The sequence below is a fragment of the Chanodichthys erythropterus genome, chromosome 9 (genome assembly GCF_024489055.1).
Source record: "Chanodichthys erythropterus isolate Z2021 chromosome 9, ASM2448905v1, whole genome shotgun sequence".
NCBI classification, from domain to species: Eukaryota; Metazoa; Chordata; class Actinopteri; order Cypriniformes; family Xenocyprididae; genus Chanodichthys; species Chanodichthys erythropterus.
The window spans coordinates 37926118-37991115 of record NC_090229.1 but is presented as its reverse complement, the minus strand read 5'-3'; the positions used below and the strand labels follow the sequence as shown (position 1 = coordinate 37991115).

The following is a 64998-nucleotide window of genomic DNA, read 5'->3' as shown; positions in this document are numbered from 1 at the left end:
AAACTGGAGCTATATATATCAACTTTATTTTGCCAAAAAATAAAAATCTCTCATTGTTACATACATTATTAGTTTTAAACATTTAGTGGAAGTATTTTCACTTACTTTATGTTAGCTTAAATCAGTGGTGTAGTCTACGTGATACGCAGGTATACGCCGTATACCCACTAGGAAAGATCAAGGATTTCCGTAAACCCACTTAAAAAAGCACAAGGATACGTAACCATCCAATAAATCACAATAAGATTTGTGGTTTGTTGCTTTTGACATGAAACAAAGTTTCATATTTCAAATTCTGCCCATTTTACAACGAAATAAAAAACAACAACATAAATACCGTTTTGGCGCTCTTTGATGTGTAACGCCGGTAGCGTAAAGCACACATGAACTGACCCTCTACTCCGTTTTCATACCAGTTTCAGCGTTGAATAAACATGAATGAACTTCTAAAGGTATATGTTAAAAGATACAGAACAGCTTAATGAAATCCATATCATGTCTTGTGTATTCGCATAATCGGTGTTTCAACTGCGGAAAGACGTTAATAACATCTTGTAAACAATGTCACGTAACGTCAAATTTAGGCTAATGTTCAGGCATGAAAATCCCTCACCTTTCGGCGAAATTCGCCGTTTTGAAACCAAAATAGGTGACCTACTTGAATCGTGTAGATTCGATGAGAATTTTTTTTTGAAAGGGGGGGGGGATGTGTTCATATTCAGTGAACTGCGAACAGGTGCACGTGCCAGAAGGGAGCGGGAGATTCGGTGAACTGCGCGAGTGCATGGAAATATTAACGCGAAGAGCCTTGCATCACAGACCACCATCAGAAGCTGAAAGCACGCCTGGCCTCGGCGATTTACCTGACTGAATTTGGTGAGTGATGGCAGGGCTCGACAGGACTGCCCGATGGCCCGGGGCCAGTGTGAACGACGCTCGGGACAGTAGACGCACCGGTCACTTGCCCGATCGGGCCAGTGCTGTAGGGTGTGCGTTATATATCGTCTATAATATCGTAGGCTAATTGTTGATTTAACGATCTGAAATTATCGAGTATGTCCCTCACTTTACAAAAACAGTCTTATGTTACTAGAAACAGCATAGTTATTATTAGCGGCATCCAATAGCCACATAGAGGCTAAGTACTGGGCTCGTGACTCGTTCGCACTTGGTCTTGACATCAAAGGAAGACGAAGATTTAACTTGCCTTTTGGTTTTATTTAAGCACATAAAAACATGACTTGACAAGCACTGAATACGGTCAACAGAAAGTTGGCTCCTGCTACTCGCCCCTTCCACCAACTCACAATCAATCCCACAAAGGAAATAATAAAGAAAACGGAAGTGATCACCTGTGCCCACGTGATTGTGAATAACCAATGAGAAATAAAGAATTAACGCTCTTACAGTTATTGTTACCTACGGTTAAAGTGTACGCTTTCACTGCGTGATTTAGTCTATTAAAATGCCCCCAAAATTCAAGATAAGGGGCAAAAATGGCCCTGTATATATTTCATATATAATTTAATAAAGTTAATCAATATTACACAAAGAGCTCCGTTTTTCTCCAAATATTAGCATGATTACAAATGTGATATTGATTTTATTCAGCATACAATTTAATGAACAAGAACTTAATATCAAGTGACTTACATTTTAGACACCAAATCGTCTGTTTCGCTGTATCTCGCCAACGAAAATAGTTCCAAAGTCCACAGAATTGTTTTGCGTCTCTGAGCAACACTTCCTGAATGAATCAGCTGCTTGAATGAATCGGTTGAATCTCAATGATTCGCTCATTAACAGTGATTCGCTGCCACCTACTGGCGGGTTAAATTTCACATTTAAAGTGTCTTCATTTTTAAAAATTTCAAATAACAGTATTTAAAGTTTTATATTTTGAACATTAAAAACATTTTTATGCATCTGTAACTGCTCTTGATTAACTTTAATAAAGTTATCTATTCTATAGTTATACATTAGATTACAATTTCTGTACCTGAAAATCTTCTGTTTAAACCTACATAAAAAACTTGAAAAGCACCATTTCATTTATATGTTTGTTCTGTTGTATTTATTTGTGCTATTACTCGTAATTTGATTATTTGTTACTATTTTACTACTTACTGTTTATTTGTCTAATAATATTTAAAATATATCTAGTAGCTTTTGGTGTCATAACATTATGTATTGAGGTTAAATTTATCAAAAACAATGAAATCAATAACTATGCTTATTTTATAGGCCCATTTTCTTGTCTTTTACTTTTATTATTTTTTTTGTTGTGGGGCCTGGAAAATTTCGGCGGGTCAAGTAAAAATTTGAACTACTGGCCCAACTGGGCCAGCAGAAAAAATCCTTAGCGTTGAGCCCTGAATGGTTTCAATAATTGTAATATTTTCTGGTATATAAGTTACCCAGGAGCACTGTTGACATAGACTTAGCTAACGTTAGCTACAGCTTGATGAATTGAGTCATTGAACACAGCAGGAGAGAACACAACGTTAGCCAGCTAGCTAAAGCTCCGGTGGAAAATTATTAGCTAATGCTACCGTTTTTGAGGAGTTAGATTTTGAGGTGAGGGGACTGACAAGGCAAAAGGTAAAGTGGTCCACCGTTCTAATAAGCAGACCTGCCAACCTGTACACAATTTACGTAGCGGATACGCATTTTGACTTCAAAGTACGCTGGTACGATTTGTAACTCTAAGCTACGCAAAAACCTGATGACGCCTCTGTGCACGCGCAGTCCTCAAATCAAGCAACAGCAAAAGAAGAAGAGTTCGACCAATCATAGCGTTAGGTTCTTCCCCCAAATATACTGTAAATGTTAGACCCAGTGACAGGCTGGCATGAAATGGCTTGCATAATACTTAGTAAGGAGGCCATAATCATTTTTGTCTCATGGCTGAAGTTAAGTTTCTCCAGCTCTCCCCAGGTTGGCAAAAAAAGCATCTCAAAATGCATCAGATTGATGCTTTAAAATGTGGAATATTTAAATTTTTCTTCCGGGGGAGCATGCGCCCGGACCCCCCTAGAGGGGTAATATCCTTCTCACCTTTTTCACCCCTGACCCGTTTTCATGCCTGTAATGTTACCTCAGAGCAAATTTCAATATTCAGTGACCATAAACTCGTGACCAAAAATGAACTCGAGAGGAGCATTTAGCTAAATGTATGCACCATATTACATATTAATTATAATTTTTAATGTTCTTCAATAGCTTATATAATGACTGTTTGAATAAATCCATCAAGTTGGCAGCCACCATTTAAATGTTTATATTTAAAAAAATACATTTAAAAAAAAAAAAATTAAGTTAGGCCTAGGAGGCCTATTATAACTTAATTATTACAATATAATATGTCGGGGGTCGGGGGGTTCACAGTATACTCACTACAAAAAACTAGACTACACCACTGGCTTAAATGCATTAAAATCTTGCACTGAACAACACTGTACTGAACAAATACAATCCCTGAATACATTTGTACACTCTTCTGTTTCTTGACAGAAACTTGGCAGCGCTTGCGCTCACACAGCTGACACACGTTTGTCCAAGATGCTGTTTGAGCATCGGTAACGTTTAATGGTTGCGTCGGACGCGTTTCGGTGGTTTAAATCGGCGCTCGTGACTTAAAGTCGAGTGCTTTTGCTGTAATTTAGGCAAGCGCGCTCACACTAGAAGCGACGTGGTTGAGAGCGCGGCTCATGGTTGCATAGCAACGACAGACGCCACTGGAGCGAAAGCGAATTGGAAAGAAGGAGAATGCGCGGCCGCTTATGTGACGCGATATGTGAATGCCCAGAACGGCGACTTTTTCTTTGCATATCAGACAAGTAGCAACTAGAGAAGAATAATAATAAAAATTTTGCGGGCCGGATTATGTTTTATTTTTGAGATCAGTTGCGGGCCGGATCGAGGGGGAGGGCAGTGGTCGCCAACCCGTCGATCGCGATCGACCGGCCGATCTTTATCACTGTTCCAGTAGCTCGCGAAAATAACAGAAATAGGAGTACAAAAATACATTACATTTCTCCAGTCTTTGTACTGTATTTTTGTATTTATTTTTATGTTATTTTCTGGAGACAGACAGATAAAGGTAAATAGCCCACATAATGTCCGAGTCTGTAAACGGATGTAAACAAGAGGCCAGAGACGCTGAAGACGGACGTGAAGAGGAGAAAATTCTGTAGCAGGCAGAGCAGCTCGAAATATAGGAAGAAAATATAACTATTGAATTGGGGGTGAAGGGTCATGAATTCATCTCTAAAAAGAGATCAGTCTTCAGGAAGATTTCGATGGCAATGGCATTTTATTTTCCTCTTACCTGAATAAAGTAGCTAATTATTAGCGCATTTCAGCTTTGTTTACAGCGGTAACCAAGGAAACGCTGTATCACTGCTGCTCCATAAGCGCCACCTGCTGTCAGAGAGTGAATTTGCGTCTCATTCAGCCTGCTGTTTTTGTGTGTAGCATTTATAATTTCACAAAGATAAAGTCAGACCGTTCTGTTTTTGCTTTAAATCTTGAAATTAAATCTAATTCAAATAAAAAAACAACTGCTCATGCAACGTGCGTAGCATCTTTGTTTGGATTGTGATTAAAAAGCAGTGGTTCCTCTAATTTGAAATGGCTATGTATTTTTGTTTATTATAATAATATTAATAATAAATATCTGCAACCAGTATCGGAATCAGCCAATTTGCTTGTAAAAATAAATACATAAATCAGAATCTACAATGACCACGAAAAAAATACTAAATACAATCTGGGCTGTCTTTTTCTATTAAGTAGATCTTGTCTTTCAAAAAGATCGAGGTCAGGGATCTTGGGCTTAAAAAGGTTGGTGACCACTGCTTTAAAGGGTTAGTTCACCCAAAAATGAAAATAATGTCATTAATTACTCACCTTCATGTCGTTCTACTCCCGTAAGACCTTTGTTAATCTTCGGAACATAAATTAAGATATTTTAGTTGAAATCCGATGGCTCAGTGAGGCCTGAGCAATGACATTTCCTCTCTCAAGATCCATTAATGTACTAAAAACATATTTAAATCAGTTCATGTGAGTACAGTGGTTCAATATTAATATTATAAAGCGATGAGAATATTTTTGGTGCGCCAAAAAAAAACAAAATAACGACTTATTTAGTGATGGCCGATTTCAAAACACTGCTTCAGGAAGCTTCGGAGCGTTATGAATTAGTGTATCGAATCAGCGGTTCGGATCGCGTGTCAAACCGCCAACGGCTGAAATCACGTGACTTTGGCGCTCCGAACAGCTAATTCGACACAAAAGATTCATAACGCTCCGAAGCTTCATGAAGCAGTGTTTTGAAATCGGCCATCACTATATAAGTCGTTATTTTGTTTTTTTGACGCACCAAAAATATTCTTGTGGCTTTATAATATTAATATTGAGCCACTGTACTCACATGACCTGATTTAATACGTTTTTAGTACATTAATAGAGAAAATGGAGAAAATGTCATTGCTGGCAAGCCTCACTGAGCTATCAGATTTCAACAAAAATATCTTAATTTGTGTTCTGAATATGAATGAAGGTCTTACGGGTGTGAAATGACACAAGGGTGACTAATTAATGACAGAATTTTAATTTTTGGGTGAACTAACCCTTTAAAGGAATAGTTGGAATACATCTTGGATGCCCTGGGGGTAAGCAGATAAACATCAAATTTTCATTTTTGGGTGAACTATCCCTTTAAATCAATTGTATTGAATTGTAAAAAATGTGGAAACAAATGGATCATAATTACGGTATAATTATTACTAAGCACCACAAAATTCCCTCAAAATATTACATAAAAAATATTATCGAACAAAAATATATTACATTAATTACTGACAAAAAAGTTACTTTTGAGGTGTTTGGCCACTTTTCATTTTTTAGATGAGTACGACATGCATTTTAACTACATTTATGTCACATTTATGTTTTAATTATGCTCAGAATGGCAAACCAAACACCATGAAGTTCTCCATCTATCTCGATGAACTGCAAACCAGAAAACAGCAAGCTGTAAACCTATGAAATGGAGGGGACAAAAAAAATGATATCTGGAAAACAAGTCCCCACCACAAGCAACCTAATGGATGGTCATAATGTGTATTTAGCGCAGAAGAAAGGTGAAACTGTAGAATTTGAAGTGGCCTCTTACATAACTAATAACAAAGTCCCTTCAAGACAAGTCATTTCACTCTGCGGCCATCTTTGAAACACCTCTCAGTCATTCAAGTGCAGCTTCTATCTCTTTGAATGGGGAAACATCAAATTCTCCAAAGCATAAATTATGTTTCTGAACGCTCGAATCACGACAAAAAACTGTATTATTCAGACTGGATCAAGCTAATGTGCATAAATGCACGTAAATGCACGTCTCTTGTGTCTCATTTCTGAGGCGCGAGTCTGACTGTTTCCATAGGAACCGGAGCTTCTAACGGCCACTGCAGTGACACGATGACTTTACCAATTGGCGATTTGCTCTTATTTAGAAGGCGGGACTTATGCTGCGTTCCAGGCAGGTTTTTGAGCCCATAAGTCACGATTCCAAAACAGGACTCACGACTTTGTAGCATTCCAGGCAAGTCACGCCAAACTGCCTGAGTTTAAACAAACTAGTATGGCAGACCATACGGGGCTTATGCTCATAACAGTTATTTCTATCGCCAAAGGTGCTTACTTCTCGCTTATTTGAGGGAAATGGAGAAGGAAAAATGGCGTATAAGGCAAGAGAAGCTGTTATACCTGCATTTGCATAAACACCGCATCCGTAGGGGCTGCCATTGTTGTTTGCGGGCTATGTGAAGTCAGAACGTGGAACTGGGAGTACATCGATCTAGTACGAGTTCACGGGTGGGAAACCACGGGTTTGACTGCCGTTCCAATGCACTTTCACAGGTAGAAGGTTGGAAAAACACGGGTTGCCTGGAACGCGGCATTATTCCACCATATTGCGCGTTGCACTTTCTCTCATTCAGAACAATACAAGTGACGTGTCTTGTATAATTCTCTAGTCTATGCTAATAATAATGAAAAATCAGATCATTTGGTCCAAGAAAGCCTGTTTACTGGTCCAACAATCTTCAAGTATAAAACAACCCCCAGCCTCAAGGATGGACCCTTTTCACACTTTCACATTTGTGAAGCAGAAATTGGCAAAAATTCTGGTAAATTATGGCAGAAATCGTGAAGTACAGTAATAATTCTCAAAGAAAATGTCTGGATTTGTCTTTTCATGATGTATGTGTGCTATTAAGGGGTGTATGTACACAACAGATGTTTTCCAGGTTAATCGCTCTTTAGCAGACATCTTAGAGATGTACCTGTGCTGTGTTAGAGATGTATCTGGGTAATGAGCAACACCTGCGAGTTACACCGGTCTCGAGTCCCACAGGAAGGATAAAAGGAAGAGTGACGACAGTGAAGGACGAGAGAGGACTCAGCCTGGGACATTATGCTGTGTTTATTATGTTTATATGTGGCAGTCGTCCGTGAGGGGCTGCTTACTTTCGTTTTGTTGTTTATGTTTATTTTGACATTAAAGTTATGTTCATTGTTTGCCGGTTCTGCCGCCTCCTTCGCGAACTTCGTTATATGTGCCTACTAATTTATCTCAAAGCCTTCAAGTTGTTGACATTAAAGAGATTATTCACCCAAAAATGTTTATCACTTACTCACCCTCAAGTTGTTCCATACCTGTATGAGTTTCTTTCTTCTGATAGTTTGAAGAATGTTAATAACAGTCCCTTTATTGTCAACAACTTGAAGGCTTTGAGAAGTTTTAACGAAGTTCGTAAGTTCAGGAAGGAGGAGGTGGAATCAGCAAACAATGAACATAACTTTAATGACAAAATAAACATAAACAACAAAACGAAAGTAAGCAGCCCCTCATGGAGCTCCTTAAGTCAACAATCATCTCTTTTCTTTTGTCTACATTGAGAAACAGGTTGTATGCTTTACACCAGTCCTTTAGCCTCTGCACTTCCTGTCTGTAAGCTGACTCACTGTTCTCCCTGATGACCACGGTCATGTCATCGGCGAACTTAATGATGTGGTTGGTGCTGTGCATTGCTGCACAGTTGTGAGTCAGCAGGGTGAACAGCAGAGGACCGAGCACAGAGCCCTGGGGGGCCCCAGTGCTCAGTGTGGTGGTGCTGGAGGTGCTGTTCCCGATCTGGACTGACTGAAGTCTCCCAGTCAAAAAGTCCAAGATCCAGTTGCAGAAGAAGGTCCAGCAGCTTTTCGTGTTCGTTGGGAGAAAGGGTGGACTTCCTCGCTGCCAAGTCATTCTGCTCTTCAAACCGAGTGTAGAAGCTGTGTAGGGCATCTGGAAGGAAGCCATCGCTGTCGCAGGCAGTTCTGTTGTTCTGTAATTGGTGATAACTTGGATGCCCTGCCACATGCACTGTGTGTCACTGCTGTCTTTGAAGTGGTTTTGAATTTTCTGGCCTTGTGCATGCATTGCCTGTACGCTGGCTTTATTTCTGACAATGAACTGTTGTCTGGCATTCTAGACCTCCTTGGTGTCATGATAGTTTTACAGATAGACATGACATGACATGCTTTACCATCAAGAATATGTTGAAGGATGTTGGAGCCTGATAATCTCCTCTTTCAAATCAGTTTACTGACGATGATACTAGAGCTGTGGAATAGAATCATTTTCTTGACATACTATCATGAGAGTCTCCTTATGTTCCTGGGAACATTCAGAGTGAAATGATACCAAATATATCATGGTTTGCCCTACGGCCTGTCCGCCATGTTGATTTATAAGGTATGATACTTTGGTGAATATCTTAAAGATTGTTCGCCCGATCAGAACCACTGAAATACCTTGGATAGTCTAGTTATATTTTAGGGGAAATGTCTACATTTTGTGTCATGCTAAAAAAAAGTGCCTATAAAAAAGAATGGGGGTGGTTTGGTGTCATTTTTACATGCATATTAGCATATTTTTGTACAGGCTCAATCTGAGAGAAAGAAAAAGTAGCAGGGCTGGGCCACTTGGTGGTGCTATTATACAGAAAAACATGAAGCCTTTGGACTAACTGATTCCAACTCAACATGCAGTGTGTCAAGGTTGTTTGAGAGAGAGTAGTAAGTTTGCTTTTATCCAGTATTGCGTCTAAGCGTTTGGACGGAGCCTATGATGGCATTCGAGTATCTTGAAAAACATGGCTGCCTTTTTGACTGCAAAAAGGACCAAAAACACACTCCACTCGTGTACTACTCACGCTCACAGGTAAAATGACGTTTGCTCAAATCAAATTCTAACATTACATTTATCTGCAAATGTATTTCAAACTTCGTTTTATCCATAAAAAAAAAAAAAAAAAAAAACGGATTCCTGTTTCGGTTCCCTGAGTTACTGGCCATTGCCGACTTAGAGTGCGAGGTATGGGTGGAGTACATACATTCAGTATATACAGGTGCTGGTCATATAATGAGAATATCATCAAAAAGTTGATTTATGTCACTAATTCCATTCAAAAAGTGAAACTTGTTTATTATATTCATTCATTACACACAGACAGATATATTTCAAATGTTTATTTCTTTTAATTTTGATGATTATAACTGACAACTAAGGAAAATCCCAAATTCAGTGTCTCAGAAAATCAGAATATTACTTAAGACCAATACAAAGAAAGGATTTTTAGAAATCTTGGCCAACTGAAAAGTATGAACATGAAAAGTATGAGCATGTACAGCACTCAATACTTAGTTGGGGCTTCTTTTGCCTGAATTACTGCAGCAATGTGGCGTGGCATGGAGTCGATCAGTCTGTGGCACTCCTCAGGTGTTATGAGAGCCCAGGTTGCTCTGATAGTGGCCTTCAGCTCTTCTGCATTGTTGGGTCTGGCATATCGCATCTTCCTCTTCACAATACCCCATAGATTTTCTATGAGGTTAAGGTCAGGCGAGTTTGCTGGCCAGTTAAGAACAAGAATACCATGGTCCTTAAACCAGGTACTGGTAGCTTTGGCACTGTGTGCAGGTGCCAAGTCCTGTTGGAAAATGAAATCTGCATCTCCATAAAGTTGGTCAGCAGAAGGAAGCATGAAGTGCTCTAAAACTTCCTGGTATACGGCTGCGTTGACCTTGGACCTCAGAAAACACAGTGGACCAACACCAGCAGATGACATGGCACCCCAAACCATCACTGACTGTGGAAACTTTACACTGGACCTCAAGCAACGTGGATTGTGTGCCTCTCCTCTCTTCCTCCAGACTCTGGGACCCTGATTTCCAAAGGAAATGCAAAATTTACTTTCATCAGAGAACATAACTTTGGACCACTCAGCAGCAGTCCAGTCCTTTTTGTCTTTTGCCCAGGCGAGACGCTTCTGACGCCGTCTGTTGTTCAAGAGTGGCTTGACACAAGGAATGCGACAGCTGAAACCCATGTCTTGCATACGTCTGTGCGTAGTGGTTCTTGAAGCACTGACTCCAGCTGCAGTCCACTCTTTGTGAATCTCCCCCACATTTTTGAACGGGTTTTGTTTCACAATCCTCTCCAGGGTGCGGTTATCTCTATTGCTTGTACACTTTTTTCTACCACATCTTTTCCTTCCCTTCGCCTCTTTATTAATGTGCTTGGACACAGAGCTCTTTGAACAGCCAACCTCTTTTACAATGACCTTTTGTGTCTTGCCCTCCTTGTGCAATGTGTCAATGGTCGTCTTTTGGACAACTGTCAAGTCAGCAGTCTTCCCAATGATTGTGTAGCCTACAGAACTAGACTGAGAGACCATTTAAAGGCCTTTGCAGGTGTTTTGAGTTAATTAGCTGATTAAAGTGTGGCACCAGGTGTCTTCAATATTGAACCTTTTCACAATATTCTAATTTTCTGAGATACTGAATTTGGGATTTTCCTTAGTTGTCAGTTATAATAATCAAAATTAAAAGAAATAAACATTTTAAATACATCAGTCTGTGTGTAATGAATGAATATAATATACAAGTTTCTCTTTTTGAATGGAATTAATGAAATAAATCAACTCTTGGTGGTTGGATGGTATTCTAATTATATGACCAGCACCTGTAGCTCGGCGCTCACTGATACATGAGTAACCAGAGATGTTCCCTTTTGGGTCTTTCTCTCGATGCTATGGGAATGCATAAATTCCTACTGTGTATAAAACTTAGGCATAGCGAAGAGAGTCGCCATAGATAGCCAGACACAACATAGAGCCAAGCCTGTTGACTGCCTCACATACCAACTAGCTGACCTAGGTGAAACCACTGACAGCCAAGCGAATGACACGCTGTCAACAGAGCAGGGAGAGGATTCAAGGGCATAGGTTATTTTACAACAAGCCCCCAGCGGTCTCTGGGGGACAGCGGCTTGGCAACCCTGCTACAGAAGCCACATGTCCATTCTGTTCCTCACTGGCTGTTGCTGTGGTGGCCAGTCGAGCCCCAGGTCCTTCACAGGCTCTGAAAGTATTCTCAACTGCTCCTCATCCACTGCAACTGGAGGCTCGGTCACCTCACTGTGGGAAGCCTAAGACTCCTGACAGAACCAAACACCAGAGTCTGAGGCCGCAGTAGACATAATGTCATCATTGTCGTCCTCACCTGTGGTGCTAAAAGAGATCAGGCCGTGGGCTTCATCAGATGGGCGAAAGCTGGCCTCAGCCTCTCTTTCCACGGCTCAACAGCGTTGGGTGGTGGAGGCAAGGAGGCAGCTGGCGCACAGTGAGGACTGTGGAAACTCTGGCACGGAGGGTCCTGACTGTCATTTCCTCGCAGAAAGAAAAGTCAGGCCATTCTAGCATAGCCTCTGCATGGGCACTGCCCAAACAGAAAACACACGCATTATGGAAGTCGGGGAGCTCGTCCACCGCACACACAACATTCCTTCATGGACATCTTTTCTTCCTGCCTGAACGCAGAAGGGGAGCAGCGAGAGAAAGTGCGAGATGGTCCTCATTGCAGAACAAAAGATCCAGGGGGTGGGGTTGGATCTAACCCACTTTACATATTCCTTAACCTACCCGACTCTGCCCCCTGGATCTTGAGTGCTCTGCAGTGAGGGGCTACTGGAAAGCATGATTCGAAGGAGAAGGAGAAAGATTCTGATAATCTATATAGTGAATGGTTCCACCCATAGCTTGCACTCTTTCTCCATTGGCCAGTAACTTTTACTGGCGTAATGCAATCAGGCTTCAGTATTTGAGGAAGGAGTGGGATACCCCATAGAGTTAGCATGCAATGTCGAGACACCGACTCAAAAGGAAACGAAAACAACTTTATCTTCTTCGTCCTGTCCTGCAGTTTATCTCCATCCTCTGGAAAAAACCCTCACCTGCCAGTAGCCTTAGTAATCCTGAAGACATTGATTAGCTTGTTCAGGTGTTTGATTAGGGTTGGAGCTGAACTCTCCAGGACCAATGTTGCCTAGCCCTGGTCTATTTATGTATAAGGTTTGAAACTTCATTAAAACATTTGAACTCCATAACCTTAGACATATTGCTTATTTATTCTCGAACCAGCATATCAGAGCATTCTGGGTTGAGCGAGCGAGCCCTGAGCCTTCAGAAAGGCGCTCCCCGCTCCACTCATATGCTCCGATTTCAGCAACGTTTTGGCATATTGACATGAAACTTCATATGTGCAATCATCCCCTGACAACATATCAATTTCAACACCAGATTGACCTGTTCAACTGGCATTTTGCCATTAGTGTTCTTTGCCCCCCAATAATTGCTGCTTGCAATTTTTAGATGCTTTGTACACTAGTTACAGTTTATATGCTGTATTACTTTTCAGTTTGGGGGAAAACCTAAAAATGTCAATGGTGGAAATGCAATTAGAGTGAGGAGTATGGTTATCAGTAATGTATTTACGGTTATTTCAGATGAGACGTTAAACTGAGGTCCTGACTCTCTGTGGTCATTAAAAATCCCAGGATGTCCTTCAAAAAGAGTAGGGATGTAACCCCGGCATCCTGGCCAAATTTGCCCATTGGTCTCTGTCCATCATGGCCTCCTTATCATCCTCATATACTGATTGGCTTTATCACTCGGTCTCCTCTCAAACAATAAGCTGGTGTGTGGTGGGTGTTCAGGCGCAATATGGCTGCCGCCGCATCATCCAGGTGGATGCTGCACATTGGTGGTGGTTGAGGAGATTCCCCCTTCCATATGTAAAGTGCTTATTATTTATTATTATAATTATTTTATGGTATATTGTGGCCAAACTGTGGTCTTCTGACCATGCCAGTGAAGAAATGTAAATTAGCATACTGCCCTAAGAATACTATAAAAGTTTTGCTATACCACCACCTATAGACAAAACCTGTGCATAACCGTCAGTCTTTGGCATGAAAAAATATATTTTACTGCCCTTTGTGCATAATGCAATATTACATGTCTCATATCCTTTTAGGAATGCTGAAGATAGCAGTTAATCATTAATTCATTAAAAAAGAGAAACAACATAAGATCGTCTCAAACTGCTTTTATTACATCTTAAATAACAGTACATTTTAATATAGTTTCTATCTTGCATCCAGCTTTCTGTTGTACACTGACTTTAAAATTAAATACAAAAGATGGATAAGGGTACAGTGGGGGATGCAGAGCTGTAAGTTATTCGTATGGAGAGAGGGCGAGGAGAGGACAGGGAAGAGAGGGAGAAAGAAAAGCAAATTTAGTTCTTTTTTTAGTCTTTTATTTTTCTTGCCAACTCCAGGCCTAACGCACAACGACAGCACTTTTTTGTTTTTGTACAGAATGTTGCAGAGAAATAACAGAATGGAAGAAATGCCACTACAGCTAAGGAAAGAGCGCTTTTCTTGATACATGTCGAGAGGGAATGACAGAAAAGTTCTGCCATTCAAATGCTGCGTTATTTTTTTTTTCCTTTTTTATTAAAGAACAGAAAACCTGTTTGTTACAAAATGTCTCTAGCACTGTCTTTGTATCTGAAATTTTTCTTTTGCTACAGAGAGAGAGATATTTCTTTGTTCTAGTTATTTGAGTGTGTTTTTGTGTTTGTACAGGGTCAGTGTGTGTGTGCAAGTGTCTGTGTGTGTGTGTGTGTGTTTGTGGGGATTCACAAACTCTCCAGGGACAGAACAACTCACCATTCATTTTTGTGATCAACATGTTTGCTTCTCTTAAGTGCATAGCTTTGAAAGTTAAACTAAATTGTGTATGCACAGAGTAGCAAAAGAAAAAAAAAAGAAAAAAGTAAAATAAATACTGTGGTGATCTATTTAACAGGTTATTTTTTAAAAAACAAAAAAAAGAAAACATCAAGGACTTAGTTCCATATGCACCTCTTTTAAGCAATTCTACAGCATGCGATTCTACGAGTTTCCCACCCATGGCAGACAACCAAAATAAGATTTTTTTGTTGATTTTTTAACTTAAAAAGTTTTCAATATCATTATTTTCAAACATTGATTTATACAACATGTCATTCACAGAGTAGTAACTGTTTTCCAAGCACAAAACGGGCACCTCTGTCGAAACCCAAAAAAAAATGAAGAACTGCCCACCCCTCCTTCAACATCCTCCACATCAAAGAGAGAAAAAATTGGATAAGAAAAATATAAAATAAAATTATTAAAATGATTGGTTAATCTTCATTGAATTACTCAACATTTTCCAAAAAAGCATGAGAGGAAGTATGGTTAAAATTGACATGGTTTCATCTTCGAAAATCGAGCATTCATCATCATGAACAGCACGTGCTAGGTTAGTTAACATATTTGCAAAACTGTATTACTTGTGCAAACAAAAAAATTGCAACTAGACCAAAAAAAAAAAAAAAAAGTTAATAATCGAATTTCCCGGGACTAAATATACAGGCCTGATAGCAGCTAGTGGACCCCTGATCAAATCCTTTACGTAAAGAAGCTCTGAGAGATTTTGACAACATTGAGAATGTTTTAATTCTTAACAACAAATTTGATCCCAAAATATTTAAAAACTAGAAGACAAAAAACACGCCTGCGATCCTGACTGGGGGGAGAGGTCCAAAAAAGGCCCATAAAGCTATCGAGCAAGTTTCTTTTAGAAAAAACGCCTGCTTTCGTGTTAAAGATAATGACGTTAGCATAATGACAATAGCAGTGGAATGAGTGTCTTTATGTTCTCAGAAAATGGTCCCAGAAGGATGCACAATTATCAACTTTCACCCTTTTACCAACTACAATCTAGCTGAGTGTAACAATTGTGCTCTTTTTTTCTTTTCCAAAGGAGAAATTTTTGCTCTTTTGTCGTTTATAGATGTTGGGGTCAGTTCTGTTGTGTTTGAGAAGGAGAGAGGAGAATAAAATCGAACAATTTCATTTTGGAATGGTCTTCCAGTCAACCTTTAGAGTCCGGATGCGATCTGGGAAGAAAGGGGAAAAAACAAAACAAATTTACAACTCTAAGGCATTTTTTAAATTAAGTTCATTAAACAAGCTGGAGCAAAATTTATGACATATTAAATGCTTAAGACTTTTCTTGTTATATTTAAGACTTTACATTTTTCAATTTGATCCAACTGATCCAAGTCTTTATAAAGGACCTGCAGGGACCTTGTGACAAGAATGCTGTTCCATGATCAGCTGTGACCCAAAAATCTATTTGTAACAGCAGATGGCAGTAGAGATGCATTCGTGCAGCTGATGGAGACTCATTACAACTATTTATTTGCAAATCTGAGTCGTAAAGAATGATACGGCTCCTCATCAGATGAAATCGACAACATTTCTGATGCATCTGGGGTCCAAAAATAAATGTGCTGCTTGTCTGGAAAGGCAACAAGCAGAATCAAGAACAGATCCCTGTAGCCTGTTGAATGACAAGTAGCTCCGTTTACCTTGCGGCTTTAATTCCAGATCTTAAGGAAACTATCCCAGGAGCCTGTAGCCACAGCCATCCCATCATCAGTGACGCCCAAGCAGCTGACGCGGTTATCGTGACCTGCCAAAACTCCTGCAAACACAAAATATGCGCATGTCATTTATACCGAACTGACATGCATCTAATGTTTTTCTCCCACCTGTTGACATTCATTTGAAATAAAACGATGTTACTCTCATAAGGATGTTTGGATAATAAAACAATATCATACATAAATAAACTTCCGGTTAAACATTAGGCATAATTACGATTTTTAAATGTGGGGTACCTCAGGGGTCCCTGCTGGGACCTATTTTATTTTGTCTAAACTGTACATGCTCCCCTTGGGTTCAATGATGATGAAATATAATATTTCATATCATTGTTAAACTGATGATACACAGATGTGCATGTGCTTTGAAGATATTAAATGCTGGACTAAGAAATTCTGGAGATAGTTATCCATGCCCTCATCTCATCTAGACTTGATTATTGCAATGCACTACACATGTGTCACATGTGTCAGGCTTGCAGTTGGTTCAAAATGCAGCCGCAAGGTTGCTGACCGGTACTGGGAGGAGGGAAAGCATTTCACCGGTCCTTCATTGGTTCAAACACACCTGCCTGATTAGTTTGTTTAGGTGTGTTTGATCACACAAACCATTGGCTTCATCATCATAAGTTTAAGATGTGTGTTTGTGAAGTAAGTTATCCCTGCATCAACATCACTGCAGAATATCTTTCACACTGACCAGCGCGGTCGGCTTTGAGAGCATCCCACACGTTGCAGTTGAAATCGTCGTAGCCGGCGAGCAGCAGGCGTCCGCTTTTGGAAAAGGCCACGGAGGTGATCCCACAGATGATGTTGTCGTGAGAATAAACCATCAGCTCCTGATCGGCACGCAGGTCAAACAGCCTGCAGGTGGCGTCATCTGAGCCCGTGGCAAATGCATTTCCATTGGGGAAAAACTGAGAGGAGATAACAGGGTTACTAACTTCACGTGAAACATACGCGTGTATTTCTGTGAGTGCACGTGGCTGCTGCTTACACAGATAGCGTTGATGTCGGACTCGTGGCCGGTGAAGGTTTGTCTGCACATGCCTTCTCTGACGTCCCACAGCTTGGCAGAGGCGTCACATGCGCCTGACACAAACAGACGGGTGTCTGGGGCCAGAGACAGTGACATCACATCACCGGTGTGACCTGCGAACGTGGTTGTCTGCTGCCCGGTCTCAATATCCCACAGAGCACTGGAAGAAACAACAAACAAAAACACGATGCAGGAAGTTCCAGTTATTAATATTAGTATTGTGAAATAGTAAGCTAATAATAATAAAGTACAACCTTCTAAGAATGTTGATATGATTTCATTGTTATATGGAAGCTTGTTAAACTATTTGCCTGAATTGTGTCAGAATCGTAAGTTATAAACTCAGAATTACAAAGAAAAAAAAGTCTGGATCGTTGGTTTTAAACTCGGAATTGCGAGGAAAAAAGTAAGAATCATAGGTTTTAAATTTAGAATTGTGAGAAAAAGTCAGAATCGTGAGTTATAAACTTGGAATAACAAGGAAAAAAGAATTGCGAGTTATAAACTCGGAATTGCAAGGAAAAAAGAATTGCAAGTTATAAACTCGGAATTGTGAGGAAAAAAGAATTGCAAGTTATAAACTCGGAATTGTGAGGAAATTCAGAATCGTAGGTTTTAAATTTAGAACTGCGAGAAAATAAAGTCAGAATTATGGGTTTTAAACTCGGAATTGCAAGGAAAAAAAGTCAGAATCGTGAGTTATAAACTTGGAATTGCGAGGAAAAAAGAATTGTGAGTTATAAACTCGGAATTGCGAGGAAAAAAGTCAGAATCATAGGTTTTAAATTTAGAATTGCGAGAAAATAAAGCCAGATTTATGGGTTTTAAACTCGAAATTGCAAGGAAAAAAGTCAGAATCGTGAGTTATAAACTTGGAATTGCAAGGAAAAAAGTCAGAATCATGAGTTATAAACTTGGAATTGCGAGGAAAAAAGAATTGCAAGTTATAAACTCGGAATTGCGAGAAAAGTCAGAATCGTAGGTTTTAAATTTAGAATTGCGAGGAAAATACTCAGAATCGTGAGTTATAAACTCGGAATTGTGAGGATCACATTTTTTTTATTCCATGCCGGATACAAGCTTCCACAGTTTTCACATGTGAAAAAAAAGAAGAAAAAAACTAAAAAAAACTGTGAAAAGCTTCTTTTTTGAAAAACTTAATAGAAAGACAGCTAAACTTTATTATTACCATTATTTGAGTCATTTATAACATCTCAATTGGTAAAAAGTGTTGCTGTTTAGTGGTACAAATATAACAACCTGTATAAAAATTATCATAACCACAATTTATTTACATTTATTATTATTTATCTCGTAATGTGGTCTGTTAACAGATCTGATCCAGCACTCGTGAAAATAAATGAATGGTACTTTAACATTAAAAACAGCTCTTGTGAAATGACTTGTGTTCATTTAGAAACAAAGCAGACAAATTTACAAGATCATCAGTTTCAACCTATAGTCTCTATATATGCACTGGCCGAACATATATTCAATTATGTTGACAATGTCATGGGTAAACTATAAAGCTGATAAGCACGAGTGTTTGTTCCAAAGCAGTACCCAAACTCACCAGCTGGTGTCGCCTGAGCTAGTGACAATCTGGTTATCATCCACGAAACGGCAGCAGGACAGATAGCCTGTGTAAAGACAGCAGTTAAAATGGCAGGAAGGAGAGCAGAACACGACACAAATTCAGCCCAGTTCTTTAAAAACACTAAGGCTTAAATGTAGATAAGATTTTGGGAAAACGGTTACCTGTGTGTCCAGCCAACTCACGGCTGACACGCACGTTCCCCTCACGGGTCTTTAGGTTGTAGATGGAGCAAATGTTATCCAAGCCTCCACAGGCCACATAGTTTCCAGACGGCGCATATGCACAAGTCATCACCCACGAGGAGCGCAGGGGAATAGCGTGCACCTACACATCAACACGTCAAAGTGGTTTAGTTTTCATATGACACATCCGCTACCAATGTTGAATCTGTATCAACTAGTTGACAGATGAAAAGATTATAAGAATATAAAAACAGGTTTGCCGGCTCTACTTGTCTCATTGCACAATCATCACAGGAAAGAAAGGAATTTCGATCGTGGTTTTGATTCCTCTAAACAATTCCGGTTCCTTTAAATGTTTCATTTAGAAGCTTTGAGAAATAAATATTTGGAGGCAATGCAAATCATTTCTGACAAACAGAGATCACCCCCATTTAGAGCTGTCAAAGGTACTGGTGCCAATCGAAACTTTTGAAATGGTTGGTTTCCATTTACAACGTATTTCTCAAAACAGTGAGCATTGTAGCCAATCACAGACATGTCTGTTGAGCACATTAATTGATCAAAATATGCATGTTCATGAATCTGTTCATTATAACCAAAGTACAGGGACTGGATAATGAAACCGAAACACCTGGTTTCAGACCACAATCATTTATTAGTATGGTAAACTAATTGTATGGTTCCTATTGCGGCCAATACAGCATCAGTTCATCACAGTGGCCAGAGGGGTTTTGAGCCATTCCTCTTCCAGAACAGTGTTCAGGTCACTATTACCCATTTTCCAACAAGGCAGTTTGAGTGCTGGTTCGGAGCCGGAGCCTAGTTTCAAATCAGTTCTTTGCCTTTCGACACACAAAGCACCAGCTCCGAACCAGGAAAAGTGGTTCATAAGTAGCACCAAAACATAACTGGGCTAGAAGTAAGAACGGCTTGCGTCAAGCATTTGTAGAGCATATGACTCCTTGTGCTTTAGCATCGTTCTTGCGGTGCTTTGATGTCATGCACCAATCGCTCTGTGGGAAGCCGATGCATCCTGGTTCGTGCTGGTGGAAAGGGGGTAACTGATGCTCGTGGAAGAAAACGTTTCCTGACTCGTTCCTCCAAAATACCCCAAAGTGGCTCAGAAATATTCAGATCTGGTGACTGTGCAGGCCATAGGAAATGTTCAACTACTTCCAGGGCTTAATCGGGCCTCAACGGGGCCAATGGCGAGGGTTTTTTGGCCCGCCAAATAACTTGGTCCAACAGCGGACCAACTGAGGCTTGAACAGAGGCGGAGCTAGAGTCAGGAGACTGTCAACACCGCTGCTCATTTCCCATGTTATTATATCAGGCTACCAGCTAACCTCAACATTTAGACAACTTTCAGCTCTAAAAATAACTTCCTTGTGATCCGATGGGGATTCTGATCACCGCATGAGGCCTGCCAAACAAACAAAAAGACTTTTCAACAATATCTATATGGGCCGATTTCAAAACACTGCTTCAGAGCTTTACGAATCGAATCAGTGTGCCAAAGTCACGTGATTTCAGCAGTTTTGCTGTTTGATTGGAGATTCGAATCACTAATTCGAAACAAAAGATTAATAAAGCTCAGAAGCAGTGTTTTGAAATCGGCCCATCAAAAGATATTGTTGGAAAGTCGTTATTTTGGGGGTTTTTGGCACACAAAAAAGTATTCTTGTAGCTTTATAATATTAAGGTAGAACCACTGAACTCACATGAACTGATTTAAATATGTTTTTAGTACCTTTATGGACCTTGAGAGTTTGAATGGCATTGCTGGCTATGCAGGCCTCACTGAGCCATTGGATTTCATCAACAATATCTTAATTTGTGTTCCGAAGATGAACGAAGGTCTTACGGGTGTGGAACAACATGAGGGCGAGTAATTAAATGACATTTTTATTTTTGGGTGAACTAACCCTTTAATAAGAATGCTCAGAAATGTGACGTAAACATGATATTTTATCAATATATTTCTAAATGTGTAAGCCTTTGGATTTTACATTTTAAAAGCATTAATTGAGTTGTTTGTGCATTCTTGTGATCGTAAATAAATGGAAGCAGGTGCAAATTAATAGGTATGTGTTTGATTCGGCATGATTGATCTGCACTCCTGACACAAATTAATACTGTTATTACTGTTATTTTAACTAACTTAACTTTTTCTGTACAACATTGGTCAAACATTGATGTTGCAATCTTAAGTCTTTAAGCAAAGCCCAAACGTTCGCTTCTGTCATGCTCATTTTGTGATCTAGCTAGTTTTCAGTCAGCTGGTGTAATGGTGGGGTTATGTGACCTCGTTCTGTGGAGGTGTTCAGGGCGGGTTTTAGGGCAGCGCTGCGGGGCTACTGGTCCAACAGTGGAAACGCAGCTTGATACTGGCCTTGGTGCTTGAGGTCCGAGGCTATTGGCCCAGCAATGCATCTTTCAGACAGCTTCCTCTTGCTTCGACAGCCCTGTTGGATGTCATTCCTGCTAGTATGTGGTGGTATGCCGAAATTACCTTGAATACAATCGTTCTCAATACACCACAAAGACCTGCTGTCCTGATCACAGATGAGCCAGCGAGACGCACACCAACAATTTGTCCTCTTTCGAACTCTGATATGTCTCTCATTATGTTGTGTGGATTGCAATATTTTTGCTGTGCTATTGCTCTGCTAATTCAACCTTCACTGAAGGAATGTAAAATTAGTCAAGATAGATATAGGCGTGAAACCTCCAACAATATATTGGCCAGTGTTTCAGTTTCATTGTCCAACCCCTGTATAAACACAATGTAAATAAGTGATTCATCATGCAGTCTAGACATTTTTTTTTTATCAATATGAGAGTTTTCTGTAAGAGTGCAGAACTTGCGCTGAAGTGATTGACAGCTTCAGTGTGATTGACAGCTTGTTTTTTTCCTCCTCCAAATATTAAAATAGGCTATATAGTTTTTACTATGGAACTGAAATTGGTACCAGGAACTGTGAAATAAATACAGTCCCATCATTATTAGAGTTTTAAAAGCATCACAGGATGCACCTCATGAAGTCAGTCGAGAGAATCCAGGCTAAGAAGTTATTTAACATGTTGAGTCACTAAATGAAACCATCAGTTCACACATGGCATTGACTTTCACTTTTACCTTGTTTGTAGTATAGCTGTCCCAGATGATAAGTTTTCCATCCTGGGAAGCACTAACAAGAAGCCTGAAAACACAGAGAGAGGGTGGAAATAAAGAACCAATGAGCACAATGATCATCATGTGAAGTCTGATCAATATAAAATGTATATAAAACATGTCGAATGCAAACGCATAGTGAACGCAAAGTGCTCCGGTTTCAATGTAACTAAAGATTTATGTAATTAGAAATGTTCGTGGTAGTTACAGCTTGACACAAAGTTAAATGACAGCAGTGACACAGATGAGGAGATGAGCTGCTGCTTCTATTTCTATGAAGAATACAGGCACTGAAATACACACGGATCCTCTAAGGATTTCCTTAATGCCAAACGAAGACACTTGTGTTTAAATCAGACCGCCTTAAAACAACAAGTAATATTCATCATTATTATGTATTATATCTATTTTCACTATGATTTTATATTGCAAAGGTTGTCTGCATTCTATTCTAGCCCTAAATGGAGGTTGGTCTGCTTAGATTAGGGATGCATGATATTGGATTTTTGCTGATATTCAATATTTTTCAACTCATTGTTCAACTCATTGTTCAACTCGTTGTTCAACTCATTGTTCAACTCATTGTTCAACTCATTGTTCAACTCATTGTTCAACTCATTGTTCAACTCGTTGTTCAACTCGTTGTTCAACTCGTTGTTCAACTCGTTGTTCAACTCGTTGTTCAACTCGTTGTTCAACTCGTTGTTCAACTCGTTGTTCAACTCGTTGTTCAACTCGTTGTTCAACTCGTTGTTCAACTCGTTGTTCAACTCGTTGTTCAACTCGTTGTTCAACTCATTTTTCAACTCATTTTTCAACTCATTTTTCAACTCATTTTTCAACTCATTTTTCAACTCTTGCACATGCGAGTTATCACAGGCACAAAATCAACATTGTTATTGTAGCAAAGCATATTCGCATAATTTTACATATCGGGCCGATGCTGATTATATCCCATTCTGATGGCGTCCCAATAATATCATGCATCCCTAGTTTAGATGAAGGGGTGTGTTTTAGGACACATGAAAATCATCTTAGCCTGCTGTAGATCATAAAACATGACTCCTCTGCACTATTATCCTAAACACGGATGAACCATCACAGCTGTACTAGTTCATGGCACAGGGCTCAATGATCACCTTGAGTCAGTGCCCCAATGCATGGCGTAGATCTTCGCCAAGTGGCCCCTCAGTGTCCGTCTAGTGCGCATCTGAATCCGCCCCACAGGCTCAATATTGGCTGTGATCTGCCAGAAACACAAGAGAACAAAATCTAGTTCAAAAGACACCCAGATGAAACTCCATCTGAAAACAACAACATGATTTGAGAAGTCTATATGTGAAATGTGTAAAAAGTCCTACCTGAGAGAGGGTGGCATCCGCACATGCTTTCCGTGCATCCTTGAGAAGAAAAACACAGATAAAGCCACATCAACAACTACAAAACTTTGGACAGATACAGAAGTAACGATGCAAAGAAGTGTCCAGGCACCATCCAGAAAGCGTGAAGCCCAAAGTGCGCTTCGGTTTTCCATCTCGTAGATTTTGTGCCAATGTGTCACATGACTGAAATTATACTTAGTGAGTGGCAAAATGTCTTGTTGCTTGTGGCAGCTGATTAAAGCCAGGTGTACACTGTACGACTTATAATAGTCTTTTACGACCGTTGCTTGTCAGACTGTTCGACAGTCAAGATGCATTAAAAACGGACAAACGCTAGAAGACTGTCATCATCAATGCGTGACTCGTTCTGTGACTGTGAGCTGTGTGTCAAACCTTCTGACACTTCAGGTAAAATTTGATCGCAATGGTCATTAATCGGCTGTCGGTGAACATCTCAAACTAACGATCAAAGATTTTGGCCTAGGAAGGGTTCTCAATATTTGTCTCAGATGGCCAAATTGTGACCAAAACCCTACAGTGTGAACCCAGCGTGAGATAAAAACTCATCAGGCCTGGTTATGGCACTGCATGTCAGTGTTTGAGTAAAAACACACAAATCTGTGACAAAATCAGTAAGGGAGTGTAATGAGCTTTGCTAATAATAAATATTACTTATTACATTCCTGCAAAGATGACAGAAAATGTACATGCAATTGATGTCCTGCATCAAAACATGAAGGTGAATAAGAATATTGACAAGGAACAAGGAACTTTTTTTACTGGGACAAGTGAATGACCGATTTACTTGTTAGAAGACGAGCACATGATAAAGCTTAAAGGATTAGTTGACTTCAGAATTAAAATTTCCTGATAATTTACTCTCCTCCATGTCATCAAAGATGTTCATGCTTTTCTTTCTTCAGTGGAAAAGAAATTAAGGTTTTTGAGGAAAACATTTCAGGATTTTTCTCCATATAGTGGACTTCAATGGCCTTCAAACGGTTGAAGGTCAAAATTACAGTTTTAATGCAGCTTCAAAGAGCTCTACATGATCCCAGACGAGGATTAAGGGTCGCAGAGCAGCGCAAGACGAGCATTTGTGGTTAAAAAGTATATACATTTTTATTTTATTTTTTAGAAAATAAGCGATGGTTTCTGTAGATTAGACTCTTATTCCTCGTCTGGGATCATGTAGAGCTCTTTGAAGCTGCACTGAAACTGACATTTGGACCTTCAACCCCAGTGAAGTCCACTATATGGAGAAAAATCCTGGAATGTTTTCTTTTTGACTGAAGAAAGAAAGACATGAACATGTTTAATGACATGGAGGAGAGTAAATTACCAGGAAATTTTAATCTGAAGTGAACTAATCCTTTAATGTCGAGTCCTGAAAATGTATCCGATTAACGTAGCCTCAGTTGTGTGGCAGCGTACGGTATCATAATATGTGTATTGATTGTCGAGCATGTGTATGACATGTAGTGCATGCAGCCACTTACTCTGATCTGGTTTTTCAGCTGTTCAGCCTCTTGACGCAACTGGTCGAGTTCGCTCATTTTCTTCTGCTAGACGATGGGCTTCACTCCGTCCACTCACTGCCGCTCGCACTGATCTGAAAAACACACAAACACCATTACTCTACTGACTGCATATTACTAAACAATTGATTTACATGCATGTACATTGTGTTGCAGTGTTTATTTAAAGTTGCTGAACTGCCATCAAAACATGTTCTGATGGTCCAGTTGTTTGGGAACAGAACACGTCCGATGTGAACGCCCCGCATCAAACCCGTCTGATCGTAGCGGCGGACACCAAGTCTCATTTATACCCAAGCCTCATTATACAGCGCTTCTGACTAGCCGTTCAACCCACAACATGCACAAACACAGCTGACATCAGCGCTATAGTTAGAGCCCCGTTTCCACTGGACACGGTGAGAAAAGACATTTCCAACACTAATGAAGGGATGCGAGCACGTCTCTTTCTCCGCCTGTGTCCTTGCCAACCCGTGAAGCCGTTGCTTAGCAACAGTGTTGTGCAGCGAGCCTGTGCTAAAGATCACCATTACTGCATGTCTCCCGGCAGCGCAGCGCAGCACAACACAATCACACAGCTACACAAACACTTCACAGCCCGAGCACAGATAATCGCATTACTGTACAGTGAATATGATACGCTGACGTTTAATTAGATCGGATACACTTTGGAAAAAACACACAACAGGGATGATATTCGTGATGACAAACATTTGCATGTCATCGATGCGATGGATTTAAGGAAAGGTGATCTAACCTCTTTTCATCGCACTGTTAAGAAAACTGGCCAACCAATAAGATTCGTGCTGTGGGTGACATGCTCAGAGCCGCTGCCGTTTCATACTCTGCCTTTGTTCTCTTACATTTATTGTTGCTTGATAAACACCAAAAATCTGAATGTCCCACAGTCTTAGTGCGATATGTTGACATTGTTTCCATTTAAAAGGAGTAATTTGACTTTTTTCTTCTCTGTGACAAGTGGATGTCAGAAAGGGAAAGTTGTGCACCGCTTTATTTACGCTTTTCAGCCCCTTTGCTGTTTTCGCATATTGGTCTGCATGCAAAAATCGGACTGAATTTTCTTGCTTTCCATAAAAACCCCTGAAATAAGCTGTTGTCATAAGGTCATGTTAACAGGGTAGATGTGAATATCATGACAGAAAGTTTAAGTATGGCCCGATGATTTCCGTGATGCAGAATACGTGGACGTAATCACGAAATCCAGTTATAAAAATGGAATTTACTGCATAATGCGGAATGTCACGGAATTTATCGGAAGTTGTGAGTAATAAAAAGTAGTTAAATCGCGACCGCAAAAAAAACGATTCAACTATGAATATGAAATATTGAATATGAATGTTCTGCGTCTCTGTGTGGATGAATGGTGCGGTTTCATTTACCACACACACACACACACTCGCTTTGTGTTTTCAGCCTCTGTCGGCTCACTATATGAGGACATGAATGCATGAACTTCATCTCCAGAGCCGCTCATCACGAGTCACTTCATTCATTTGAGAGAAAAACTATTGTTATATCATAAACACACAGAACTCAAAGCTCTTCACGGCAACCCGTCAAAATAAAAGTTTGGTTTAACTTGAAAAAATTGTGACAAGTATTCTGTACAGTACAATATAGATATGCCTCAACAAAATAATAATTCTAACACTAATAGTAAATTATTAAAACTATGTGAATTTTTCTTCCATGTTTTAATTTTAACAGTAAAGCTCTGTTGTGCAGAACTTTGACAAAAAAATATTATTTCATAAGATTAAAAGATAAATTAATGTTTTATGCCTTAATTTGACTGACAGAAAAATTAAAATACAATACAGAATTTCTAAAAAACAAAAACAACAACAAAACAAAAACATTTCATAAAACTGCTAAAAATTTTCCCTAAAAAAATTATTTAGTTGTTTTTATGAATTCAAGACATGCTTTTTGATTATTAAAATTTAAACAATTAATTATTAAAACGTAATCCAGAAAGCTTAAATCAGAAAACACAGAATTTGGTAAAAGTAAAACATATTTTGAAAAAAAAAAAAAAAAACATTTCATAGGGCTCTAAAAATGTAATTTTTGTTAAACTTTTAATAAATTGTCATTAAGTTTCATGATTTCAATTAATTTGACATGCTTTTTGATTACTTAAATTTAATTTAAGCATTAAAATGGAGTCCAAAAAAATAAAAAAATGGAATTAAAAAAATATATATTTCATAGAGCACAATTTAAGAATAGTTTCATGATCTTTTCTTGTCTCGTGGGTATGAGCGTAAAGACAGATGTTTTACTAGCGTCTCATTTAAACATCAGTAGCTCAGGAAACAGTTCAAATTGTCCAGTTTCAAATGATTAATTTTCAACAGTCAGATATGTCAACTTTTTTCAAATATTAAAATGTTTAGTTAAAAATACATGCAAGTAAACCTTGCTTTCTATTCCTATACCTATGGTCATCTTTCCACATGAAAACTGTGCAGAACATGCCTTGATTAGATTTTTACACTTTTTTTACTTCTCGCATTAATCAAACCTAATTTGCAAGACACACATATATAAAGATATACAGATATACAATTAGCTTTTTTACAACAGGCATTACTCATTCAAACAACTACAAAGCCGTAACAAAAATATACCGTACCCGTAAAACAATATACTCGTACCTGGCGGTTTTACTTCCGTACTTTCTGTATTTCACAGAAAGAAATCAATCCAAAGGTAAAAACTTGTTGAATTTTGTGGGTCAAGAGTTGGCTCGGTGGTCAGAGAGACCAGAAGAAAGTGCGAGTGGACATAAGACACAGACCTCGTCCCGTTCTCAATGTCACTCCTGTAATCCAGGGACACAGTTGATTCAGCGCGTCCACACAAATCCGGTTAACACCAAATCTGCTGATGAACTCTCCTGCTGACCCAAATCCACTGCAGACAGACACTTTCACTCACATCTCACATCAAAATGAACAAGAACACAAACCTCTGACCAACATTAGTAACTAGTGCGAGTCTTTCGAGGACACACTCCTACAGTAGCCACATCTTGGCTTATTCAACTAGTTATAGTCACTAAACAAAGTCCATCTGAGCACAAAAAGCCATCAGAGATCCCACACTACCACCAAAAAAAAAAAAAAAAAAAAAAAAAAAAAGTGCACGATTTAGCTCACGGTTCCTGTCCGGCCCTCAAATGACTATTCCCTCAGGTGTGGCGTCTTATTTCTAGATTAAAGTAAAGCCTTACCTGGATTCTGTATTCCCAGACACAGCTCCTGTGTCTCCAACAGCCAAAGACCTTCTGAATAGATCTAAACTGGATGAACACCTCACCTGAGCACCAGCTGCTGATTGGCCGGCTCCACGTTTAGACGCAGAGCTGCGGTTTAAGCCTCACATAATCCAGCTGATAAAGTGTCATGATAATATTGCTAATACAGGGTCAGCTGCCGCATCAACCTGGATACGGCTTTACCTTCACCTCAAAAACACTGCAACTCTAAAACCACACAAATGCACCTTTAAAATAAACAGTGGCAAGGCCAGTCTAATTTTCAATATTACACACACAATGATTATGACATAACCAGTGGACTCATGAGCACACTGGCCATTGAATTTGAAGGAACACTGGAGACAAAAAAGCAGAGCTGGTATCTAATGAGCTCCTGTAATCTAACAATATGCAGGGCTCGACAATAAGTGGTGGCCCGGGGTGGATCGGGCCAGTGCTGTATTGTCATGTAAGTTGATCATTTGTGCATTTTTAAGCCTTGCCAACTTAAATATTCAAGCGCAAATATATGCTAAAGTACTCGTGTCTCTCAGTTCGGTACTCGTGCACAGTCAGATAAGTTTTGTGTGAGCAGCAAAAACAACTGTAAGCAAAACTCTCTAATGTCTTCTTGCACTTGAACAGACATATTCACACAAAAATGTCAAAATGCCCGTCTTGTCGAGTCTCCTCGTGAACAGTCGGTTATGTTTTAAAGGGTTAGTTCACCCAAAAATGAAAATAATGTCATTTATTACTCACCCTCATGCCATTCCACACCAGTAAGACCTTCGTTCATGTTAAGAACACAAATTAAGATATTTTTGATGAAATCCGATGGCTCAGTTAGGCATAGCCAGCAATGACATTTCCTCTCTCAAGATCCATTAATGTACTAAAAACATATTTAAAATCAGTTCATGTGAGTACAGTGGTTCAATATTACTATTATAAAGCCACGAGAATATTTTTGGAGCACCAAAAAAACAAAATAACGACTTATTTAGTGATGTAGTGATGTATATTTATATGATTTAAATCACGTGTCAAACTGAAGAATTCATGTGACTTTGGCGCTCCGAACCGCTGATTCATTTATGCTCCGAAGCTTCCTGAAGCAGTGTTTTGAAATCGACCATCACTATGCAAAATTATTTTGTTTTTTTTTGGCGCACCAAAAATATTCTCGTGGCTTTATAATATTAATATTGAACCACTGTACTCACATGAACCGATTTAAATATGTTTTTAGTACATTAATGGATCTTGAGAGAGGAAATGTCATTGCTCAGGCCTCACTGAGCCATCGGATTTCAACAAAAATATCTTAATTTGTGTTCTGAAGATGAACGAAGGTCTTACGGGTGTGGAACGACATGAGGGTGAGTAATTAATGACAGAATTTTCATTTTTGGGTGAACTAACCCTTTATGTGAATATATAGCTGTGAAAAAGCTCAAGTGTTACAGTATATTGGATCCGTGCATTTGTTCTTAAAGTGACAGCAGCCTAAAAATCCTGCTGCGCTGCTGTCTGTGTTTTAATGTTAATCAAACAAAAGACAAACCAAAAAGTCAATGACTGGATAATTTTAAATGTTAGTTCACCCAAAAATTACATTTCTGCCATTAATTACTCACCATATCGTTCCACACCCGTAAGAAACTTCGTTAATCTTCAGAGCACAAATTAAGATATTTTTGATTAAATCCAATGGCTCAGTGAGGCCTTTATAGACAGCAAGGATAATTAACACTTTTAAGGTCCAGAAAACAGTTCATGTGACTACAGTGGATCAACCTTAATGTTATGAAAAAACTTTTTGCGCATCAAAAAAAGACGAAATACGTTTATTCAACAATATCTAGTGATGGGAGATTTCAAAACACTGCTTTATGAAGCTTCAACAATGAAGCTTTACAAATGTTGTGTTTCGAAACCAATTTCAATGGTTCACGTGACTTTATCAGTTTGATACACACTCTGAACCACTGATTCGAAACAAAAGATCCGTAAAGCTTCGAAGCTTCATGAAGCAGCGTTTTGAAATCACCCATCACTAGATATTGTTGAATAAACTTGTTATTTTGTTTTATTTTGGCGCACAAAAAAAGTATTATCATCACTTTATAACATTAAGGTTGGACCACTGTAGTCACATGGACTATTTTAACGATGTCTTTAATACCTCTGGTCAGAATCCAAAATCTTTTTTTTTTGTTCAGTCACAGTCTCGCGAATTCTCCAATTATAACCAACAGTGTAAACGCGACATAATAGATTCTCTGTGAGCTCTGTAATGGGAACGCGCTCTGCTCGCTTTCGGTTTATAACACATTGACATTAAGAATAGTTTTGTTTTTCATGCTGCTAAGAGGACCATTAGCCACTTACAAACTGCAACTGTATTAAATGACGCCAAAATAAAGTTACCTTGTTTTTAACGTACGCGCAGTCTCAAACAGGTGTTTGACAAACTAGAACGATTCATCCTTGTCCAGTCTGTGCTTTTTCGCTCTAAAAGTTACGATAATAATATCTTTGTTCTTGTTTTAAAGTAGAGTTGCTGGTATCTTTTAATTTTCTCACACAAGCGCTCATCAACACGATCGGCTGTTGTGTTTGTTACTCTTGCACAGTCTTCTCTGTTTCTTTTCAGACTGCGAAACAAAAGCTCGTTTCAGTGCTGACACCTTGTGGACAAACTAAATTAGTGCAAAAACTATTCAAAGCGCACGTGCAAAGTGTTCGTTGAGGTTAGAAAAACCATGCTGCACGCGTACACGATGCAAAATTTATTTTCAGCAACAAAAACTAATTCCAAACAACTAAACAATTGCATGTCTTTGAGCAACACAGTGGCGTTTCATTTCTGAATGAATCTGCATCTCTGAACAAACCTTTGAGTAAGCAATTCAATAAGTCATGTCCGTCTGATGGCCTCAATTATGCAATTGCAGTGTATTAAACAGTCTGTGTAAATACACCTAAATGACTTTAGGCAACTTCTATTTTTCTGCAAAAATATGTAATCTGTCACTTAAACAGCTGTAACCACAAGACCTTTGACATTTGGATATTTTGCTGACCTACACATGTCCGGACACTGATGAATGATTTTTGCAGCTATATTCTAGGTGATGTCTTTTTATTCCAGCTAAATGTGTTTATTAATGAAAGTCATTTCACATCAAAAAGAGACGTACGTGTCAGATAAAGGTGCAGTACCCTGTGAAATCACAAAATAAAGCCAGAAACACAGAACGTAAAATGTTTTCTCTGAAGATTGAACTTCTGTAGTGGGCAGGAAAGAAATGTGATTGCAAGAGCTTGCTGTAGAGAGGTGTGTGATGAATTGAAATGTTTAAGGCCTCAATTTTACAGTATATTAGCCTAAAGACCACATGAAATGTCTTAACAAGCACAGTCTGAGGTATTTTTGATGTATTTCCTGTTCATACAGGAAGCTTGCATGGGTTTTATGGAAGGACCAGTCGTTTTTTTAAATAGTCAATAGGCTTTAGGTTACATCACCACAATTTATAGCTTCAGCGCCAGACTACTACTACAATTTGTTAGAGGTCGCACTAACAAACTCTCTTCGATTATGTGCCGCCCTTTCTGTTATGTAGGGTGAATTCAGGTTTAGTGGGTCACTTTTTCCCAATCAATCTCAATGGCAAAAAGCATCCCAATTAACATGATTTCACCCCTATGAGAAACATCCACTGGCAGTCACTTCAAAAGCGGAACAAAACTACTCATTTGGGCCATTTATTGGCTTGCAGTAAAGTAAATAGAACCATGTTTTCACACTTTTTAATTATATAGGTAAATTCACATCTTTGCTTAGACATATTTGGTTGGTGCACAACATACAAACTGCGTAAATATTAAGGATGTAATTGCAAACCAAAGCACATGTTCCAGAGAAAAGAGCAGCAAATATTTGCTCAGCCAGGCACTTTACTTAAATGTGCAATACTTGGTCTAATGTTATTTTTATCAGACATGGTTCAATTTTTGATTGAAAAAACATTTCTTTCAGGAAAGTCAAGTCCAATTTATTTTTCACAACACATTTGGTTTCAAAGCAGCTTCAGAGAAATCCATACTGTCAATATTCATAACACACATGACTTATCCACATTTAGCAGTTTAGGCTCCTTTAAACTTGACAAAGCAGAGTCATCCTGGAAATGATGAGCAGCTAAATCGGTGCAGTACAGGAGGTGAGCAGGGCGCTGCTCTGCGTCTATTACGTGCTGCCCTGTTTCTGCTGGGGTTTAATAATTTAAGACCCCCTCCCTCCAGACCAGCTGCCCCAGAGACACCAGCACGAGCTGCAGGCACTTAACTCCTTCCTGTCTGAACACGAAGCAATGCAAACGACTCGACGCGGCAGATAAAATCAGTATGATCTCTGACACAGTTCCTGCAACAGCAAAGCAAGCAGTTTCAGACTGAGGTTACAGACCACGTCATAACTGAACCTGATGGCAGTATCTGTGAACGTCTCGAGCGTTCAGCTCTGATCAGCACAAGAGTTTGTGATGTGAATGATGGGGTGATCAAGGGAAGCTGTTTTCCTGGAGGAAGTCAAACAGAGCGTGGTCACTCCTACTGTGGCACTTCTGAATGGAAATGTTGATTTCCTCCCCGCTTGAGGTCACTGTAAACTGCTAATCTGAACATGAACTACAACGATTAGTTCTGAGGCTTCACAAATCACACAAATACACATCATACATTTATCATACACCAAATTAAAATTATTGTATGCGAATGTAAAAAAAAAAAACAAAAAAACATTTTGATCCAATCAAAGCTCATGAATAGTTGCATAATACAAATCGGAATTAAAACTATAACTCTCAAAATGCATTTATGTCGTGCTGCTAATCTTCACGCTTTCGGTCAGCAGAGCAAAGATCAAGTTGAGCGACAGACTATATTTCAGACACTGAACTGCAGAGATGAAGCTGACAATGCTGACGCCATCAGCGCAGTAGCGGATGCACCTATAAGCACTCTTCACACGGATTATGCCTACATAATCTGAAAATATTAGATTTAGATCTCAATCAGTGTCTGTGAGGCAAGTATATGCTGTGTTTCGGTTCATTTTTGTGGCGCGATCAAGTTCACTTGAGACCGAGATGGCTTAAAGCGCATCCGGTTTGTTTTCATCATTTTACAAAAGCACAGTGGTTTTGTTGATATTGTGAGTTTACAGAAATAAAAGCAAGCCATTAACCGTTTCTAATGTTGGATTATTCTTATCTGTATGACCAAAAATGATGGAGTATTGCAAGTGATCGCGCCGGCGCCTCCATGTCATGCAGTAAGCGCGCTCTCCACACGAACACTTGGATATGTGGCAAATAATAGCACACATTTATGTAGGTTAACGTTAGAGCGAGCAGACTTGTAAAGTTGCTACTAACATGTTTGAAGTGATAAGCAATATTTAAGGTCGATGAATGATAGGCGAATGTTTGGTTTTCCTGCCGTTAACGAACTGTGTCACAGACTGCATGATTTTGCCACTTCCTTTGGTGTTTTTTTTTTTTTTTTTGCGTTTAAAGCAACTAATACTAATTTTAGTCGACTAAGCTTCTTGTTGACTAACAGTAAGTCAACTATAAGGGGGCAGCCCTAGAATTATCAGAAGCAGGGGCGGAAATTAACGAGAGCTTGGGGCAAAAATGAATAAAAATGCAGCCAAAATTTGAGGTATAACGGCAAAAATGCCACTGAATGAGTTCGTTTTTAATATTATAACATATAGTTAAGCAATATCACACAGGAAAGACTGCGATCCCAAATATCAGCACTATTGCAAATGATAGATTTTATACAACAGTTCAATAAACAAGAAGTTAATTTCAAGTTTTAAAGACAACACTGTCTGTTTGACAATCTAGTGTTGCTCTGGCAACACGTTTTGTTACTGAATAAATCAGCATTTTGATTGATCAAATTGGTCGAGTGAGTGATTCAATGAATCATTCATAAAGAGCTGTCTTGAACGAAACAATTGAATCAATGACTCGACTCTCTCATGAAGACTGACCTGCTGCGACCAACAGGCGGTATTAGTTTCATATTTAAAATAATATTTTAATTTTTTCATATTTTCTTATTCAAAACTGTATAATACCTTAAATTCATAATTTTATGCAATTGTAATTGCAGTGTAAATGCATTGATGCCACCTCTGAGCTGTGTTAAAAGCATATAAATACATATAAATGCCACTTCAGATGCAGCCTCTTTGTCACCTCTGCAGTGCAAAGATGGATTTCGCTGATCCCATTTTATTTAATTGGTAACAGCACGATTGATTTTATTGCTTTAGTTAAAAAATAAAAATCAATTTATACATTTAAATATGAGAATTTCACATAAAGGTAGATGCATACATTTAATAAGTTTAGAAAAAAACTGCCATTATAAAAGATAAAAGATGCCCCTGAAAATCAATTTAAGGGAGCAAGTTTCGCCTTGCAATGGGAAAGTTAATGTCTTTCATTGATCAGAAGGTGCTTCTAGATTGTTTCACTGTGCTCCCAATTTTTTTTAAAGTGCTCCTAAAAAAAATGTAATCATAGGGCCCTGCCAGAGATACTCAAATGTGTCGCACCTCAATCAGAACGGAGGATTCAGCCACTGCCACACATCAGATGACTGCCATTGTAGTGAAGAGAGCTGTGTGCACGGCAGGAGAGAGCGCGTCGACTGTAGCGCGCGGCGTGACGCAACGCAACAAAAATAGATATGTGCTCCAATTATCAACAGAGCTGCCTACTCTCAAGCGTTTATAATGTGAGCGCGTCGCTTGCAGTGCAGACTGGGTGTACAACTTCCACTGGAGGAGAAATCAGATTCATTCACAAAACATTTTTTCCCCCAAGGTCTTGGGATGGTTATTTCAGATCCGGGACATGCCTCTATAAATGTTATGACCCTGAGATGGACTAGGGGTGCAGGGGTATAACTTTTAAATTGATATAGGAAAAAAATAAATATATATTGTGCTGTACAAACAAACCCAAATGAATATAATGCAACAAAAGGAATAATTACTTACAAAGTGAGGTATACAGTTGCAGCAGTGAAACAAACAGTGATGACGGATGGCTATAAATACATAAAGTACACAGCGACAGACCACTCGCAGCGAATTCACTTCAAAGATCTGGGTCTGTTTTCATATTGAATGACCATGATAACCGGCAAATATGCATCACCGGTTCCTAAACCACTGCATCCAACTAGGAAGAGAAACCGTTCTTGACAGTAAAGATTAATGTTGGTGCACTGGACACATTTATCAGTTTTATTTGAAGTGTGCAAGTACGGCCCTGTTCCCACTTGGTATTAAAGGATTAGTTGACTTCAGAAATAAAATTTCCTGATAATTTACTAACCCCCATGTTATTCAAGATGTTCATGTCTTTCTTTCTTCAGTGGAAAAGAAATGAAGGTTTTTGAGGAAAACATTCCAGGATTTTTCTCCATATAGTGGACTTCACTGGGGTTCAACGGGTTGAAGGTCCAAATGTCAGTTTCAGTGCAGCTTCAAAGAGCTCTACATGATCCCAGACGAGGAATAAGAGTCTTATCTAGAGAAACCATCGGCCATTTTCTAAGAAAAACAAAAATGATATACTTTTTAACCACAAATGCTCATCTTGCACTGCTCTGTGATGTCCACCCATTACGCAATCACGTTGGAAAGGTCACGCGTGACATAGGTGGAAGTACCGATCAAGTGTTTACAAAGTGAATGTGCAAAGATAAAGTCAAACGGCCTTTACCACAAAGGTAAAACACGATGTTGGACGATTTTGAAGTTGGAAGAGAAAATGAGATTAAATTTGATGAGAGATGAGAGAAATGAGTTTTTCCGTCTACTTCACATGTGACCTTTCCAACATGATTACGTAATGCGTGGCGCATCACAGAGCAGTGCAAGATGAGCATTTGTGGTTAAAAAGTATATAATTTTTATTTTTTTAGAAAATGAGCAATGGTTTCTCTAGATAAGACTCTTATTCCTCGTCTGGGATCATGTAGAGCTCTTTGAAGCTGCACTGAAACTGACATTTGGACCTTCAACCGTTTGGTGCCCATTGAAGTCCACTATATGGAGAAAAATCCTGGAATGTTTTCATCAAAAACCTTCATTTCTTTTCGACTGAAGAAAGAAAGACAAACATCTTGGATGACATGGGGGTGACTAATTATCAGGAAATTTTAATTCTGAAGTCAACTAATCCTTTAAAAGCTCGTTCTGATAGCAAACGACTCTGTTAAACTTGACAGATATCATTGAACGTATGCATATGGATGGAGCAATGGAGAAAATATGCACAATTCTGACTAAAATATACATTTTGATCAAATATTTCTTGTTGGACATTAAATGTGAGTTTAAAATACACCATGTAACAATTAATTATCTTTTTTTTTAACTTTTAAAATATTTAAAATCTGCTTTAAACTGTTGGCAATGAGTTGTTTGTGTTTTAACCAGTTGTTTTCACATTATGTATATCAGTGAACACACAGTCATATTTTTTTTCCTCATAGCTTTGAATTTACACATTGTTTGGTGGACAACATTGAGCAGGATGTTGAATAACTACAGAAAATGTTTTTTAAATGATTGAATCAAAGAAATAAGATTAGCCTAATCTATTATCAAAATCATCAGATGCAGCCCTATAACTGAATTGTCTAAAGATATTTTTAGCTATATCACACAGCTGTAATAACGCATTCACCGCAGATGGCTGAAATCTGGAGGCAGATGCATCGATTGTTATATAGCACACCAGTGGCATCACATGACCTCGCAAGTCAGCTGAGAGCATGTGTTACAAACAGGAAATGGAGGGTGGGGTGAGCCACAAAACTAGAACAAAGACACACACGCACAAACACTCACTACTGCTCACACATATTCAGATACTCAAAGACACGATCGATTCATGTTATATGTTCACTTCTAAAAGTGTTGCATTACTCTGAGTAAAACTGCCTAGTAGAGATGCCTGAAAGAGACAAGACCTTTCCACAATAAGATGTGAACTCAGAGCTGAACACAGGGTTCAAAATGAACAAAGTGCCACACAGGCTTTGGCCAGTGACATTATTAGCACCTGCAACACAATACTGGCCTACACTGAATTAAAAACAACAGTCTGACTTCCTGAAGTCATGTGTGTGATTTAAATAACTCCAAAAAAAAATAAAAATAAAAATAAAAACACATCTGGGTCCTCAAATATATATTCATTTCAGCATGAAGTTCACAGAAGTCCATGTTGTGACACATATGAGGAATAATGATCATCACATTAAGCCATGAAATGAAAATATAAGCAATAACAGACTGTTGTGTCAGGTTTCACTGAGCAAAACACAGGATTTGTGGGTAGTAACTTTTAATTCAGTGATTTTGGTGGTCGTTGTCCACCTAATGACAATTCAGAAAGTATTCAAACACCTTAATTTTTTCAAATTTCACTATGTTGCAGTTTATTTTCCTCACATCAGTCTACCTGTCCCTAACCATATCTGTATCCCACCTGTGTTTTGCAATACAACTTGAAAATAAGCACATTTTACCGAACATTTACATAATTAAACGTGCCTGATATAAAATTGCACTGAAGCTTCTATATAATGTATGTTTTTACATGTCAATCTGAAGTTCAAATTATAATTTTTTTAAACAAACAAATATTGTGTTAAAACATTTCATTGCAGCGATGTGGTACACTAGGGGTGGGAATCGGAGGGTACCTCACGATACAATACGATAAATGGCTCACGATAACGATAATATCGCGAGTCAGCGATAATCGATATATTGCTAGACAATCCTATAATGATACATCATGATTTAGGTCTTAATATGAAAACAAAATGCAAGTGAAAAGGTAAAGTGCAGGTTCTCTCTCTATCCGCAAAACGGATAAATCTGATCTTCAGTTCCTGCGATATACATAGATTTAATACAGTTCACGTCACCGAAAGCAACAAATATGAGGTGCATTTTGTTGACCATCAGTTCATTTCAAAATCAAAGACCGCAATAGGAGAGAGCGGCAACCGCACTGGTAAGGTCTCATTACTTTTAATGAAGATAATTGTGTGTTACGCGTCACTTTCATATAACTTTCATATAAACTTTCAGTTTGCATGTCAGCTTGCTGTAGAGATCTGCGGCGATGTGTAATGCAGTAGCGCCGTCATATCTTGACTCTCAAATGTTTCAGTTTTAGTATTTTTGGGAGAAGTAAAATTTACATACGTAGTTTCAACAACCAGATGCATTTGACAGATTTGACTGTAATGCGTCCCAGACCATCTCCTGAAGTGGTTTGAGCGATCGGATTTAAATCCGTCTCAAATGCGTTTCGGAGAGCATTTAGACCTGGTCTTTTCACGATTGGATAGCTATCCGATCAGAGAAAATGCATGAAGTGACCAGGTGCAAACAGACCCTTTGACGTTCTTCACCGAGTGCTTACACAGATATACACGGGCGTTCGAAAGCAGGTGTCTATCAGCGGATCTCTAATATAAGCTTTCAAACACTCCCATGTATATCTAAGCGCTCGATGAAGAACGTCAAAGATGTCTAGTTTGTCACATCAGTGGTATAAAAGTGTGTCAAGACTTTGAACTTAAACGTGGCTGGGGCATCTATTTTACTCACACTGCTGTCCGCCATCCTGTTAATAACCTCTTTTTCTTAGGCTAGTTATTAACTTATGTTCATGTTTCCCTCATTCATGTGTTGAGCGCCGCCTTGAAGTAGTGACGCTTTAAGCAGAGAAATTTATAGTGCTTTATTTTTTATTGAAATATCGATATTTGGCACAGCGATACGATTCTCGTATCACACAGAGAAGGACGATGATATATCGCCATATTTTGTCCCACCTCTATTGTAAACGTGTTATTTGTGTTATTTATTGTTTTTAAAATTAAAATGTGTGATAACATTTATTGATCATCTGCAAATCAAAAATCCCATCTTAATCAATCACTAATTGGTGAATTGGACAAAAACCTGATCCAGTGTTGATGGGGATGACTGAACGGCACAACACAAAAAAGAAGAATAAAAGAAAAAAGCTTTGGGATTTTTCTCAATTATTCGAATTTCTAATGTAATGTTTTGCCATGATTCTATTATTTTTAAATCACGAAATCATGGTTTTGAATAAAAATGTTGGCAAACGTTACAAATAGACGTTGACAATTCAGCAATTAAGACAAGAAAATTATTTGACCACATGATGGCGCACCTGATTAACCGTTCTCGTTTGACGCAGAATATCGCTAGGTCTCAAGCGGCTGTTCACAGGCATTGGAATGGGTAGAAAAAGCACAGTTATTAGACGCGAGTTGAACTTTTTTAACTTCAGAATGCCGTTTCATGGGTGAGACGTAGGGCTGGACAATAATTCAATATCAATATATATCGCAATATAATTTTTTCCGATAACGGTGATATGATTTTTAAACACATTTCCGGTATTTCGATATTACAGCATTTCTCACTGACTTGAGGCGCAGCGGTTAGAAAGAGCAGAACGCGATTGGCTATTTGAGTGATGGCGTACACCACAGAGACACGCGGCCATCAGCCAGTGTTCAGCGTATCTATTGGTTAATATGGTTTGTTTAAAATAGCAACGTGGAAAACAGACAGACAGAGTTCAGATAATGTACGTTTCAGTCGATGGATGTGCAAAACGTTACAACAACGATAATCAAAAAGCGTGGACAAAACAGTCACTCTTTGTAAACTGTTAACAGCGAGTGCCGTCTGCTCTAATGTCCAGTCATTTACGCCGTCATCACCCTGGTGTTGATACAGGTGAGACCTGAACAGCACGCGTTGCTATCTGTGTTTAAACTAAACTTATTTAAGCCTTGCTGATTTAAACTTTCAAGACCAAGGCGCGAAAGAGAGCTCACACGCGCTGTGAGAAGATTTGTGTGCACTCATCCGAAGCGCGCACACGCTTATTTCAGTCAGCGCGCAAATACTGAGTTCTCTTTCAAGTCTTGCGCTTCAGCGGACACATTCATTCAAAAATTATGTCAACATGCCCGTCTTGTCGAGTATCCTAGCAAACATAGTCAATTATGTCTTAAGTGAACGTATAACAGTCGAGAAAGACAGCGCATGTGTAACAGTGTATATATACTGTAATATACATATAAGTACTGGATTGTGCATGTCTTATAGGGAAAAAAAACTATTCCTGCTGCCTGTTTTTAATGTTAAATCAAACAACAAATAACAAAGAAATCACTCACTGCTCTTGACTGAATAGTTTTTGTAACTTCAATAATGATTCATCTTTATTTATTTTATACAGTAAAGATAATATGCAGTGTTATTTTATATTTGATTACTTTATCCATTTTCTGTACCTAAAAAACTACTGTTAGATACCTGAAAAACTGGAAAAGCACTGTTTATTTTATTTGAATATTTGCTTTATTGTACTTATTTGTGATGTTGCTTGTAGTTTGATTGTTTGTTCTTATTTTCTTTATTTTTATTTGACAGTAGTCCTATTTTTAGGGTCACGGTTTCGGTACGGTTCAGTATGTGCTAATAGCACGTACCTAAACCGAGACCCTAAAACCGTGACACGAACCGAACCGTGAGCAATTTGAACCATTGCACCATAGTGTCATCAACACTCAACAATGTCCCTGCCCCAGCAATGTGTTTTTGTTGTTTCTCACTTTTTTTTTTTTTTACTGATTACTGTTATTACTGTTCACAATCTTTATCTTGGCTGAAGCACTTTTGTTTTAATCTATATTAAGGATAATAAAATCAGACTACATTATAGTTTAATGTTAAAGATATTAATATTACTAAAGTGATTGAGTCTTATGTTTATTTTTTATCTTTGTATGAAGGCTAAATACAAATAAAAGCTGAATATAAATTTATTTGTACTGTTTTTATTTCTAAAATATTATATAGTTTTATAGGAAGAGATTTCATAGATTTGGCAAATTATTTTTTCAGATGTTTGTAGGTACAGACATCCGTTGTGGCCGTTCTTGGCAGTTTTTCTGAGGCTATTATATAGTTCATATCGATATCGGAATTATATCGTATCGACCGAAATTAAGAATTATATCGTGATATAAATTTTGGCCATATCGTCCAGTCCTAGTGAGACGCTGCAAAAGACGTGAGACAAGTGCAACAGCCAAACAGGTCCGCCAAACATAAAAACAATACGACAAATAGCACAATGGAAAGCATAAACCTGTAAAGAACTACTACTGTATGTTTGATATTTCATGATGGTGACAGGCTGAAAGGTGCTGTTATTTTCTGGTTTTTATTGCGATTACTTTTTAGCTAAGAAATTGTTTTATTTTATATTATTTCTGAGTAGATAGGATATATTTAAGATAAGCATTTGCCTTAATATTTCATGCATATTTTCTGCAAAGATATTCAAGTCATTTGTTTACACCGTGTTGATCACTTCAGGTTTGTACTCTTGGAAGAGATCTTTTTTAACCAGATGGTTAATAAAGTGAATGTTACTTGAATCATATTGTAGTTATCTTTTTAAGTTGACTAGTTAAACATTTAAAAAAAAAAAAAAAAACGAAATCGAAAAACGAAAAAGATTTTTCTTTTTTTTGCGGTATCGTCCAGCACTAGTATCACGCTTTATGAAGCTGTGCTAATTTCTGAGCAAAATTCAAAAGAATCTGCCATCTGATGGCACAGAGTCAAATAAAACCATTTCCCCTCAGAGAAAAAAGCCCGCTCTTTAAAAGCATGTCCACTCTCTCTGAGTGCCGCCACTGGACTCTACACAAGCCAAACACACACAGGTCATCTCTCCCTCTCTCGCAGCGCTTTGTGTCTGTCTGTAGCCTGAAGTGATGGAGTGTATGAAGCACTGAGTGTGTCCGGCGCATTAATGCACACGCTGAATAGGCCTGACCACTTGTGTGTGTGTGTGCGTGTGTGTGTGTGTGTGTTTGAGAGACAGCATGCGCCTGCAGCCATGCACTAAGGATGGAGCATGCAATATTTAACAGCACTCTACCAGTCCTGCAGCTCATGCGTAGAGCAGACGAACAATGCAGGAGGAGGAGGACGGAGATGATGATGATGTTGCTAGAGGGCACTAGAGGGCATGTCTTAAAAGCCCCGATTCTTTGACTCCATCCTGCCCTTTCAAACAAACATGAACGTCATCACTCGGCCTTCATCCTCAGACCGCTGATGCTCCACAATCCATCCTCACATTAACACTGCAGACAAGTAACTAAATACACAATGATAAAAATCATCAAGTTGACATGGGGAAGTTAATAATGTGTTCATGGACATGTCATCAAAATCAAGTAAGGCACTATGAAATTATTATTTTTTTTTTTACCAAATTCCAAGTCATGAAACTCTTTTACATCATTAAAATGTGATCAGTTTAGTGAGCGTCAAGTTGAGAGACTTATCGAATCAAGTGATTATCAGCTGGTTCTGATCAGTTTGAAGTTAGAAAAATAATACACGGTTGATTCTCAATATTTAGTGGTTTAGCCTCAGATATAGGATATGTTCATTCGCTTACACAAACACAGTTCTCGGGTGGAAAAAGTACCTGTTCAGATAAGAGGCGGCAAGATCGCCAGAAAAGCTTGACATGTGCCGGTAAGTATACATTATTAAAAGGGTCATGAAACCTCCTGTTTCAGCAGCAGTCACTTCTCACCATAGTTTTGAAAAATGCTACAGAAGTGGGCGTGGTTAAGCTGCGGAGTGGAGGGGGATGAGGGGAGACCGACGACACAGCAACGGCTTCCGATTCAGACAGTTATTAAAAGCATTACAAAAAAAAGCTTCCAACAAATGCACGCTGCAAATTACTATTACATAAACAATATACACATGGTATTTGCTATAATTTAATGCACAAATAAATACAGAGCCATTCGTATTTTGTTCTGTGCATCGAATACGAACATGCTGTTGCATCTTTGAGGCGTATTTTGCGGCGGTTTTATAAGCCGTTTGATCGGTTAAAGAGCCGTAAAGAACGGTTACACTCACAGTGTGGATGAATCGTGTTTGGGTCGAAGAACGATATCGAAGAGAGTTTGCGCGACGCAGAAACTCTTAAAGCAAAAACAAACACTTGTTTTTGACCCATTAATGCATCTTTAGCTTATTGCATGAGGATGAATAAAGCCGAAGTCCACCTTTCTCCCGTTATCGTAGCTCTCTGCTAAACTCAAACAGTTTCGATGTGTCGGTAGTTGATGGCCAACCAACCGCATGCAGCCAGTCTAGCCCTTGGAAAGCCATGCAACACACCCGAACATTTACACCAAAAAAAAAAAAAAAAAAAACACTCACGACCCATGAACGCCTCTCTCATCTACTGCGCGATCCAACAGTTTGACATGTCTGTCGTTTGTCCTGAATAATTAAGAGACTGTCTTCTCATAGGATAAGGAAACTCTGTCTCATTAATAATTATGAGACACCGACGCATCATCAAAGTATTATAGTGCACCGCGGGTGGAGATTTTAAACCCGGAAGACGAAAACAGCAGGGGGAAAAAAATTCTCAATTTACCACTTTCCCCTTACTTAAATTAAATCTAACAGATGCCAACATTGTATTCAATGATGTTCAACACACACACCTCTGTTAAAATCTCAGAAAATTTAGTTTAGGGTTTCATGACCCTTTAAGGTTATTTTATATTGGTTAAGATATTGATATAGGAACTGTTGTTGTCAAGTAAGCTTGTTAACTTTCTGCTAACATCATGTTAATAACATGCATTTAAAAAAACATTTTTAAATCTATGAATAGATTTGAATCAGTGGAAAATAGAATCGCGATTTATATGTGAATCGATTTTCCCCCACCCCCAGACATTAGAGTCGACACGCGTCCTGTAGAGGAGAGTTTTCCTGTGCTTTCAATAGCACATCTATTTATAACCTGCCATTGTAGAGGACATGCAGCGCTGCAATCCGCACTGAGCAGAGCGATACTGAGGGTAAAAATGAAGAGTTTGTGCAAGCTGGTACATACAACAGCACAATAACAGGCCCCTAATGTTTTACTGGAGTGATGAGTATATCAAATATTTGTAGTATTATTCAATAGTAATTTTGTATAAATTTCCTATAGACCATGTAGACCTGCTTTGTCAGGATATGGGAGTTCAGACAGAGATATTTTTAATAGCATCTCTAATTTATAACTAAGAAGAAAAACAAACGTTAAAACGAATGGATTGAAAACACTGACTTAGCAATCTGTCAGTCAGTCAAACATGTTCAAAGAAGTCTCCAGAAGGGATTTTTCATTTATATAGATAAATACTGTTCCTTATTGTGTGACATTATATTAGTGCATATAAATGGGGGGGGGGGGGACCCTGAATGTTCTTCCTTGTGTGTCTAACATGCTGATTTAATTACATTTTTACTAGTGCACAACAAATATACTGACCTTATATTTGGCAGTGTTTTTGTTATTGGCATCAGCCACAAAAGTTTGAAATGGGACTTTCATTTCGACAGCACCTGAGACACCATCTTCATTAGTTGACTGTCTTGCTGTGATGCCATTTTAAACGTTCATTATTTTGAATATTGCGTATAATAGAATAGGTTAACATTCTTTAATTTAAAAAAAAACACATTTTCCACATACTGTACATTATTGTTGCTCCTCTATTCCCAGTCTGTCTGAAACACGCTGATTTCTACAGAGCCCCTCCTTCTGGAAATCTCAGAGTGCTCTGATTGGCCAGCTGACCCAGAGCATTGTGATTGGCCAAACACCTTAAGCGTGTGTCTGAAATGTAACGCCTTACCCTTACCATAATCGTGAGCTTCAGCTTCCAAGGCTTATAAAGCATTTGTAAACACAGTTAATAGTAATGTCGTCCATTTTACCATATCAGATTTGGATTGTTAAAATGCGGATGATCAAGCCGGATCGATTGGAACCAACTTTGCAAGCACGACTTAAGCAGAACATTTCACAGTGGTCAGTAGTCTAAGTATAGTCGGCATTGTACTCTCCCAGGTTCAGGAAGCAGTCCTCTGCAAAATGTGCTGTCCACAAGCAAACTTTTGGGTTGTACCGCTCAGGAACAGCTTTATAAATAAATCTTAACCTCTGATTAATCTCTGAAAGCAAAAGCGGTCCAAACACGCGTCTCAGCGACATGACAAAATTCAATTCAATGAAACCTCGCCTTCTTTCTTTGCGAATGCCTTTGGGTGGGATTATGCTAATATTTCACATTGTGATGTGGATGTTTGTGGAAGTAATATCTAGACTTTGATCAAGATTAAATTGCTTTGTAACTGCTGATCATATACAGATACATCACACATTAAAGGAAAACATTAAAAAGCATCATATGACCCCCTTTTTGTCTAATAATAGACAGGCAAACGCTATAATATTTCTCTCATATATTGGCAGCAATCAGTATATGTGCATTTATGAAATTTTAACAAGTCTTTTAATATTTCATATTGGTATTTTTATGCACATTGTAGCCTGCATAAAAAACATGTATTGTGTGCATGATGGTCTGTCAGTGAACAGTGTGACATCGGCCAAAAAAAAAAAAAAAAAAAAAAAAATTATTTTTACCATATTTTAATTCAGAGCAAAAGCATGAATATCAAGACATGACAAACAGCTAAAAAATATCGAATTCAAGCATATTACCAAGCACTGGTTACTGCACACTTGACCGTTTCTTGTTTTCTGGCATAGAGAAGCATGTAGAGGGTCAACAGTGAACTCAAGATGGCCTGATCACACAGCATCCACTTCCTCTTTTAGTTAAAAGGTAAACTCTAGGGCTGACACTAATGATTATTTTGGTAATCGGTCAATAATTTTAACACTAAATCGAGTATTTGGATATTTTTTGTGGTACTAAAAATAGACCTAAGCAAACAACAGCCCTTAAAATTACTTAAAATACGTATATAAATAGTAACAAGGCAATCATTTTTGGTTCAGGTAAAGCATCAAAAACTAGTAATCATATGGTTAGAACAACACTGTTAAAATACATAATATAATAATATAAACAATCAACTTATGTACATTATGTATTATAACTAATGCCTGCAGAGAGTGCAACGGCCTGCGATTGTTGTTGTTACACTTTACAGCAGATCAAATCCTTGTTCAATATTGACCAAATGACATTTATATCAAATGTTCACTTAATCTTTAATATTTGGCCAGCCACCATAATTTCTTGAACAAGAACATGTGGACATCAAAACATGCAAACTCAGAGTGATGGTTTTAGATTTTCAAATCAAGATGAACAACCGTTTTTATATTTAGAAAGATATTGATGTATTCTCCTGTGTTGGTGTAGGTTTATAAATGAAACCTTCTGATGAAATGCTTATTAAACCCACAGGGCATCTATTTATTAAATTGAATCACTGCCTTTGTGATTTCACAACAGCACCATGCTATAATATTGTTTTTAAATGGTTTTAATATATCGTGCAGCCTTAGAAAATGTTCTAATAATGCAGTTCATGGATTTTTGTCTGTGGAATGCGCCACTTCCAGTATTTTGCTGGTTACTCGACATGAGTAAATTGCAATCGAGGATTTTTTTTATATAGGGCAGAGCTCGACAATAAGGACTATATCTAGAGTATATCTAGAGTGTACGCTTTCACTGCGTGATTTAGATTTAGATTTAGATAAAATGCCTTTACAATGCATCAGAATTCAAGATAAGGGGCAAAAATGCCCCTGTATATATTTCATATTTATATAATTTAATATAGTTAACCAATATTATACAAAGAGCACAGTTGTTCTCCAAATATCAGCATGATTACAAATGTGATATTGATTTTATTCAGCGTACAGTTTAACAAAAACTTAATATAAAGTGACTTACATTTTAGACACCAAATAGTCTGTTGCGCTGTATTTCACCAACGAAAATAGTTCCAAAGTCCACAGCATTGTTTTGCGTCTCTGAGCAACACTTCCTGAGTGAATCAGACGCTTGAATGAATCGGTTGAATCTCAATGACTCTGTCATTAACAGTGATTCACTGCCACCTACTGGTGGGTTTAATTTCACATTTAAAGTGTCTTCATTTTTTTTTTATAATTTCAAATAACAGTATTTAACGTTTTATATTTTCAACATTAAAAACTTGTATGCATCCGTAAATGCTCTTAGCTGATAAACTTTAATAAAGTTTAATCAATAGTTATATAGTTACATATTAGATTACAATTTCTGTACCTGAAAATCTCCTGTTTAAACCTACATGAAAAACTTGAATAAGCACCATTTATTTCATTTATATGTTTGTTCTGTTGCATTTATTTGTGCTATTACTCATAATTTGATTATTTGTTACTATTTTATTACTTACTGTTTATTTGTCTAACAATATTTAAAATATAAGTTAATAGCTTTTGGTGTCATAACCCTATTTATTTAGGTTAAATGTAACAAAGACAATGAAAACAATAACTATGCTTATTTTATAAGCCCATTTTCTTGTCTTTTACTTTTATACATTTTTTGTTGTGGGGCCCAGTAGAAAAAAGTCCTTAGCCTTGAGCCCTGTAAGGTTCTTGAATTTAATCGAGGAATCGTGACAACCCTAGTAAATTCTATTGTCCACTGAACATGCCAGTATTGTGGATTTAATACATTCACAAGCACAGCTTGTTGACATGACACGTATTCATTAATTTACTGATGAAGACTAACTGTCAGAGCTTTCTGTCAACCTAGTTATTAATGTGGTTGTGTGGACATTCACAATCCAAATCTAAACTGCAGGAGGCATTAAAAAAATGCTTGAACACGAAGACATCGGCGACATATTTGTGGTGGATCTGAGGGAAGTGTGCATTTAAAAGTATGTAGGTCACATGACATACTGAAAGAGATTTCTGGTGAATTCACTTGTGATTGAACATAATGACATGAGGTGAATCGTTCTGCCAGCGCTTCCATTAATGGGCCATTAAAGACCACTAACACGAGTCTTGTCTATTTTAAGCCATCATAGTGACCACAATAACAAAAGACAACACACATAATGCCATGTTGAAAACCACACTGAAAAGCAGTCACAGATTTGCCTTTACATAACTCAACTTCTTGCTGCTGGTCCGGTCGGGTTCAGATTTGTATATTGATCTGCAAATATTTTCACTATATATTTTTACTTATGAAAGTTGTGTTTTCTGCGAGACAAATCATGCATTCAAAATGTTTTATTTTTTCAACAAAGGCTAGAAGCTAAAAGCTATGACAACTAAAAATTCATAAACAAATACGGAAAGGGTTTAAAACATTGTTTTACAATGTTCATAACTGATGAACTTAATCTCCAGAGCTGCTCTGAGAGTCACTTCACCAGCATTTCACCATAAAAACTACTGACAAATAGACCGAAAATCTAAAGGTCATCACAGCAGACCGCCAAAATAAACGTTTGATTTAACTTGAAGAAATGGAAGACTGAAATACACTATATTGCCAAAAGTATTGGGAAATCCTCCAAATCATTGAATTCAGGTGTTCCAATCACTTCCATGGCCACAGGAATATAAAATCAAGCACCTAGGCATGTAGACTGCTTCTACAATCATTTGTGAAAGAATGGGTCACTCTCAGAAGCTCAGTGAATTCAAGCGTGGTACAGTGATAGGTTGCCACCTGTGCAGTAAGTCCATTCGTGAAATTTCTTCACTACTAAATATTCCACGGTCAACTGTTAGTGCCATCATAACAAAGTGGAACTCAGCCACAAAGTGGTAGGCCACGTAAAATCACAGAGCGGGGTCAGCGCATGCTGAGGCACACATACCCCTTTTCCACCAAGGCAGTTTGAGTGTTGGTTCGGAGCCAGAGCCTAGGTTCAAATCAGTCCTTTGTCTTTCGACACACAAAGCACCAGCTCTGAACCAGGAAAAGTGGTTCATAAGTAGCACCAAAACATTGCTGGGCTAGAAATAAGAATGGCTTGCATCAGGGGCTGGGGGTGGGGTTACCGTGACAAACAAGAAACTTGTGACCGCCATTTTAATTGAGCCAATAGCAGCTCGATTGTAATCTCCGTCTCTATACAAATTACGGCAAGCCGTGTTTAGATGCCGATGTAGGTTCGCAAAGCCATGAGCATCAACAGTAGTGAAACATCCGCATCGTAGCAGCGCGGACCGATGCGCCGATCGCTCTGCGGGAAGCCGATGCATCTCGAACAAGCTTGGTGTGTTTGTGTTTAGCACTGCAGCGCTAGCTTTGCTGTGAAATATGAGACATATCTGTGTTTGTGCTGCTCTCTAGCCCGTGGAAAGGCAAACCGCTTCTTAAAAGGCTCGTCAATTGAACCAACTCCGAACTGGCACCAACACTAGCTCTGAACTAGCACCCGGTTCGTGCTTTTGGAAAGGGGATAACAGTGTGCAGAAGTGACCAACTGAAGTGAGTCAATAGCTACAGACCTCCAAACTTCGTGTGGCCTTCAGATTAGCTCAAAAACAGTGCGGAGAGCTTCATGGAATGGGTTTCCATGGCCGAGCAGCTGCATCCAAGCCTTACATCACCAAGTGCAATGCAAAGTGTCGGATGCCGTGGTGTAAAGCACAACGCCACTGGACTCTAGAGCAGTGGAGACATGTTCTCTGGAGTGACCAATCACACTTCTCTGTCTGGCAATCCGATGGACGAGTCTGGGTTTGGTGGGTGTCAGGAGAATGGTCCTTGCCTGACTGAATTTTGCACTGCTTACCTTCCACATTAATTTTGCACGTCACCAGAACCACATGATTGCAAAAAACCTATTGAAAGAGTGATCTGACAAACAGCTCACTTTCAGCAGTTATTTTATCTGTGGTTCGTAACATTTCTTACAGATTTCTGCTCATTGTAAATACAGATAAATTAGCACAGTACCAGTACATAATGAGAGTATCTAAGCTACTTTAGTGATGAATCACAGGACAGCACTGACAACTAGTTAATTCTGCGTTCCCCTCTGTGCGTGCGATCTTCATGTTTTGCGCAGCTACTGTTTGTATGAGTGTTCATGCCACAATGCAGCTGCGCGAGCACAGTAGCTTGATATAATACACATCCAATCGTCTAAAATCGCTTTAAATGTCCAAACTGACAAACCTTAAAATCATATAACTGACAAAGTTTAATTAAGACACAAGGCTCAGCGCTCACGCGCCGTCTGTTTGTTGACTTGGCGTTCACCTCTGTATTGCTTTCATATTGCTTTTCATTTCGGTTTCGATTACTTTTCGACTAATCGTCCAGCCCTAGTTCATAGCCAATCCTTACCTGCCTGACACCTCTGTACGCAAGAATCCAGCGTTTCACATTACACCTGAACATCACTCACACAATCACAACTCTCATGCCAAGATCATACACACTTACCAACACTGGAAGAAAGCCTTTTTTTACAATTAACTCTTTCCCCACCATTGACAAGATATTCCACCATTTAAGACAACGCTTGTTTCCATACACTTTCAGGTTTTTTTAAATGAAACTTACCAACATTCATGATAAAGAAGAAGTGAAGCTAAAATAAAAAGGTTGTTTGTTAAAAAGCAGAGGCTCTGTTCTTTCTTTTGATATACTGTATGTTCACAAATCCATACAACTAAATATTCTGGGGGGCATGAAAGTTTTGCAAAAATGCTGGTGCTGGCAGGCAACTTTTTTTAGAAAGCTTTTTCATACAAAGCAAGAAAGGTCATGTGACTGTGGCTGTTCCAAAGCCTTGTGAGGAGTCTACCTATAGGCAGCATGGGTGAGCAAACACCATTTTAAAAGGTTAGCAGCATGATTATATGCTCGTGCTTCTGTTGGTCTTATTCTAAGGCAGCATCACAAGCATTGTTCAGGAAGAATGCAATCCCAGAATGCACCAAGCTCAGGGAAAACATCCATCCAAGATGAAATGTCCATTATAAATGTATTTTAATTATAAAGGACCATTTCATGCAATATCAGTGAATCCCTGTGCATGGATTCTGATGTTTGCTAGAGCATTGCATCATTAGCTTATCAACAAACTATTGTGACACTCGGTGGGACTTTGCATGTTACTGCCTACGTAGAGTTCCAAACTAGACAAGCATTAGGATGCCATCTTAACAGGTAGCGGCCTATGTAGACAAACAGCAGGACGGCTCACTAGGTTTTGGAACAAAGCTTGTTTCTCATGTTGTTTCTGTTGTCTGTTGCAGCAGTTTAACCCTCTGGAGTCTGAGGCTGATTTGGGGCCTGGAGAAGTTTTGACATGCTCTGACATTTGTGCTTTTTTCAGTTCTTCATAAACATATTAATGGAAAAAGTGACATTACACTGTATTCAGCACAAACTAGGCTACAATAATATGTGAGGAACATGTATGTACATGTTTGTGCTTTTGAAGGAATAACATTTATGCGTGGTTATTGAAAAAACAAAAAACTTAAGTCACTGAAATAAGGCCAAAAAAAGTATAGTAAATCTGTGTTCACAAGACTTTTGGGTATTGGAGGTTGTAGACTAGAATTTTTGCTTCAGAATTATATAAAAATTATGCTGCCTACTCCTTCATATAAAACAATATATTGATTTAGTTTTTGTAAGACACTTTTTGCCAAGGAACACAGTATGCGAGGAGGCGTGAATCACCACTGAAAATGGGCCATTCTCACCTGAGAAGACAAAAGAATTGGATAGTAATGAGCTGAAATGACTTGCATATTAATGAGGCATTTCAGTCAAGTAGGCTGTGAAAAAAAACCTTCTGTGATGTCTCAAGCTCATTATGATATATGAAACATACAGAAAAATATTATTACAATATAAAGTAATGGTTTTATATTATACTTTAAAATATAATGTATTTCTGTGATGCAAAGAGTCTGAATATAGGCTTTTAGTTTAAAAGCATGCACATATGGAGAAATATTGGATTCTCATATGCTTATGTCAATTTTCTATACAGAGGAGTTATTTTTATTTAATATTCACTGTCATTACTATGAGCGCTGGTGTTTTCAATTCATCCTTGAAGTCGGAGGGCGCTCTATGCATTTTTAGTCCACAAATTCATCTAAAAGAAGAAGAGGCTATTCCATGAATGGAGTTTCCAATTCATACAGCAGCAGGAGGGCGCTAAAGAAACAAAAACTCATCTAAAATTCATCCATAGAAGAAAAGTAAACAGGAACTAACTGTATGTCTTCTAGAGATCGCTAACCATGACTTTTACATCCAGATAAACACTTTTCAAGACAATAAATACACGATTGAGATGATGAATGCATGTATTGCCTCTGAATTTGCGTCTGAATAGCGCTGGCTCCGTGGGCGTGGCCGCATTAGCGGATAATGAGCTGAATCACAGTCTTCTGACATGGCTCTCTTTTCATACAGATTACATAAACACAGAAGGTTTGTTTTCGATTTGACTTACATGATTTAAAACCTGACATCTTAACGTTTTTTTAGACATAAGTTTAATTTTTCTGTGATTAGTATTCACTAAGTTACAGTTCATTTTCTGAGAATTATCAGATTGGATTTCGTTCAGAGGGAGAGGAGAGATCACGCATCATGTTAGTTTTCTTTATTTTACAAAAAGCACAACATTTTGTTTTTACTTTGAGTGTATATAAATAAAAGAAGACATTCTATAGTTTCAATTGATATATTACTTATGTCTCTATGACAAAAAATGACGGAGTATTTGAAGTCTGTTTTGCTGCAATGTGAAAAAAAAACTGCAAAACGCGCCGGCGCGTTTTTAGACCTCAGAGTGTTAACACTGGATACTGCAGGCCAGAATGCAACATTTAACACATCAACTGTCTGGACCAAGTCAGACTGATCTAATTAAGCTCAGATCCTTCCTGCAAATCAACGCCGCCATCTGCCTCCAACCAAACCGGTTCCTCTGGATTCTCAACTCTGTCACACATGAAACACACAGCCGTTCGACTGCACATACATACAACATCTTTATACAGCTGATCTGAAGTAATTCCTCCATACAGTACAACACCTGAAGATAGATGTACTGTGAGCTCAGATGCTGTTACAGATATAAAACTGGTATACTTGCCGAATTCCTAGTGAAGAACTAAGAGCTACCCACAATCCTATACAGAAAGATACACCAATCAAAACAGTCGTCGTCATTATGGAAGTGCCAACCACGGCTAAAGATCTCAGCACTCCTATGATGCATCATCATAATCAAATCCCTCAACACTATAATACTACTTCTGCTCATTTGTATATCTGGATATTTGGTAATATAAATGAAAAATGTTTTCATACACAAAAAAAATTTGGGGTTATTTTTTCTATCCAACTCCTGGGTAGAGCCTTTAGGGACATTTGGGGGGGGGGTTATTATTTCAGTGTTTGGGTAGTTTTTATTCTGCCCAGATCCTGGGTCAGACGTAACAACCCAGTGTTTGGTAGTTTTTATTCTGCCCAGATCCTGGGTCAGACATAATATTCCAATGTTTGGGTAGTTTTTGTGTTACTCAGATCCTGGGTGAGACATAACATCCCAGTGTTTGGGTAGTTTTTGTTTTACCCAGATCCTGGGTCAGACGTAACAACCCAGTGTTTGGGTAGTTTTTATTCTGCCCAGATCCTGGGTCAGACATAATATTCCAATGTTTGGGTAGTTTTTGCGTTACCCAGATCCTGGGTCAGACGTAACAACCCAATGTTTGGGTAGTTTTTGTGTTACTCAGATCCTGGGTGAGACATAACATCCCAGTGTTTGGGTAGTTTTTGTTTTACCCAGATCCTGGGTCAGACGTAACAACCCAATGTTTGGGTAGTTTTTGTGTTACCCAGATCCTGGGTCAGACGTAACAACCCAATGTTTGGGAAGGTTTTGTGCTACCCAGATCCTGGGTCAGACGCAAAACAACCCAGTGGTTGAATTATTTATCCAAGGCTTCAAATTGGTTCATGTCTTCACTAAAATACAGGTTTGTGTACGTTTTATTTTATCTATAAATTTGTTATTGTGCTGTATATCTTTTAATTTCATGCAAAGTAACATACAGGGGCGCGATGTGAGTCACATTAACGAGTGCCACGTCAGTCTTTTCGCGTGATGGAAATGCCTGATGCTTTGCATACAATTTTAGTCAAAAAGATACAGAATTTAAATATTTAGCATGTTAAATATGTTCTTTAGAACTGTACACTGTTTGTTTATGGACAGGTTATGGAGTCAGTCACAGAATATTTGGGCTAGGAGTGAAACGCAGAGCGGCGGTCATTAACATTAATTAACGTATGAAGTAAAAACAAATAAGCTAGTATTAGTAAAAATGAAAGTCAACCCATTAAGCTGGGTTAAACAAACAACAAAATTTGCTGGGTAAAATTAACCCAACATGTGTTCTGTCCTATATTTACCCAGCCCTTGGGTTGTTTTTAACCCAGTGTTTTTTAGAGAGTGTAGTGTAATATTGTATCGTAGAGTTTTGATTCATTAGAAGGACAAATAGTTAATGTGCTCATTGAACCGAAGTTCACTGTTCAATGTGTGTTTGTCCATCTACTGCTTCAATAGAAATCTGTAATGTTGTCATTCATCTGGAGCTGGCTTCAGACCTGGATGAAGACTTCTGAAACCAAAATGGAAACAACAAAAGGGGAAAAAAAAATTGTCAAGAAACAAAGTGGCTGAAGAAGTGGGCGTTCACTGATGCTCTCTATACTGAACAAAGTCACATGAGACAAAGCAAATCATGAAAGCTGCTCTTCCTCCCATCAAGTTCGGCCACATTTCTGCTGCTGTTCAGTTCAACGCCAGCAATGTCAACAGAAAGCAAAGCCTTTATTCAAAATGCAAATGATGAGTGTTCACATGCAAAAGCGTATTAGCGTAGCACCAGCAACTTGCAGTACTGTCCTTCTGCAGTCCACTTTGCTTATTCAAAGCAACACATGATGGTCTGATAACAGACCTGTATTCAAACGACCTGCGAGGATATGAGTGACAGCACGGGCCAAACACTGGACAGCACAAGACGTTAAATAGGAGTCACGAGAGGTTGTGCCATCATACCCACACATGCCCACTACTGACAGTAAAGTTAACTTAGTTCATTAAGTGAGTTGGATGTTGGTTCAGTAGCTGCTCTGAATCAGCCAGTTCATTCAGAGAAAGACTCAGACTGATTCAAACCGCTAACTCTTTTAGAACAATTCCTGAAAAGAGTCATTTGTTTGTGAATCAGACAACAGTGCTCACACTGTATGTTTGCCCGCAAGGACAAGTCAATAGAAAGATGTGCTCTCATGCCAGTGTTTTACACTACACTTTCACACCACATTCAATTTAAACAGCAAACTCACATTCCTTATATGAAATGTGATTTTGGGGGGTGGGGGGGGGGGGTTGGTAGGAGGGGGGTGAATTGTCCAAATATGCCTCATAGAATTAATAAAACTTTTGACGTTCCAGGAAATCCCTAATATGGACAAAGGCATACAACTATCACTATAGCAGAATAAAACAATATATGGTTTATCTGTGTTCTTCAAGCCATCTTGGGTATTTTCATAAGAATAAAGTGTATTTATAATGCAATGCTAATTGACATAGCATTAATTATTTATAGAATACTTCAAAATAATATACTATCTGCCTCATTCTGTGATAAGAAGCCAATTCAGATCCTAAATGAATGTTTTTTCAAACACTGGACTACACGCATTCATACTATACAGAACTTGCTTTTTTAATAAACGCAAAGTACGTTTAAAACTGCGATTTCAGATGAGAGTTCAGTTCCAGTTTCAACCCTGCTTCAACACACCCATTGCAAACCTGCAGCTTATGCTGCGTTCACACCAGACGCAACTTGCACGAATAAATCGCGCCATTCTCGTGTAGTTGGACGCTTGAACATTTTGAGTTTACTCGCTTCATTCGCGCGTGAAAATCCCTTCACAACAGACGCAAATTCGCGTCATGAGAGGGGCTCTCCCGCTCCTTTATGTGTCCCAGTCTCCCCCACTGCTTTCTGCACACTTCCTCTGAATAAACACAACTTGTCAGTGGGGAAATAATTGTAAATTACAGCGAATAAGCTCAATTGGTCGTCTTTAGTTGGCTTGTAGTCTTAATATGTATTGAGTAAAGACCGTTTTTTACAACTTATCAGATTGTCCGACCTCCTCACTCACTTTCTTTCAAACACAATCCTTTTTATTTCTGTTTCTATAAATGTATGAAGATGTATAGCGACGATGATTTTGTCCTCCATTGTTGTTTTGAATTTCTGCCTCATCTCGCTACGTCACGCTCCTGATTGGTTAACGCGGCGTGGAAATTTTTCAACTTGCGCGAATTGCTCAATTCACGCCGCATCATTCGCGCGAATCGCGCCACAGGATGTCAATTTGCGTCTTTGCATTGACTTAACATGTAAATCACTCACACTTACCGCTTCATTCGTGTCCGGTGTGAACACACCATTAAAGTTTTTTTTTTTTTTAAATTATGATAAAGGGTCACAACGTGATGTACTCATGTTTACCGACTGTTGGTCACGTGTCTCACGTAATACAAATTTGCAGGTCCAAGTGCGCCAAACTTTGCAAAAACTTCTTTGCATGAGCTTGTGTTTCTGGTGTCCCGTATTCACACGGCCCTTAATCCTGAAACTTGAACCACCTAATTTAGGTTGCGTTTGATTGGGTCTGGAGCTAAACTCTGCAGGACGGTATCTCTCCAGATGTAAGGTTGTCTACTCATGGTTTAGATGAATGTGAACTAGCCGGTTTGATTTTGCTCCCATCAGAGGGCAAACATGAGCTGATGCACTACAACCTCGTCATTCATACAGATTACATAATGCAACTACAAATACTGACACAAAAATATGCCATGAGAGCCAGCAGTTGCATGAACTTTGCTTAAGGATTAAAAAAGATCAAATATGCTGAAAGGGCATATCAACTGTGGAGACAGCTGGATAAAACAGACACGAGTCAAATCAGCACTATCACTGACCAAACCCATAATCCTAAAAGCCGCCATCTACAGACGGGAACAATTTAATCCTATTCAGAGCTGTGGCTGAAAACATGAAGTGGGATAAAAAGAGATCGGGGGGGGGGGATTACAACAAAAGTAAAAAATATCCATGAGATTTACGTACTTTTAGCATCTTCACGCATATTGTAATGATGCCAATTTGAACACCAAGTTCCTGCAAGAACCCCCTTGTGGTGATGCCGCAAAGGCAGCACTGGGTTATGAGGTGTTCAGAATGTAACAATACGTGAAAATGAGCTTGTTTAGCTGGCGTTCACATACTTGCATAGAGTATATTTTGGCCTTTAATCAGCTCAGGCACATTTCTTTTTGAGCATTTTTTTTGTGTGTTTCTGGGTGTAAAGCCAAAGACACACTTAGAGATTGTAAGGCCGATTATGAATGTAAATTTGATCGCGCTCAAACGCGTCCAGTCAGAGCAAGTTGCATTCAGTTGGCGTTCAAATTCCGTGTGTAAATAACCTGCTTCAGTCGCTGGAAAGAATCGCTGTGTGTCTTAAAATGTTTTAGCTAGTCGTTAAATGTGTGCCCGGCTTAAGGGAGCGAGTTTTTCTCTGCAATGCCAGGCTGAAATTTTTTTCAGAAAGCAATTTTCACTCCGAAATTGCTAGTAAATTTAAGACTGCAAAGGAGTAAAATGTACCTCAATAATCTTTTCATTTTGAAAAATTATTTACAGTGCAGTAACTTCATGCCATATCTGACATCCTTCCTGTGGACTGGTGACATGAATCAAGCGCACAAGGGGAATTTAAGACATTTATAAAAGGAAAATGTTTTCTTCTGAGAGTTTATTGCTCTCGTTCATGAGTGTCCTGTGAATGTGTGCAGGGCTTTTATTTCATTCTCATGCTGACGTTTTGTTACATAAGACTACATGAAACAAAGCGCAGCCCACCTTACAGCAGGCTCATGTGCTCAAATCCCTCTAAATATGACGGTTGTGCAGGCCCAATTGAAAGCTGCAGATAATCTAACTTTTTTGGCAAAATTACTATTTAAAATGTATTAAACACAGCTGACAGCACTGAGCTCTTATTGATGGCTGAAAACATCATCTAATTAGACAAAATATTTCACAAGCACTAAAGGGACTGTCATGTCAAATTTTGTGAATGACGGGCCATTGAATTGAGCGGCTGTGAGTTTACTGAATCTATACAGCTTCAGAAGGCCTTTATTCACCCCCTCGAGTCGTATGGATTACTTTTATGATGAATGGATGCACTTTTTTGGACCCCATTCACAGCCATTATAATGCTTGGAAGATTTTTTAATATATCTCTGATTGTGTTCAACTGAAGATGGTCATATACATATAGTCATATAAAACACATTTCTTCAATGAGATATTGTTCCACAGGGGTACCTCAGGGGTCTATATTAGGGCCCATACTTTTTAGTTTGTATTTAAATGATCTCCCAGATGCTTGTCCTGATGTATATATTCAAATGTACGCAGACGACACTGTGATTTATGTACATGATAAAACAATCACAAAAATGATCTGTTGTCATAACTAAAATCTCGGGCTGGTTTAATCAGCGTTGTCTAACATTAAATGTTCAGAAAACTGCCTGTACGCATTTTAAGATTAGAAAGAAGGAGGAGATCCAGATATAATAGGTTAATGCTGAAAAATTACAAATTGTGTCTGATTTTAAATATTTTATTAGTTATCTTAGACACTCGTTTAACATTTGAAAAGCATGTTTAAAAAAAATAGTCTGCGCAGTGACAACTCAACTTAGAAATGTTAAATTTATACGGAGTCAACTTTCAACAGAAGCTGCAAGAGTGTTTTTGCATTCATGGACCTTTACATATCTTATATAAATAAACGTGATGTAAAAGTGATTGATAAGAAATCTGACATATATCATCGTCTTATAATTGAAAAGTAATTTTTGTTGCTTGATGTACAAAATCATCAATGATCTTGCACCTTCACCCCTAAAGGCATTTGTCTTTTTACGTACTGATATTAAAAGACAAACAAGAGCTTCTTCAAGAAGCGCATTTTAGAGTAATGCGATCAGAACTGGAATAATTTACCGATTAATGTAAGACAGTGTACTAGTTTTGCACAGTTTAAATTACATTTGAAAAAAATGGTTAAAGATGAGTTAGTGATCATTGAATATATAATGTAACGTTGATTTTTTTTCTATTGTAGTTTATACTGTTAAATGATGGGTTGTATGTTATATATTTTGTGTTTGTGGGGGTATTTTATTGTTTATGTCTTGTACTTATGGGTGGTATCTTAAATGTAGGTGTATATATTCTTATATTGATATTTTAGTCATAGTTTACTCCTGCCCAGGGACAGCAGATGAAATTTAGCTTGTAGCTCATTCTGGGGCAGTTTTGTTTTTTATTGTCCATTGTCTCTGTCAAATAAAGAATAAAATAAAAAATAATAAAATAAATAAATACACCTAGGAAGGCTTGAGGGTGAGTAAATCATGGGATAATTTTCATTTTTGGGTGAACTATCCCTTTACATGGACTGAATGAACATGCAAATTCACTCTCAGACAGTAGTGCTTACAGAAAAGCAGAAATACAGTGGCTACCCTGGTTACTACAGCACACAATGCAGTGCTGCACAATTTTCTGTTTCTAATCTGCTTGTCACAGAATAGAAAGTCAGTCGAACAGTATTTACACGTTTCAGATTTCAGATTTTTGTATTCGCCATGTTGTAAAATCAAACAACACTAAATACAAGAGTACAGATACAAGAGCTCCAGTTCTGGATTTATTGTCGCTTTAGCCATCATATCGTAGATTTATGTAACAACAGGGGATTTGGACATGACCGAAATCATGAATCTTACTGAATGCCCAGTTCTGAAAAGAGATAAAATTAAAAAAAAAAAAAAAAAAAAAGATCCATCTTACTAACAGCATGTGAATGTTTGTGTTGTCTGAAAAGCTACATTAACTGCTGTTCACTCAAATTAAAGTGTATACTGCACAAAATTTCCAAACAAAATATTTGGCTTAATTTGACGACTGATTCAATCAGAAAAATCATAAGTCTCATCAAAAAGAAACGCTGATAGACATTAGTTTGTGAAACAACTACACTAGCCACACTGTATATTTGTTTTTGTGCGCAGCCAGCAAAGAAAATGCACCAGAAATGTGTCTATTTATTGTCTTTGTAATACAGGACATATTTAGCAGTGTCAATTATATTGACGTCAGATAAATATTAAACATTATTAAAAAAAAACTAAACCTGCAAGATCAATTTGGTTTCCTTCTCCAAGGATTTGGCGATTGTATTCATATCCATAATCATGGGAATCTTTTAATATCGATTGTGTGTTCAGCATGAAACGGAAGCTGCACTCGTCTTTACTTCCCTATTGTGACATACATCAGATTGAACAGCTTCAGGAACAAGAACAAATGTAGGGCGGGGCTTGATTTTGTCCATGAGAAATTGATTGGATGGTTGTGGTTTACTATTGGTGGATCGCATGTGAGTGACAGGTTGCCCCGCCCTCATCATCTGAGAAGAGATGTTGCTGAAAGAGGGAGAAGATATTCTGACTCAAGGCATATGAATAAAAAAAAAACTAAATTAGGATATAATTCAATTAAAAAAAAATGTGCATTTTGATTTCATAGATATCCTGTAGAGTTAATCTCCAAACTGAATGAAACTTAAACCAGTCATTAAGATTGTCAAGACTCCTGAAACTACAGGCAGGAGGACGGTGACCCTGTGCCTGATTTACAGAAATGATATTTGAGAGCAAACATGTTTCAGATGTAATGTGTAATGTGTGTTAAGACACACAAGTGAGCTTTGAGTATCAGCTGCATAATAAGAGAGGCTATTTGAGCGCATGTGTCATGTTTTCAGCAGTATATGAGAGCATGCGTGATGGTGTAAGTGTGTGTGAGGCAGGGCTGTGTCTTCATCAGTCGCCATCTTGTTGGCTGCAGCAGCTGTAGGCCGTGAACACACACACACACACACACACACACACACACACACGAACACACTGCTGACACACACGCACGCGCCCGTCCGCGTACATGTTTCAGCAGGACAGTAGATGCGCTTTAAATGGACACCGGCATGACATACATGAAGAAACACACTGATGCTGCTCTTCCTCATTCACATTTCCTCCACGAACACAACCGTAAATCACACACACACACACACACACACGTTAAACAGATCGAGAAAATCCCATTAACTCCCGTTTAAGGTCGTTAAAAGCAGGCTCAGAGTTAAAAACCAATCAAAGAAGCACTTCGATCACACATATAGTGCTTTATTAGTGAGACAGATGATATTTAAACGCACAAACAGCGCGACTCCATGATGAAGTGAAGTGGGGGAGGTAACGTTAGTTTGGCTTTATCCTCCATCTTCACTGTCCATTTCATCATCATCATCATCTGCACCAATGCAGGCTCAAAAAACACGGCTTTACATTCGTCCCCGAGCCCAGACATGACCCTTCATAACACAAATGCGACTTTCTATTACAGCAGAAATCACCTGACAGTATTTAACATCAATATGGAGCCCGATTATGAGTGCTGCTAGTCAGCTAACAGCACATCTCTGCCACATGACCGTGATTTGAGGAAGTTAACACATACTAAACCACTTATGTGGCCTAGTAAGGATTCAAATGTGATATTTGCTGTACATACTGACAAAAGAAAGCCGCTGAATGTGTTTGTGTGAGTCCAGCAGCGGCCCCCACCCCACAACAGCCGAGTGAAGCCAATCAGGCGACCGTTAAAGAGAAGATAAACACTGACCTGTGTTTTGTGGGGACAGTTCGTTGTGTTTCTATCTATCATTGACTGTAAACAGCGAACAGAGATCCACAGCTGCCCGACCTGCAGACAGTCCGTCAGTCAGTCAGCGGAGAGCGGCACTCCCCGAACCCGCAGCCGCGACAGCTGCAACCGCGCCGATTCTAGCCCAAATAACGCAAGCTTCACGCAAATGCCTGGTGGTAAATGTGGCCAACACAACGCTCGGTCCAAATTCAGGCTTTCTGTACGTCCCACACGCGTCGTTCTCCGGTGCTGGAGTGGTTCTTCTGCGTTCAGTATGTCAGGCTCTCGCTCCGGCCATCAGACAGCAGAGATGGGCGCGGTGACCCTGCTCTCAGGGCTGGGAAACCCCACGCTGCGCCTGCGTCACTACGCAACAGATTCGACTGTTTCGGCGCGAAAGCGCGTTTTAAGAATCGCCATTTGTTATTGAAAGTGTTAGACGATTTGAAATATAAATAATCGTCTCAAGCTTTTAAGGATATGCAGGGTTGCCAACTTTTGAGTTCAGTTTGGAGTGAGATTTTTTTTGTGTGTTTCAATTATACTTAAATGTGCAATATGTAATATTTTTGCAGTAAAATATCCAAAAACCACAAGGCCAGTGTTATATATTTTGTTCACTTGAGTACTTACAATATCCCAAATGTTTCCAACTATTTGTAAATCGTGAGAAAATTGCAATTTTTGACGTGTGAGTCTCCGCCTGTCAATGGTGTCATACCTCAGTTTCCTGTTTTATTTTGTAGAAACCATGGAAACACCAAAGACGCTTTAATATTTACATGTTTTAATAGACAAGAGAACATCTATAGACAGAAAACTAATTATTGTTATATAGTTCAATACGCTTAGTCTTATTGTTTAAATCTAATTTTCTTGCTTTACCATGCCTCAGAGAAAAACACTATTTTGTCAAGTAGCTAACATAGCATAATCAGATGCAGCTTTATTTTTAGTAACAGTAATGCAGCATTTTCTCCATCATACAATACATTTTAAAATTAATTGCATGCCATTTATCAACACAAACCATCCAGCAACATTATAACATAATTTTCAACACTCTCAAATGTATTTAATATGATAAACAGAGCTGTGTTTCCTCATACTCATGACCGGAAAAGCGGCAGCGGCGCCAGCGACTGTGTCATAATAAAAGTCCCGCTGCTCGTGAGGCGTGTGTTGATCAATCGCTCCAGCTCCTCGTTCAGCTCCACAACACTCGCTCCTGCTCTGCTTCATACTACAGTAACGTTAATAATCACATCCATGAACATGATTTCTTCCAGAGTCCAATCCCTATCATTTCCACCGGCTGTGAAGTAAAAACCACATGTCCCAAGATTCAGCACTCAAACTTGCCGTCATCAAGCTACGCCTTTGTTTTGAATAGACCTCTAGCGGACAAGAAAATATTACATATTGTACCTTCAATCGAATAGTGAAGCGAATTTAATGGATTAGTTCACTTTCAAAAAAAATGTCCTGATAATTTACTCACCCCCATCCATGTCATCCAAGATGTTCATGTCTTTCTTCCTTCATTCCAGGATTATTTAGTCAGGATTGTTTAGTCTGTTTATGGGAAGGTTACAACTTTGATGTTCAACATACTGCTTCAGAAATATCAAACAATTAAAGATATTGAAATTTCAACTTCATTTGGTTGGTTTTATGTTGTTTAAGTTAGCTTTAAAAAAAAGAAACATGAATATTTGTTAAAGGAAATGTGAAGTTTTTAAAATAGGTATATTATCTTTAAAATTTCATATGGGTTTGATTCAGATTCAGTTAGATGGTCAATTTACACCCACCTACTGACTCGGCTCAACTTACCCCTAACCTGGGGTAAATTGAGCCAGAAGAACACTTTTTTATAAGAAGCCATGTTTTTATAACCCTTCGTCATAGATGTATTCTGATCATTTAAAATGATAGGAAACATCCTGAAATTACTTTAAGTACTTTCATTGTACTTCTGCCTAATTTTTTCTTATCTTGAGGACCACATAATTAAAAATGGCTCATCTTACCCCACTCTCCCCTACAATTGCATATTTATATAACGTTATATTTTTTAACGATAAATGAGTAAAAATATAATGAATATAGTGCATAAATTTAGCAAAATGCTCCTTTCTAGAGTTAATTTTATTAGCTAACATGCTGGTCATTGAAAGGCTTTCCTGAGGTAAATGTGACGTTATGTGACAGCTATTGTTTACAAGCTGTTGAAAAGACATCTTTTCGTGGTTGAGTGATTACATCAGACATAATACATGTCAGTAAGCTATACTCTGTCTTGTGGCAGTCCACACAACTACCACTTTGACGATTCAAAAAGTTCATAAAGAGATCGTAAAACTAATCCATATGAATTGAGTGGTTTAGTCCAAATTTTCTGAAGAGACTAAATCACTTTATATGATGAACAGACTGAATTTAGGCTTTTATTCACATGTAAGCATTGATAAAATCTCATTGGCTCTTGCAGAAGCTCAAATATACTGCGTAACACAAGAATGAACCTCACTGGTTCTTGCAACACGAGAATGAACCTCACTGGTTCTTGCACCTCACGTGAACATGCTAGAGCTTCCATTGAACTGATGTGTGAGTTGATGAATAAAATCTGTTGCTCACAGGCCAGATGATGAGGATGAGAGTGACACAACAGTTCAAGAGCCTCTTCCTTGTGATGGTTCCACAATTTTGGCATTTGATTTTAGACACTACTGAGGTCAAAATCCAGCGGTTACCCTATCTAAAGAAGATGAGGTTGGTCACTGTGATTTTGCCAAGTAAGACATGTTCCTGGATCAACATGTTATGTTGATCCTGGAATAACATTCC

General features: G+C 38.5%; 1 protein-coding gene across 1 annotated transcript; it reads right to left on the bottom strand.

Moving 5' to 3' along the window:
* Positions 1 to 13583: 13583 nt before the first annotated feature.
* Positions 13584 to 62476, bottom strand: gnb1a (guanine nucleotide binding protein (G protein), beta polypeptide 1a). Its single transcript, XM_067395529.1, has 11 exons — positions 62122 to 62476; positions 24799 to 24911; positions 23279 to 23317; positions 23057 to 23163; positions 21882 to 21945; positions 18722 to 18884; positions 18537 to 18603; positions 16922 to 17123; positions 16625 to 16841; positions 15850 to 15965; positions 13584 to 15375 (listed from the first exon to the last, which is right to left on the bottom strand). The coding sequence occupies exons 2-10, from the start codon at positions 24853 to 24855 to the stop codon at positions 15859 to 15861; spliced, it is 1023 nt and encodes a 340-aa protein (XP_067251630.1). The 5' UTR covers positions 24856 to 24911; positions 62122 to 62476; the 3' UTR covers positions 13584 to 15375; positions 15850 to 15858.
* Between the last annotated feature and the right edge of the window lie 2522 nt (positions 62477 to 64998).

What these genes read in the sequence shown, in the direction of transcription:
- gnb1a (XM_067395529.1), bottom strand. Translation starts at nt 24,855, where the DNA reads ATGAGCGAACTCGACCAGTTGCGTCAAGAGGCTGAACAGCTGAAAAAC. An exon ending in ACAGCTATACTACAAACAAG is followed by an intron (nt 18,885 to 21,881) that starts GTAAAAGTGAAA and finishes GTTGATGTGTAG; the next exon opens with GTGCACGCTATTCCCCTGCG. An exon ending in CCGACATCAACGCTATCTGT is followed by an intron (nt 16,842 to 16,921) that starts GTAAGCAGCAGC and finishes ATCTCCTCTCAG; the next exon opens with TTTTTCCCCAATGGAAATGC.